Source organism: Carya illinoinensis, chromosome 9 (assembly GCF_018687715.1).
Source record: "Carya illinoinensis cultivar Pawnee chromosome 9, C.illinoinensisPawnee_v1, whole genome shotgun sequence".
Taxonomy (NCBI): Eukaryota; Viridiplantae; Streptophyta; class Magnoliopsida; order Fagales; family Juglandaceae; genus Carya; species Carya illinoinensis.
The window spans coordinates 7,146,178-7,204,227 of record NC_056760.1 but is presented as its reverse complement, the minus strand read 5'-3'; the positions used below and the strand labels follow the sequence as shown (position 1 = coordinate 7,204,227).

Here is a 58,050-nt window from a genome sequence, read left to right as displayed (position 1 = left end):
ACAAATTATCAATTATTCATCTCATTATTATTGATCCCGGATGTTCAAGGCGATTATGCTAAGTTATAAATACTTTGGGATCAATGTACTTCTAGTGCATTATCACATGTGATTTAATTATTCTCATTTCTGTATAATACAATCCATAAGAGAGAACAAACAATTTTTCTAATACGAGCATCTAGCTCGAAATCATTTTAGTAATGAGAAGATGTTCTTTACTGCATTCGTTGGTGTTTCAATATGACAACTATTATAACGTATATCTTTAAAATTCAATAAATTTCTTTTAGATCATGAAAAAAATAGAGTATCATCAATACAAAATTTGGTACCATTACGCAACACAATATAAGTTTTTCCGGAGCCTTCAATTAGATTCGATAAACAAGATATGGTATGGACGTAGGTTTTGCTCAGTGTTAGATTTTGAAAATATTTTTTATCCTTAAGAATTGTGTGGGTTGTAGCATTGTCAACTAGACATATATCTTTATCATTCATGTCAGAAATAAAAAATTCATCAGTAAGGCCCATAATTCTACAAAAGATATAAAACTTTCATTACTACAAAATATTAAAAAATTTTACTATAAGATAAAAAAATACATTAATTAAAAGGAACGCTTTCATCAAAAATCAAATGATCAATTCTACCACTAGGATCCTCAAAAAAATAAAAAAACATAAAGGTTGGTAATATTTTCTCTACCTATAAAAACTAAAGCATCAGATGGTCCAACAAAATTTATTTCAAACTTTTTTATTTTCTCTTTTATAGAAGTTTAGTATAAGTCAACCAAGTGTTTAGTCGTACGACAGGTACGAGCTCAATGTTCAGTCATACCACATCTATGACATCTATCTTCGTCTTTATTTGAAGATTTGTTTTAAGAGCCTTTACTATTTTCTGAGTTGAACCACTTTTAGTGGTACGATATATTTCTATTATTATCATTTTTAGTATGGTCGCTTCTGAGACCCCAATTTCCATAGTTTTTCCTACTATATCCATGCATTCGGTTTCTTTAAAACTATGCATCATTCGCTTATGGGAATGGTGCAAATCCAGTATCATTCACTTTAGAAAATAATATGGAACCAGTAAGATGTGACCGATGATTTTTGAACAAAAACTCATTATTTTGCTCAACCACTAGAAGACAAGATATAAGTTTATAAAATTTTTTGAAGTTTTGCTCTTGATACTGCTACTGCAGGAGCACATCTGACGCATGAAAAATAGCATATATTTTCTTTAACATGTCATCATCAATGACTTTTTTATCGCATAATTTCAATATTGACTTGATTTTAAAGAGTGCATAGTTATACTCATTAACACTCTTGAAATTTTGCAACCTCAGGTGCAACCAGTCATTACAAGCTTTTGGGAGGATTACAGTTTTTTGGTGCTCATATCTCTCCCTTAAATCATTCCATAAAGTAAGAATATCTTTTATCGTGAAATACTCAGTTTTTAATTCTTCGTGAATATGTGACGAAAGAAAATCATTGCCTTAGTGTGGTCCTGTCTGGACGCGTGATTTCATTCTTTTGTTGTATCTATTAGATTCATTGCATCCATATGGATCTCAGTATCAATGATTCAAGATAAATAATTTTTTTTTCAAAAATGTCAAGAGTAACGAATTCTAATTTTGTAAGATTTGACATTTTCTACATATATAAATCAGGAAAATAAGTATGTTTATATTATAAATAAGAAATATATTCACAAAATCGTAAGAATAAACACAAAGTTTTATCAAGTAATAATAAATAATATAACATTTCATATTCATCTTAGGAACAGCAAATAATACATTAAAAAACTTATTTGAATTAGAAGATTACTAACTTTAGAATCGGTAGAACTTTTGTATTGATAATGTGTTATAAAATTAAAAGTAAAATGATATTATAAGAGAAAATGTTGTAATTTATTATTGAAAACTTAATTCTATATAAATGAACGATACTTACATATATAAAAATACAAAAATAATTTATGTATGTTATAAACTATCTTGAATTGTATGACCACATTTATATAGTCGTCAAATGCACAGTGCATAGTGCCAGCATAGTATAGCATAGTAACTGGCATAGTGAATGGTCGACATATGCACAGTTCATAGTGCCAGCATAGTACTGCATAGTAACTAGCATAGTGAATGGTCGACATATGCACAGTGTATAGTATCAGCATAGTACTGCATAATAACTGGCATAGTGAATGACCGACATATGCACAGTGTATAGTGCCAGCATAGTACTACATAGTAACTAGCATAGTGAATAGCCGATATATGCACAGTGCATAGTGCCAGTATAGTACTGCATAGTAAGCTAGCATAATCCCCTTTGTACGCCTATATATATCGTTGAATTCTTTAAGAAATTCATAAGTTTCATAACTTCTCTGAGCTCTATCTCTCTCTCTCTCTCTCTCTCTCCTTTTAGAAAGTTTTATAATAAATCTATCTCTCTCTTTCATTTTCGATAGTTTTATAACACGTTATCAGCACGAAAGTTCTGACGATCTTGAAGCTAATAGTCCTCTACTTCAAGTAAGTTTTTCAATATATTTTTATATTCTTGATTTATATATGTAAAAAATGTCAAATCTTACAAAATTGGAATTAGTTGCTCTTGACATTTCTGGAAAAAATTATTTATCTTGGATCCTTGATGTTGAGATCCATCTGGATGCGATGAACTTGGGAGATACAATTAAAGAAGGAAATCAAGGGTCCCTGCAGGACCGTGCTAAGGCAATGATTTTCCTTCGGCACCATCTTCATGAAGAATTAAAAACTGAGTATCTAACGGTGAAAGATCCACTTATTTTGTGGAATGATTTAAGGGAGAGATATGAACACCAGAAAACTGTAATCCTCCCAAAAGCTCGTCATGATTGGATGCACCTAAGGTTGCAAGACTTCAAGAGTGTTAGTGAGTATAACTCTGCACTCTTTAAAATTAGCTCGCTATTGAAATTATGTGGTGAAAAAGTCACTGATGATGACTTATTAGAGAAGACATATACTACTTTTCATGCCTCGAATGTGCTCCTGCAGCAGCAGTATCGAGAGCGAAAGTTCAAAAAATATTCTGAACTTATATCTTGTCTTCTATTAGCTGAGCAAAATAATGAGCTTTTGTTAAGAAATCACCAGTCACGTCCTACTGGTTCTATATCATTCCCTGAAGTGAATGGTACTAGATTTACATCATTCCCAGAAGTGAATGGTGCATCTTTTCAAAGAAAACGAGGGCGTGGACGTGGTAGAAAAAACTATGAAAGTCGAGGTACTAGAAGTGACCACACTAAAAGGGACAATAATAGATATACACCGTACCACCAGAAGTGGTTCAACTCAGAGAAGGGCAAAGGTCCCCAAAATAAATTTTTAAAGAAAGATGAAGATGGATGCCATAGATGTGGTATGACTGGACATTGGGCTCGTATCTGTCGTACAGATAAGCACTTGGTTGACTTATATCAATCTTCTATAAAAGAAAAAACAAAGAAATTTGAAACAAATTTTACTGAACCATCATATACTTTAGATTCTATAGATGGAGAAGATATTACAAGTCTTGATGTTTCTGATTTCTTTGAGGATTCTAGTGGTAGAGTTGATCATGAAAGTGTTCCTTTTTAATTAATGTATTTCCTTTATCTTATTATAAAATATTTTTATATTCTGCAATGTTTTGTAGTAATGAAAGTTTTATTTATTCTTTTATACTTGTTATAAATTATTGATGATATGATTTATCTGAGAATGGAAATGGAGCATTCATGAAGGATCGCCCTAAATCAATAATTTTATTGAGTATCTCATATGAGTGATACTTGTACCAAAAACTCATTATGATTTATGCACCTGAAGTTGCATAATTGAAATTGTGGAAATAATATATATTTGAATGAACGTCTCGAATGTGCTCCTGAAATAGCAATATCGAGTATGCTCCTGAAGTAGTAATATTAAATGCAAACGTTCACAATATATTCTAAATTTGTGTCAGGTCTTTCAGTGACTGAACAAAATAATGAGTTTTTGATAAGAATTATTATTCACGTATTACTAGATCTACATCATTCCCTTAATTGAATGATAATGAATTTATATCATTCTATTCCCTGAAGTGAAAAGAATGATGTGTTTCATTCAAAGAAACTAAGAGATTGGACGTGATAATGAATATCTTTTTGGGCCAGAAGCTCATATTGGAAAAGCTGTAAGCTTTCTCTTTGAGATGATATTATACAAATTATTGAATCAAATATTATGATGCATCAAAAGGTGATATGATTCAAAATATTTGTATCTTTTCATGGTTATCTTGATCATCCAAAATCAATTACGATAAGTCGAATGATTTTCATATGGACGTCCATAAAAGAACCAGAAGATTCTTCTACTATAAAGTTTTACCACCAGAAATGAAAAGAAAAATTTACTTGAAGCAAATAAGATGAAATTATTCGACGTTATCTTTATTATCATATGTGAACCAGAAGTTCAGATGATAATTAAATTTTGGATACACTAAGATAAAAATGTCTCATATTCTAGCTGCTAAAATCCCAGCGAGGATTGAAGTCCCTGTAGGACAATTAAGAAATTCAGCAGTCTAAAGACATGTATAAAGGCATGTGAGACTTATCGATACAAAAGATAGAGTATCTCAAAAGAGAAAGGCACAAATAATTTGGTGCTCCTGAAGAGGCCATACCCATAAAACAAGTAATAAAGTCCATCCAAATTCTCTGTATAAAATTCTCCTATATAAACTCTTGAAGAGTACCTCCTGAAGAGGTTTTTCATGAAAATGTCTTCTCTTGAAGAGGGACAGGTACTTGAAAATAACGAGATCTCGTTACATTTCATGAATAATGGAGAAATTATGGATAGAAATAAAATTGTTGTCGACAATGTATTTCCATATGAGATGGCAATTGACATTACCAGAAGTAATGATGAAAGTGAATAAAGAATCGTCGAAGAATACGACGTAGAATATTGACCAAATTTGAAAGAAACAATTCCTGCAGAATTGATTCACTAGTAAAATATGATGCATCGGGACTTATAGTCCAAACACCTAAAGAGGTGATGCTTGTTGAATGTCAGTGGGTATTTATGGAAAGGAAATAAAAATGTGATATATAAATCACGAGTCAGTTTCTCAATTCCTGCAGAATTGATATCACTAAGTAAAATGTGATAAATATGGACTTGAAGTCCAAACACCTAAAGAGGTGATTTTTATTAAATATCAGTGGATATTTATATACATGATATAAAAAGCCTGAAACTTTTAATATGAAAATGTGATATAGAAATCACAAGTTAGTTTCTCGAAGAAACAATATTGATATGATTTTAAAGTGGTTGAAATCATATTGAGATTTTTATTAACTTGAAAGTTACCGAGAGTTTGGATATGCATGATTAACTACATATTTATATGGATCATTGGATCATGATATATATATGAAAATCCCTGAAGGATAGAAAATGTCTGAAGCTTCTAATATGAATACATCTGGAAATATGTATTCTATCAAGTTTCAAAGATCCTTATATGATCTAAAGCAATCCAAACGCAAATGAAAACAAGCTATTATTGTAGTTTATATATATGATTTAAATGTCATTGAGGCTCCAGAAGAGCTCATAAAAACTGCACATATTTGAAATATTATTTTATTATCTTGAAGCAAGAATTACAAAAATTTGAGACACTTTGCCTCATTCTTCAAACGCTCTTGTTATTTAAGAATCTGCATAGCATCCCTATCTAAGGGGGTGGGCAATCGAAAAGAAGATTTAAGTAAGGATTTTAAATTTCTATTATCTTTCTTTATTGATTCTATCTTCATGTTGGACTCCATAAGAAGTCGCTGAAGTATAGCAATATTCTCGTGGAGATTGTCAACTCCACAAGTTCTGGATTGCAGTCGCTGAGAAAATGAGACAATGGATGATGAGTATCGAGTACCGAGACTCACAAGCTCATAGATAGCTTCATTATCTGACCTACGAGTCAGATCATTATATTGCATGATAGCACCTATGGTAGAAGCAGGAACAACTGATGAACGAGGTGCAGAATACCTGATATATTGACCCTGAGAAGATTGATGAGCCATTGCAGAGAGAGATTGCAGGATAAGAATGCAGAAAGAGACTGCAGAGTAAAAATGCAGTATGATTACAGAAAAGTGAAGAAGATGAGATGTGAATGAAGATGAGCTGAATATCTCTTTTATAGAGAAAATTATGATACAGCATCTCTCGTGAAGCAAGAGAAAAGAGACGAAATATAGCTTTATAGCTCTGCGGCGCCTGACAGCTGCGGTGCCTGACAGCACGCCTGACACCTACAGAGGAGTTGAAAATCCGCGGTGCTTGTCTGATCTTAAAAGGCTGGCCATCGTTTTTATTAAAAAATGAGGTTAGTAGTTTAATGTTGATGAATTCTCCACTAACTGTGTTATTTACAAGAACTCCAGAAGAGTACAACTCCAGAAGAGTAGTGATGAGCAGAAAGATCCAGTTGTGATTATTTTATCAACATGGATCAAGTCCACAGTTAGTTGGATGTACAAATGCGAGTTATCTTTTAGATACACACAAGAAGATCATTGCAATTCATGAGAAGAAAGTTGAAATTGATATCAAGAAGGTACGGTCAAGTAAAAATCTGGCAGATTTATTCACTAAAGCATTACCAACTGCAACATTTAAGAAGATTATGCAGAACATTGGAATGCGGAGGTTTGAAGACTTGTTATCATGCACTTTTCAGGAGAAGTAATGTCTTGAAGACTTGTACTGATTGTACTCTTTTTCCTTCGCTAAGGTTTTATCCCACTGGGTTTTCCTTTGCAAGGTTTTAATGAGGTAATCCTAAAGCACTCAGCGATACACATGAATACTGTACTCTTTTTCCTTCGCCATTGGTTTTTTCCCATAGGGTTTTTCCTTGGCAAGGTTTTAACGAGACATATTCTTTAAATATGGTCATCCAAAGGGAAAGTGTTATAAACTATCTTGAATTGTATGACCACATTTATATAGTCGTCAAATGCACAATGCATAGTACCAGCATAGTATAGCATAGTAACTGGCATAGTGAATGGTCGACATATGCACAGTTCATAGTGCCAGCATAGTACTGTATAGTAATTAGCATAGTGAATGGTCGACATATACACAGTGTATAGTGCCAGCATAATACTGCATAGTAACTGGCATAGTGAATGGCCGACATATGCACAGTATATAGTGCCAGCATAGTACTGCATAGTAAACTAGCATAGTCCCCTTTATACGCTTATATATATCGTTGAATTTTTTAAGAAATTCATAAGTTTCATAACTTCTCTGAGCTCTATCTCTCTCTTTCTCATTTTAAAAAATTTTATAATAAATCTATCTCTCTCTTTACTTTTCAATAGTTTTATAACAATGTATAGCTTAATTCAATTTGATAGCTTAAAGCGGCCATACAGTCCGTTACAACAAAATGGAAATTTTAAATGAATATACTTTTTGGATTTATTTTTGGAAACTTAAAAACAGAATGGGTGGACTACGGGAAGCTTCGTCGAAAAGATTCAGGGGTTTATGAGAGACGCGGGAACATGGCGGATTGTTTTCTGGGTCCCTCTTTCCTGTTGTGCAAAACGGTCCTCCATTTTTCCCATTTCCCTTATAGATCTTCTCCCCCTCCGCCTCATTCTCTCATGGCTGCGTCTCGCTCCTCACTCCATCACCAGCATTATTGCCGTTCCTCCCCAAACTCAAGCCCTAAACAGCCTTCGTTGCTCGTCTTTTCAGGTACGTCAACAATTAAAGCTTTATGTAGAAATTCTAATAATAAACAATGGCGACGACCTTGTTTGGCCAAATTGAATTACTAACACCTTCGCGTGAACAATTCGCAGGTGGAACTGCTTTTAATGGTGTGGTTGAAGAGCTTAAGAATTTGACTACTCGGGTTGCGCATGTTCTTCCTGTTTCCGATGACGGAGGAAGTACGGCTGAGATTGTTCGTGTCCTCGGTAAATCTTCCAACTACTTGCAAATCAACCTATTTAATTGAATTCGTTAGCACCTTGAAATGCTTCTTTATTATCCGAATTGGTTTTTAGAGATTAATTGAGTTATCTACAGGGGTTTGGGGTAAAACAAATTTTTCTTTCCGAAATGTGAAAGTTCATTGATTTGATAGGTGGTCCCGCTGTTGGAGACATTCGGTCGAGGTGTTTGAGATTGTCTGATCAAAGTACTGCTGAGGCACTTGCTGTCCGAAGATTACTTGGTCATCGTTTGCCAGTTGATGCGCAACAAGCCAAATCAGAATGGTAGTATATCCGATCTTTCTTCTTCGTATAAGTTCTGCATGTTTAACTTATTATCTAGATGTGCATTGTGAATGAAGAGTTAAGCATTCTAGTATTCCATGTTTGATCATATCCAGATAAGAAATTTGTCATCATTCATATCGATAAAGTTTAACTTAACAGAAAAAAAAAATTTTTGTCACTCATGTCAAATGGATTGGCAACGTTACGGGTATCATGGAATATAACATGATCAATCCCTCTTAATGGCACCTTATTGCTCTCTCTCTCTCTCTCTCACACACACACACACGTGCGCGCACGTTTCTTTATCCCTGATGGTGAGGGTTCATTACAGAAACTATCCATCTAATTGCACTGGATTTTAAGTTATACACTTTTAAAGAGTAGATCGTTGAAAGAAGAATAAGTTGTTTTTGATTGGCACCAGGTGTTCGAGAACAGAGTCCCGGCTAATACCGGGGTTGTTGAAAGAAGAATAATAGAAAATTATTGTTTATTAAATTGCACATTTTTTAAGTCAACTCAAAACTAAAGCTTTTTTTTTTTATAGGTAACTCAAAACTAAAGCATTGAAGCTGGTGAAACTTAATATACTCGCTTATTAGATATTTTTTCATAGTGAGGGTGAATCTATATGTTGGTGGTGTACAAGTTCTGTTTTGATACGTTTCCTTTTTCCTTTTTTATAATTAATTTATTATTAGCTCATTGCCTACTTTTTACTTTTTGCAATATAGTTTTTTTTTTCCCTTTTATAAAAAATGCTCATTAGACAGAGCAAAAGGCAACTTTTGCCATTTAAGTTAATAGTAAGTATCCTGAGTATATTTCATTTACTTGGTAGGTGTAACCATGGTGGGGGTGTTAAGTTAAATGTATGCTGAGTTACGAATTTGACAGGTATAATATTGTGGAAGGAGAACATTTTCTATGGAATTGTGTATCGAAACCCTACAGGGAGACGATTCGAGCTTTCTTGGTTTACTTTCAGAATCAGGTGAATAGTATGAGTCGTGCTTGATTGCCTAATAGATTTTTTTAGCTTTCACCTTTAATCTTCTGTTGGATATACTTTTTGTCGGAGGGACATATGCCCATGCTCATATATTTCTTTTTCTGGCCTAATCAGTATAATTTTTTCTTATTTTTTTTTATCATATCCATTACTTACAATGCATAGAAAAGATATGTGAATTTGGAAGTGGATTTCTTTTACAAACATGATAACCAATGTTAAGGATCAGGTTATTTTATTTTTAACTTCATACGATCATTTCATATTATCTGTTTTCTGAATAATGCTTGCATAATTTTTTTCCCCCTATTCATTGCTTTTATATTTTTATTATGTCAATAGTTATTCCTTTGCATTTTGGGGGGAATGACATTATTCACCCTCAAAAAACACCTTGGTGGCCGAGCGGCACGATCTGGCCACAACAGGGTGGTCAATCTGGCCCCCCCTGCGGCCAGGATTCAGCCACCACAGGTGGCTGCTACGGTCTTTTTTTTTTTTTTTTTTTTTTTTTTTTTTTTTTTTTAAATTTTAAAAACAGATTTTAAAATTATTCTTAATTATAAAAATTTATTTATTATTTTCTGAAGAACATTTTTGGAAAAAAATTGCTATGTGCCATGCTATGATTGGTTCATGTGGTTTCTATTAACAGTAATGAATGGAAAAATGGACTAAGGGTCCTATTTCTGATAAACCTGTACCATCTGGGGTTATTGCTAAAAAAAAAAAAAAAGCTTAGGACAGTAGATCAAAATAGGCCTAAGAACAGGGTGTGTTCTATTGAAATTTCGTATTTTTTATTGCTCTTCTGAACTTCTCGATGTGATTCTTGCATGAAATTTAATCTGCTTTTTTATTATTTTGTGAAATTCAAATACAGATTCTCCAGCGGTCAGATGAATCATTTTGTTTTAGTAATGGCAGGTGCTTTGCTTCTACTTAAGTTAGATCTCACCATTGTTTCAATTGTTTTTTTTACATAAATAATTACTTTCTTGGTTTGGGTTTCTATCTTCTTGAGTTATGATGGTGGAAAATGGATACTAAACAAACATGGGACATTATATATCCCAGATGTGTACTTGAGCCATGTCTATTTGCTTTTCAATAAAATTTTCTTCTTACTTATAATATATATATATCCCAGATTCAAATATCATATTTGAATAACCTTATAAATAGCAGGCTTTCTATTGCACATTACAAGTGGTTTATTGGAATCTGTTATAGCTTTTCGTTTCATGTAATGATCCTTTCTTCTATTATCCAAAGAAGTTTTAAGGGGTGATTTAGAAATCTGTGAATCAAAATGATTTAATTCCTTTATCATCCAAAGAAGTTTCTGAGGGATTGGATCCAGAGATTTGGGAATTGAAATGCGTAATTCTAATTGGTTACTTTGTTCTAGTCATAAGTGATTAACAATAAATCTTAGTGGGGAGTAAATTTGCCTTGAGGATGAGGGTGACTGAAATTGACATTTCAGGACTCCCCAACCCAAGATGCCCCTGTCAAGGACTCCTACAGAAACTCTGATGTTGCTTTTTATTGTAGTCTACTTTGAAGGGGTATGTGGCCAGTGTTCATGGAATTGGTCACTTTTATAAGAAGAGTTATGATCTCAAAAAATTGCTCTAGATGGCTGCAAAGGAACCTTATAAATCTAATTTACCCTAGGAGTTGGCTCAAGTGGTAAAGGTCTTGGGCTTGGGGGTATGCTCCCCCTAGGTCTAAGGTTCAAATCCCCTTGGGTGCAAACAATCTCTAGGGGTCATTGGATTGGGGGATTTTCCTGTTGAATTACCCGAGATGCACTTGCGGAAAACTCCTTGCCAAGGGCCTGTGCACCCTTGGGGTTAGTTGGGACTGTTCTGGACACCCGGTGCCAATATAAAAAGTCTAATTTAACTTGACCCAATTTTTTTCCATATCAGTGAAGGAAGCGGGTAAGAATGAGAACAATGTTATTCTTTTCAACCATCAGATTATCCACCCACAACAGATTCCAAACCAGACTCTCCCCTTTGGAATCAAATTGAAAAAAGATGCTCAACTTTTTCTGTGTATAGAGCATCAGTCATGGTTGTGGATTGTGATCATTCTTGCCCAAAACAATTGAATGATTTTTTCCCTGCTATCAGCTTATCCTCAATAAGTTTAAGAAATTTTATGGACTGTATTATTTTATGTCTGATCAATTTCTTGTCTGACATTACAATACTTAACTGACTCTCGTAATTTTTGCAGCATTGGGAATTTCTTCTTTGCAGGAGCACGTTTATTTTTTCAGTCTTTAGATGCTGCAATATTTTTGTTTTCACGTGTTTCAGATATTCCCTCAGAAAGTATGGTCCTCCCCGTGATTTCGACCAACGACAGGCTTACATTAGGATGTGAATTGTGGGTAGGATGATTGTTGATTTTCATCTGGGCATATATTTTGTAATTGTGTATTGCTTCACTAGTTTCTTTTGATGGTAGTTTTATGGCTATTCTGAACAAATTAATTGAAATTCGCTTGGATTGTTAGTAGCAGTATAGGTGCTTATGAGTTTTACTCTGGAAAAATCCTATCTAAATGTTTTTTTTCATCCCCAGCTTGAGTGTTGATAATAAGATTTCTATTATCATCCATCTGTATAATTGGGAAAGTTTCAGGTTTTGGTCCACCCACCTTGATCTGCTTGATCGTTGGTTTAACTTCCAACCTCTTCTCTCTTGATAAACCTTCCCACCATACCAAATTTCTTACCATCTTGCTCCAAGTTCTACATGAAATTATATAATTTGCTTCACACAAAGTGATTTGTACTGCCAAAGTGATTCATTACAAAATGTGTTGGCATAGGTTCAAAAGAGAGAAAATGCTGTCAGAGATAGGTTTGAGTTTTTATTGTTGATTAAAGTTATATTATTAATTTTTCCAAAGAAGATGTGCTTAACCTGTGTCTGAACTCTGTCAATTCATTCTTTCCCTTGTTATGCTTAACTTTGCTATCAATACTTGAAATGATGATGGTTTTAGGTTCAGTATGGGGGGTTTTTTGCATTGTACTTTCTTCTCCTAATTCTCTCTTGTTATTTAATTTTAGGACGGGACTATAATACGAGGTCAGAATGAAATTTCTCATCCAACTTATGGATCCATGGAACCTATAAATAAGGTATTTGCTATAATTTCATTAGGAACCCTAATTGTTGGTTATTGCTACATTATCTTTGTAGTACGATTTATCTATAGATAGTTTTCAAGAGGAGCATGATAAAAATCGTTTGGCCAATAATTAAAAACTTACGGTGGTGGTAAGACTTGCATCCTGGTGAGGAGAGTGATGTTCGTGGTGATGTGGTTTTCATGGTTGCGCCATTTATAATGGTAATGATCAGGCTGGTGTTACTAGTGGTGATGCTGGTATTGTGTCATCATTTGCCACTCATGGTAGAAATAGTTTGATCGAGATCACAATGTGATACTAAATTTAAATTCTGCCCAACAAAAATTTTCAAATCCATTTATATTCAAATTGTCCTCACAAATTGTTATTAGTGCATTACTGTATACCTCTACACTTAAGCAGTGTCTTCTTGGTGCTGTTTTGACGATTTTGCCTTATCTAAAGAAGAAAGAAAAGGTTTTGGGGCTAAGAGCTCTAGTGAATTATGATGTTAATTGAATTTTAGCATTACACCAAGGTTTTTCATTTTCTGGTAGTTGTTATACAAAGTTCCTTAGCAACTGCCTGATTCTTACACAGGGAGGATCTTCAGTTCCAGCACTTCCTTCAAGAATAAAGCGGGTGTTCTACATGTCAAGTGAGGGCAGTAATTTACTGCATGAGGTGAATTAATGCATTTAGGTTTCTTTCTTGTTTCTTATGTACTACTAGAGATGATTTTGTGACTAGAAATCAAGCATGAATTTCAGTATTCAGTCCTGTACCGAGCTAAAGGTGTTTCGACCAAGTGACATATCCTTCCTCCCATAAACAAGGAGTGGAGGGTAAGGTCATGAATCACATCCTCTATTGGTATGTGGTGTATATCTGCCTGCCAAAAAAGCACAAAATACCATGTGTCATACATCTTTAAAAAAAAAAAAAAAAAGAACAGAGCAAAAATGGAGTGAATAGAGAAAAACAGATGTTTTGGCGTCAATGCCATCATTTGATTCTCCCCCTTCGCTAATTACTTGAAACATGTCTGTCACAAGGAAGTCGGCCAATATGTTTGGTCAATTTTTACTTTTTTGATACTCAAGAAAGAATGTTGTGTTATCAGGATTCTGCTTCCCTATATATGTGAATCTGGTGGAACTAATACCACTCTTTTTATCAATCTTGTATGATTTTATCTATTTATCCTTTCCATTCATTAATTTTCATACGTGCTGAGACCTGGGGATACAATGGTTCATAATCAGCACCAAGCATAACTCTGTTTCTTGCAAGTTGAAATTTAGTGCTATTTAGTATGATAAGGAACATTCTACTTGCCTGATCAATATGGAAGTATCTGGAAAGAACTTATACCTTTCTGATGTTTTTTACAAGAACCTATACATTTCTGATCTTAGTAATTAACTTCTTTACATCAGTAACAGGAAAAAGATAAGCATTTTATATTTGTAGTTAGATGCTTCTCTTACTTGGGTTATGCCTTTTGCTTTTGCTAATAAAATCTCAACTACTTTCCAAAAAAAAAGGTAAGTTTGCCCTGCAATTGTGGTTCTAATATATCAATTAGAGTTTTGAAATTTGAGTTGTAGTCATGATGTTTTGGATTCTCTCCAAGTTTACAGTTATTATTACCTTTAACAGTAGAGATTTTAATAATGGGAGGTATTTAACATTGTTTGTGAATCATTTATAATTTATTATGTATGTAAATATTGGTTGTTGATATGCGTACTAATTTCTGATATGCAGACTGCATGATAATTTCACTTCTGTAATTGAGCAGGTCTTCCCAACAGCAAACCCATCTGTCCTGGATCAGTTGAGTAATGTGGACTGCATCATTTATGCGATGGGATCCCTTTTTACTTCCATTTGTCCATCGTTGGTAACATTCTCAACCTCTGGCTGGCATATTGCTGTTTTAATCTACTTTGATGTTTTGGCCATATGGTAATATAAATTGCTGTAGATAACAATTTAACACTTTGAACCTCCATGGTGTCCTTTTTTTCTTCTTCTTTTTCGTCTTCCTTTTTTTTAATGGAGAATGATACCCCAATTTTATTGATAAAGACTCACTCATGGTAGAGGAATGCCGTGGTTGCAGTTCAACACCTTGGGGTTGCAGTTCAATTATAAGCAAAGCTTATAACCAAGGTGTAAAAAACAAACCTAGAGCAAAATAAACCAGTCATTTACATGTAAAACTATTTTTATATTCTTAGTGATGTCCTTAGAGCTGCAATAAATTCTTCAGTAGACCCTTTGGCACCCTGTTTTGAATTGAAGTTGGCAGCTGAGTCTGTTTCAGCTTCAATATTTTTCAGTTGTAATTTCTTACAGACTCTCGGGCCATCTAACAAAGCTTTAACTTCAGCTATTGTATTTGTTCACCATCCATAGTAAGCAGAGAAGCCCACAATCAATGCCCCTCTTCATATCAGGCTACCCTTACCCCACCACACTCACCTGGGTTGCCCATACTGTAACCATCAATATTCAACTTGACAGACCTCAAGGCTGGAGTAGTCCATTTCAGAGAAATAACATAGTACCATTTGCCAGCATATGATGAGATAAAAAAGTAATGTGGACTGCCATATGGAATGCATTGCTTAAGCTATGGAATCCTCTTCACTTCAAGGATGACTACGTATTTAATTATTACATCTTTCTATGCAACATTCCAGTTGGTGTCTTATTGTAATGTGTTATCTCGTGTGAATGTCAGTGTGTCTCAAGTTCTTTCAATTATTTGAGTTGATTGTAAGTCGGTCTATTTGGTTAAAAACAGAAACTGGCATTTTGATTATAAACATCTATCTGGTGCATTTTTTAGTATGAAACAGGATTGCTGACTTTTATTTCCTACTTGTTGGTCCAATCTTTTGGGAAAATATGATTTTAGGGCTTGGACTGCAGTCTATGGCTTGTAATTCAATTATTGTTTAGAAAATGCTAAGTGCCAATGGCTGAGAACTGCTGGAGATCGCTGCTGGAATTTATTGGTAGCAGTGATGGTAGATTTGAAAACTTATTTAGATATAATTTTTGTGAACTGTTTTTTTTAACTTGTTTTATTGATTTATTTATTTATTGCGGAAGCCTGGGTAAATGATTGGATGCAAATCTTTTAAGGAACAGAAATATTTTTTGCTATTTAAAATATGTTTGGATCAAAGTTGATTTTTTCTTTCAAAATTTTTTGAATAATTAGGAAAAAAATGGAAACCAACAAGTACAATTCATGATATTTGTTAATTAGAAACTTTGGAAACTTGCCTTTTTATATCTTCTCATTGATCATGCACCATGTCTAGGTATTACTAGGTATTGGGGAGATTATTTCTTCAAGGTTCTGCCACAAGGTACCTTTCCATCACTCTTATCAAGTGCGGTATTTTTTTTTATTGGGTACAAGTTCTTATGGTTTATTGCCCATTTATATGCATGGACTATGCCAGTGGCCCAGTACCTCCCAGAATGGCCAGTTCATTTGAATTACCATCTCTTCTTTGGCCATTTGGATGCGTATGAATGTATTGCAAGATTTTAGATATCAACATGTACATTGAATATTGTGCAAGGTTTCAGCTTTGAATCCAATAGTTGCTTTAGTCTCCGTTTGTGGTGACATTAGAAGAGTACCTACAGGGTGCCATGGGTTGAGCCACATAGACTTATATATTGTGCTTAGCTATTTTGGTAACAGGTATTTTTGTTGAATGGTACTCGTGATCGGGAAACGAGTGACTTCTCAGCCTCTTGCTTTGTAACTGCCATTACAGATGCCCTAAATCGAACGTACGGAGATCCTCATAATCGTCTGAAAAATCTAGTGAGTAGATGGAGTTGTACTATGTGACAATGGTTAAAAGAAAAATCTTCTTTGGTTGTCTAATCTAGAAAGGAGGAAACTTGAGAAATAGAGGGAACATTGTCATTTTTTGAATTTTATTATTTTTCTGTGTAGCCAAGCAAGTACATCAATACACTTTTGGTGCCCAAAGATGGTGAAATTCCTGTAGACATTCAACGCTTGGCTGCCCAAGGAATCTTTAACGTGGTATGTATGCCTGTTACCATTTGTTTCGAGTAGTATACTAAACAGAAATTGCTAAAGAAAACATCCTTATGTGCCCTTGTAAAGTTCCATTTAATTCTTAAATTGAGCATTACCAATTTGAAAACTCAAGGATGAGACACTGAAGTGTTATCTAGAATCTCTATGATGAGGGCATATACCCAAAAATAACGTTTCAAACTACTCCTGGATTACTGAAGCTCTCAACTGAGGCTAATTTGGCACCTCCGATCAAAGTGCTTGTTTCAGAAATGCTGGTGCCACAATAATGGCCTGTTGAGGCTGGAATTTAATAGCTCAAACTTTGAAGGCAACTAGCAGGACTTACTATGGTGGCCTTATTTGTAAAAGCCTGTATTCAGAACAATCTTAGTATGCCCTCATATTATCATTCAGTATTAGAAGCCTAAGCAAAATAGTAGTCTTGTAATTTTGAATCAATTTACTTGATTGGATGATGACAATCTTCTTTATTTGTAGATCTGGACTCTAAAACATATTAACTTTGCAGAATTTTGTCGATTCTATACATGATCCAAAAGTGGGTGTAATATATGACCCGAGGTCCCTCATACAAGCTCTTGCTGATGTGGTAGGCTCACACATGAGCACAAATGTTTGACTCGGTTGACTATGTAAATGGTATTCAGCAGCAAGAGTAAAATAGGTTTTGATGTGGATATTGGAGCCTTTGCTTTTGGGTCCATTGATCCCGAGGTACAAATTAAAGAAAACTCAAATCTTTTTGTCACGGCATATTTAACTAGTTTATAAAATATTCTCATTAATTCGCTGCTTTTCTTATTTGTACTCATGTATTAATCTGAATTATTTCTGGTTACAGGTGAGTTTGCCTCACTTCTTGGGTTGGCTGGCACATGATATTCAATCCAAGGCATGGGATATTTCCTTGCTTTAATCTAATGGTGGTGACATGCGCATCGAAATATCGTAGATGCAGATTTCTAAATGCTGTAGGATGTTTGTTCCAATAGCTTGCTTGATTACGCTTTTGTTTTTGTTTTTGTTTTTGTTTTTTTCTTTTTGGTAACTATGATTGTAGTTCGTTGTCTCATAAGTGTATACAGTGTCTTTGCAGAAAATTAGGGAGAGAATAATCATCAATTGTTGGAACATTCTGACTAGTTATAGAACCTGCTAAACCTCTTGGTCTTACCTATTTGTTTATACACCAAAGTACCATTTGCGCAATGGGTCTACTTTCAAGGAAAGGAGTCAATACATTAAAAATTTAGCCGCTAAGAGGATTGTCATGCATGACTTTGTTATGGATGGGCGGGCTTATGTAAAAATTACACAGAAGGCAAGGAGATGTGGATTTTCTTTTTCTTCTTTTTTCTTTTATATATATTTGAAGGAGAGGTGGAGTCGATGACAAGAAATGTAAACTGATTATAGCATGCGAGCAACACAAATGCAAGATGTTTTTGGGTATGAATAGAGGCAGGGATCCCGCTTGGGGATCCAGTTTTTTTTTTTTTTTTTTCCCTTTTTCTTAGTGATTAATAAAAAATGTTTAATATTATTGTGATTTTTTTTAAATATTTACAAGTATTAAAAAAATGATGTGAAAAAAAAATTAAAATTTTTTTTAAGCCTAACGGAAGCTCCCAGCGGTGGCTCTAGAATGGTCCTTTTGGAGTACTAACTGCGCTGAACTGCGAAGTTGACCGCGCAATAGTGTTTCAATGCTTAGGCAAGTGCGTGCCGAAGGTTTCCTACTAATGTTTTGAATACCGTACGAGATATCGTTTTGGTCAAGGTATTTGAACGAAATATTTCGATACTGGTATCGTTTCGGAATAATTGATATATGAATAAATTATATATAAAAATTATACTCCAAAATAATAATTTATATATGAATAAATTATACATAAATACATATACATATAAATTATAAATAGCTTAATTTGAATTGGAGGTCAAAAAATGATCTTGTAGTTTGAAGAAATGAAAAAAAAAAAGTAAAGGCTAAAATACCGGCCGATATGATTGGTATTTAGACTAATATGAAAAAGGTATAATACCTATATCGGACCAGTGGCCGATACGGCATATACCGGCCGGTACGGTATGATATTTAAAACACTGTTTCCTATACCACCCAAGGTCTTTTAAAAAAAAGACTACTAGTCTAATGAACTTTATTAAGAAATAAAAATCCTTAAATACTCTAAGAAATAATATAGATATTGTAATTATCTAGAAAATCGTATTAGAAGGCCTCCAAAGAAGAAATTTCTTAAAAAGTATTAAACATTAAACGTGAGTATTATACTTATAAAAGTATTAAACATGACTATTATACTTATAAATGTATTAAACATAACTATTACATAATTATTATATGTGTATTATACGTATAAGATCTAGTATTAAACATAAATATTATACGTTTAATACTATACGTATAGGTATTAAACATAAGTATAAAACAAAAATATTAAACTTATTAAACATAGGTATAAAACATAAGTGTTAAATGTATTAAACATAAGTAAGAAACATAAGTATTATACTTAAACATAAGTATTAAACGTATTAAACATAAGTATAAAATATAAGTATTAAACCTAAGTACTAAACGGATTAAACACAAGTATAACACATAAGTATTAAAAGTATTAAACATAAGTATACAATATATGTATTATACGTATAAATCTATTAAACATAAGTATTATACTTATTAAATATAAATATAAAAAAAATACTAAACCTAAGTATTAAACGTAGTAAATATAAGTATAAAACATTAGTATTAAACGTATAAAATGTAAGTATAAAACGTGTATTATACATAGAAAATATATTGAACATAACTATTATACTTATTATACGTCTTAAATGGAAGTATTGAACATAAAAATTAAACGTATCAAACATAAATATTAAATATAAGTATTATATGTATTAAACATAAGTATTAAAAAGAAGTATAAAACATAAGCCTTAAATATAATTATTAAACGTAATAAACATAAATATAAAACAGAAGTATTTTACGTATAAAATGTATGAAACATAAATATTATACGTATAAAATGTATAAAACATAAGTATTAAACGCATGGCGGACCCACGTTGGCCCTAATCCCCCCAAATTTTTTGAAATTTCAAAATGTCCCCTAAATTTTACTTATAATTTTATAAATATGGATCAGAATGGCCCCCAAAAAATTTATAATCCTCATAGGCCATATGCTCTATAAGATTCTCTATAATTTCAATATACTTAGAAATGCTTCTCTCCAAATTTTTATCCATAGTCCCAAACTTTTGTATAATTTCTATATATTATTTATTTTCAAGAATGTGACCTCACTAAAATTAATTTAAACTTAATTTAGGAGAAATAATAAATTTATTAATATGGATCCCAAAATTTTTTTTTTATATAATATTAGGATTCTTAATATGAAATTTAAAATGAAAATACAAGAAAAATCATTTAACGTTGATGATCTATATAAAAAATAGTTGAGAAGTTTTATCCTTTAGACTTCATTGAGCAAGAAAAAATTTGTTTAAGGTCTCCATAGGCCATATACTCTCTAAAATTCTCTAAAATTTCAATATACTTAGAAATGTCTCATTAAAACATGAGAAATTTCTCATGTTTTTCCTATAGTCCCAAAATTTTGTAGAATTTATATACATTATCTATTTTCAAAGATGTGGCCTCACTAAAATAAATTTAAACTAATTTTAGGGAAAATAATAAATTTATTAATATGGATCTCAAAGTCTTTTGTTAAATAATATTAGGTTTCTAGATATAGAATCTAAAGTGAAAATATAAGAAAAATTATTTAAGATTAATGATCTATATATATGAAAAATAGTTTAGAGGTTTTATCCTCTAGACTTATTAAGCAAGACAAAATTTATTTAAAGTTTTAATTATATCATTAAATATTTAATATGACACAAAAATATCTAGATTTTACATGAAACTTAATTAACTAGCTTACACACTAGAATGAAAGATGACATTCTATTAATAGATCACTTGATAGTTTAAATGAATAAATAAATAAATTATAAATATTTCATTACAAAAGTAACAATGGATGAATATTATTGCATGAAATATTATCATCATAAATAGAAATATATATTAAGTTGTGTTTTTAGAATGTTATTTTTACATCTATATTAAGTTGTGTTTTTACATTTATATAGCAGATTATTTAGATCAAATTTTATATAGTTATGTTTTTATTTTATTTTACATAAATGTCTCACACGGCAGAGAAGTTGGCCCCTCAAAACAATTTTTGGTTCTGCTACTAATTAAAAGTATTCAATATAAATATAAAACATAAGTATTCAATATAAATATTATAAGTATAAAATGTATTAAAATAAGTATAAAACGTATTAAATATAAGTATTAACTATGTTAAACATAAATATTATGCATATAAAATATATTAAACAGAAGTATTATACGTATATATAAAACATAAGCATTAAACGTATTAATTATAAGTATAAAACATAAGTATTATACATATAAAATTTATTAAGCATAAGTATTATACGTATAAAATCTATTAAACACGATAAGTATTATACGTATTAAACATTAGAATAAAACATAAAAAGAAATAAAAACATCTAGAAATATTATTTTTGATTAACTAATATAAAAAGTAAATAATCTTATAAGTTTATATAAGAGAAAAAACTTTGTCAGAGTTTAAGAAAAAACTAAATGAAGATTAAAAAAAGCACTTAAAATGGTTAGTATATAATTATATAATTAAGAAAAATTAAAATTTTGTAGTATTGATGTTCAACATAATAGTTTATTGCATTATTATAACAAAATAAATAAGAATAAATCTTTTAAAATTTTAGCTTTAGGCCTCAGTTTTGATTGTGCCGCTGCAATGGTGATGATCAAGTTTGTGAGGGTGGTCTCATACATAAGGCTTGCATCCTCTCTTTTTTTAACCATTTAAGAGTCCTCTTAAATTTCTTAAGTAACATTAACAATCTTTTTTTTTGTGGTGAGAAAATAATATGAACATTCTTCAATGATCCAGTTCTTGCGTGATCGACAGAAATATTTGTCAATGACTCTTATGTTGATTTGGCAAAGAACCAACATCACCGAGTTTCTTGTGTGTCGGTAACAATGCAGCCTAAGACTAGGGAACACATTTTACCACGTAGCAGGCTTCAATCTAGTCACTATTTCCCTCTTCTGCTTGGCCTCAAACTGTCACTAATCTCTCTTCAGACAATGTCAAAGATTACTGAAACAGACCTAAGTATCATTGCAACTTTTTACGGACTATGAGATCCCTTTCAATCAAGTGTTCATAGGAGGAAAAAGATACGTGGGTTGCTCAACACCTCACAGCCAGAATCTAAATAAGCATCCCAATCAGTCTGCCTGACCATGAGTTAGTTCCAAACAATATAAATTAATAAACTCGTAATAAAATATATAGACTTAAAATACGGAGCTCAAGAGCTACACTTGGTGCTTGTCCAAGTCAATACAACCTTTACGGTCCGTATACTCGGGAAGTGTCTTCTCCCGACACATCAAAAGAGCATAAACTATGATGAATCTTCTATATATACCCATTTCTTCTCAACTCTTGTGAGTGTGCCTACTTATTTATCACTTTTCGGCTTATAAAATCGTATTCTTGTTATCAACACACATTGTCATTTTTTTTTTTTTTATCAGTAAACACACACTGTCATATTTAGGTCAGAAAAGAATGACTTCGAACACTGGAAGTCGAAGGACATTCATCTTTGTGGCATTGCTTGGGATATGGGCTTACCAAACCACTTGCCGCACGTTGAATGAAGAAGTATCCATGTTAGTGAGGCATGAGAGATGGATGGCTCACCATGGACGTACTTATACGGACAATGCAGAGAAAAAAATGCGCTTCAAGCTTTTCAAGCACAATGTAGAGTTAATCGAGTCTTTCAACAGTGATGGGAATCGGCCTTATAAGTTGAGTGTCAATCAATTTGCTGATCAAAGTAATGAAGAATTCCAAGCTTCTTACAACGGATATAAAAGGCTCTCCAATCGGCCTAGATCATCTCAAGGGGCACCATTTAGGTATAACAATGTGACTATCGTGCCATCTAGAATTGATTGGAGAAGGAAAGGAGCTGTTACCCCTGTAAAGGACCAAGGAACATGTGGTAAGGGAAATATACTGTCTTCATTTATTGTATGCATAATGTATAAATCATTTAACTAGTTTCTTGTGCTATAACATGATTCTAGGATGTTGCTGGGCATTTTCTGCTGTTGCAGCCATGGAGGGGATCACCTACATCAAAACCGGAAAGTCAGTCTCTCTTTCAGAGCAAGAACTAGTTGATTGTGACACTAAAGGTGATAACGAAGGTTGTGAAGGTGGTCTAATGAATGATGCCTTCAAATTTATCATCCATAACAGAGGCCTTACAACTGAAGCAAAATATCCCTACAAGGGAGAGGATGGAATTTGCAAAAAGCACAAAATAGCATCCCATGCAGCCAAGATCACAGGGTATGAAAATGTTCCTGCCAACAACGAGAAGGCATTGCTCAAGGCATTGGCCAACCAACCAGTTTCTGTTGCCATTGACGCTAGCAGTTTTGATATCCAATTTTACTCGAGCGGAGTCTTCAAAGGAGAATGCGGAACAGAACTAGACCATGGTGTTGCTGCAGTTGGTTATGGAACTGCAAGAGATGGGACTAAATATTGGTTAGTGAAGAATTCATGGGGCTCTGATTGGGGAGAAGATGGATACATAAGGATGGAGAGGGGTATTGATGATAGGGAAGGTCTATGCGGCATAGCCATGGAGGCTTCCTATCCCAATGCTTGAATTATAGTCAGTGGTGAATGAGTCTTATTCTAACATTTTCCTGTGGTGTTAGCTATTTCTCCAATTCTTTAGAAGTGTGACGTCTTACTAGTTTTAGACAACGCAAATGCTTTCATCGTTATCGGGTTGTACGAAAACACTTGTGAAATTTAGAAATGAAATTGCATGCTTGCTCTTTTCTTTATTTTTCTTCGTTCTTGTCTTTCAATTATGTTAAATGATTGGACTACAAAGAACTTGTGCAATTAGAGCACCATTTTTTGTGCCCTTGCAAAGCACAAATTGAGTGAAATGTGCCAGCAAGAGCAATGATACAATGACAACCACATTACAACTATTTTACTATTATATATTAAAATAATATTTTTTTTCAAAACTCAAACGCAGGAAAATTAATAAAAAAAAATCAGAAAAACTAAAAAGAATTAATATTTTATTAATAATTGTAGAAAAGTTGTCAGCCAATTGTGAATTTATAGAGGAAAAATAAAAATTATGGACATACAAACTCTTTTTACAACCTTCTATATAACTATGTTTTAAATGGACATTTATGTGAAAGAACCATCTTCTATTTGTAAACAATGAACTTAACACTCCCAAAAAAATTCTCATTGTCATGTTGGTGATTTTGGGGACTTGGACATCTCACGCCATGTCCTACATTCTCTGAAGTTTCTATTGCCGCCAATGGCACGAACAATGGGTGGCTCTGCATGGACGCACTTGTAAGGACAATGCAGAGAAGTAAACAGAGTCAAAAACCAAGGGAATCACACATATAAGTTGTGTCAACAAATTTGAAGACCTAGCACATGAAGAATTCCTTGCCTCTCGTACGGGAATACAACATGTCAACCAATTCAAGTTCACCCACAACAACGTTTAGGTATGAAAACCTGCCCGACATTCCCACAGGTACGGACTAGAGAGAGAGAGAGAGAGAGAGGGGGGGGGGGGATCTGTCACCTCCATTAAAGGCCAAGGCCAATGTGATAAAATGATCAAATTATGTGAAAAATAAAAAGTTCAAGTTTGCTGGTACTTACTGTTGTTCTAAGTTCTAACATGATTAACTTCTATTCAGGACATTGCTTGGCATTTTCAGCCATGCTATTGTAGAGGGGATCGCCGATATCACAATAGGCAAATTGATCTCCCTGTCTGAGCAATAACTAATGAATAGTGACACGGAACACAATCATGGCTGCAATGGTGGGGGCATGGATAGGACCTATGAATATAAAATACAAAACCAAGGATTCACCACTGAAGCAAATTACCCATACGAGACTATGGAGGAAATTTGTGACATGAAGAAGGCGTCCACTTTAGCAACTGCGATTAGTGAATTTGGATATGTACCTTCCAACAACGAGGTGGAATTACTGATGGTTGTGGCCACCCAACCAGTCTCAGTTTCCATTGATGGTGCCGGACAGGGGCAGATCTGTGTAGTAGATTGGTGGCTAAGTACTCTTGAGAACTTATCAAAACATTAAAAAAAAAAAAGTACTCTTGAGAATGTGACACGAAAACAAACCATGATGTTACTCCAATTGGGTATGGAACAACAGATGAAGACGGTACTAAGTACTGGTTACTCAAGAATTAATGGGGGTGAGAGTGGCTACAAGAGGATTCAAAGAGATACCTATCCCCAAGGTCGGAAGCTTCCTATCCAGTTGCTTAGGCAGCCCAAAGGTTGACAGATTCAATCACCTATTATAAATTTAAATGCATTGTTCTCAGTTTTCCCATGTGTTTTAACAGTCTACATTTCCAACAATAACTAGTATGAAGTAACGTGATGAAATCTGACAAAATCCACAGAATTTGGCACTGTACAGTAGCCGTGCGGCTACACTCGAGGCATGTTTGCATATAGATCTCATCCCAAAGTTCTCATTTTATCCCATCTCCTTCCCAAACATAATTCAAATACAGAATTTTCAAACTAATCATTACAACTTTTTCAAATTTTCAAAAAAAAAAAAAAAAAAAACAATTCAATTTTTTCAAATCTCCAACTAAAAATAATATTATAAAACTATATTCTAATAATATTTTGATTTTATAATATTTTTTATTTAACTTTTTCTTTCTCATTTCATAAAATCTAAAAAATACTCAACTCAAGCTACTCACTACTATTCACAAACTATCTTACTACTGCTTACAAAATTCTCATCTCAACTCATCTCACTGCTCAAATGAGCCCCAAGTACTGTTGACAAGATTGCCCAACTTGAGATGGGAATGAGACGAGTGAGATTCTAAACAACCTAATGAACAAAACATTTTAGGGGCATCAATAACATTTGCTTTGTTTTCTTCTTTTTCAAATGGTGAAGCTGCTATCTTTTCCAGCATAGTCACAAACCTAGTCTAATTAGATTCAAGAGAGAATTTGTGGCAAAGAAGAACAGTACAGTTCTTGAGAAATGACCTGAAATCCAATGCGCAAGTCTATTTATGTATCCAGTAAATGTAATCAAATATATCTATGCAAGTATGTATCTAGATAACAACGAAACTAATTGTACATTAATCTCCGCACATTCTGGAAGCCTCTCTTTCTTTCTTTCTTCTTCTTGTTCTTCTTTTCTTTGCATTATTTTCTGTATGGCGTTTTATTTGTCCCAAGTGTTAAAGCAAAATTGCAGCCTATCATAATGGAGCAAAGCTACACCCTAAGCCCTCACCATTAAACATTTTTAGAAAATAACTACATGGAAATTGATAGAAGAAGGTAATATCACCAAACGACTTAGTGGCACTACTGCCTTGTACTTGCGTCTTATGTATTTTCATCCATAAGTGTGCCTCTTTGGCTGCATCAGATATGTTGATTGCATTGAAGTCTAATGCCTGACATTGTAACAGTTTGTTCTAGCACGAGTTTGTCTTAACTACTACAATTCATGAACAAATCAATTGCGTATCAAAGGGAAAGCCAAATGACAGCTTTCATATAGGAGGCATTCTAATAATTCAATCCATCAATTGGAATACCGCAAAAATTAAAAAACCATATACCGGCTCATCTTTTAGGGAAGAATGGATGTATATCAGAAATAAAACCACCAGTAATTTAACAATATCATACCACGAATGGTTGGAGAGGTCGGGCCTAACAGGCTGAGAAATTGGGCACAGAAATTCTCAAATATCAATCCTATATCAAGAAAAAGAGAAGCTGATGACAGAAAAAGTGAATTGCAATAGACAAAATACCTCCTAATGATGGATTACAATCGTTATCATTGCACATGAGATGGAAACCAACTAAGTCCACCTCTGTGAACTACTGGACAACATTGCATATCATTGCACTAATCCGCTGACACTGAATCATGCAGAGTGACAATTAAGCACGCTTCCCGCTGTTGGGGTTGGACTTTGTGCAGAGGACCTTCCGTCCCTTCGCACGTCGGCGCTTCAATATTGCTCTGCCACTGGTGGTTCTCATCCGTCTGCGGAAGCCGTGAGTTCGAGCCAGAGACTTTCGCGACCTGTTTCTCTTTGTCTGACAAAGAGCGTACTTCCCAGCCCTCACAACTAAGCTGCGGCCTTTCTCTCTTCCGACCCCAATACCAGAACTCAAATTCAAACCCAAAGATAAACCTAAAATGTAAAGGAAAATAACATTAATTTTGCGCATAATTCATTGAAGTTCCCATTTCAACATTTCTTGCTGTCAATTATGCCTAAAAGCAGCGAGGACAAGGGAATCAGGCAACTGAATTATTATTGCAGTTAAAATCTTATGAAGCTGTTATCATTTTAGATTTAAATAAACCTCGCATAAAATCCTCGGAAATACCATTTCTGGGGTTGGGGGAGCGCGCGCCAAATACCATGAAATAAAGCATAAACTTTGATACTTACTTACTCAAAAGCGGTGGTGAAATTACCTGAAAAGGAAGAAGGGAAAGAGAAAGAGGACGAAAAAGAAGAGGAAGAGGAGGAGGGAATGAAGGAGCAATGAAGCAGCCCGGAACGAGGGATGGGGTTGCTCCCCGCATTCAACGACACCGAGCTCCTCCTTGTTGAACCCGCAAGGAATGTGAGGGAAGCTGAAGGAATGCAAGCCTGTCTACCTCCTCCGCACGAAAGCCCAGGTGACGACGAAGATAACACTGTCAGCGAAGCCATTCTTTCACAATTGTCCCTCACTCTCTGAATCTACCAATCTCAGATATGAGGTTGCTACTTGCTTACCTTATCGAGTATCCCTACACCCGTTTTAGCTTTCCCTTCGGGCTGTATTTTATAAACCGGGCCTCAGCCCACAAACCATGACCTAACTCTCATATTTGGGCGCAGAAAGGCCGCTATTAACGCTGTCCCAAAAAAGTCTTATTAAAGTAGAGATTTTTTAAACTGATCCAGCTTAGGGAGATGGGGATGTAGCTCAAATGGTAGAGCGCTCGCTTTGCATGCGAGAGGTACAGGGTTCGATCCCCTGCATCTCCATTTTCTTTTGCAATCACCTAAGTTCGGCCAGTTCAGAGATCATTGTTTCTGCACAAACTGCATTAGAATTACTCTCTGTCTGTCCTTGCGTTGCAATATTCACTGAATAAAATTCTTCTGTAAAAACTTCAAAGATTGTTTAGTTAGATTTAAGCCATCTAAGATGAGTTCCAGTTGACCATAACCAGGCTGAACAATTTGTAACACAACCCTTTTTCTTTTTCTTTGGGTCCCATGAGCCGATCGAGCTGGCTGAAAACTGGTATTTTTATCCAAGAATAGCAGCAGTATAATTTTAGCTACAGATTCTAGTTCACCTAATCAGATTATTTGTCGGCAAGAAATCTCAGCAAAACCAATGGGAATCGAAACTCCAAGTCCATCGGGATATCGTTGAATCAATGTCATACGTTACACATAATTTGCATTATATCTCTAACTAATCCATGACAGACACGTCTGGGGTCAGTATAATTTTGCATTTTCGTGCAAATGAAGCCAAGCAAATGCAACCAATTCACTCTTTAAATGTCCGTGCTTGTCCTTATTTCTTTTGTCCGAAATGGAATCGAAGTTCGTTGTCATGATTGAGATTGGACGATTGATTAACGCCAGAATTCTGCGCGTACAAGAAGGGATAAAAGGGTTAATATACTAAGCAATAATAGCCAGTTTGGTGACTGAGAAAGCCATGCATGTAGGCCATTGCATGCCACACTGAATGTATTGCACCTAATCATTGCTATATTGGATATGCTTTGACTCTTCAAAAATCCCCTTTTTCAGAAATTACCCCTTCCAAAACCTTCAATTCTCCAAAATCAACCCCTGCCGCTGGTTTTTCATTTTTGAATCTCCGAGGATCAGCGGCAGACCTAAGTTTAACTAAGGGGGGCTATGCCCTAAAATTGTTCGAAAAATCAAAATATACCATAATTTTTAATCATAATTTTATAAATATAAAAATGACCTCTAAAAGAAAATTTATAATTTTTATATGTTCTGTAAAATTTTATAAAACTTCAATATAATTATAAATATTTTTCCAATAGTCCTTAAATTTTATATAATTTATATATATGATTTATTTTTAAAAGTATGTTCTCACCAAAATTAAATCAAAACTAAGTTTAGGAAAAATAATAAACATCTTAATATAGATCCTAAAATCTTTTGTTATACAATATTAAGTTTTTTAATATATAATTCAAAGTAAAAATATAAGAAAAATTATTTAAGATTGATGATCTATATAAAAAATAGTTGAGAAGTTTTGTCCTCTAAACTTTATTGAGTAAGAAAAAATTTATTTAATATCTCCATTATAATATCATATGGTTAATATGACACGAAAATATCTAGAGTTTATATAAAATTTAATAAACTAGCTTACGTACTAGAATGAAAGATGATATTTTAAAAGATCAATTGATAGTTTCTATGAAGCAAATAAATTTCAAATATTTTATTACAAAAATAATAATGGATGAATATTATTTCATGAAGTATTATAGTAAAAAATATGAAACAAATATTACGACATTGAATTTTTAAAATTTTATTTCTACATGTATATTACAAATAATCGAGATCTAATTTATATATAATTATATTTTTATGAATTTTCAATTTCAATGTGTAAATTTGACCCTCTAAAAAAAAATTGTGATTCGGCCACTGCAGTGGACAATTTTGGAGTGAGCTAGTTTGCACAAGAAGTTAATATCACAATCATAACCTTATCCCTCGAGGCTGGAACTAATTTTAAAGCTAACAGGAAAGGCCATCATAATAAAATAAAGTAGCCAGAGAAAAGCACATCTTTGTTGATGCAATTTTGAATGAGACCATGCAGTAGTTATATATGTAAACCTTGTCATCTAGGACTTTGCTTCATCCGGATGTCCCATGTGCCGACACGACAATTTTGACAAGAGAATGCATTCTCGTGACTGGCAACTAGCTACTAGGGGTTTTGGACAGGGAAAGGTGTAAATTATATGGTTTCTAAAAGCCTGCTAGCTCTTAATTTTAAATTTGCAAGTACTGGTTGATTAGTCCTCAAAGACTAGTAAAGAAAATAGCTTTGTTACATATAAATAAAGTCGTGTATTAATCTGCATATCAATACTAATTCATTCATACTTAAAATTTAAATTAATACTGTTTTTGATAAAATTTACTTTTTGACAAATTACATTAAATTAATGTACAGATTAATACATAATTGTGCTTCCAACTAGATTTTTCTTAAAGAAAAACAGCATTACATTGTACTAGCTACGTACTATTTTAATTTGACATGTAGTGGTGGGCTGTATTGCGGTACTGTGAGATCGAAGGGTGCATGCGGCAAGTGCTAGAAAATCCATGTCGGTCACTCATCATTTTGTTTCAAGTGATCTCACATTCAGACTTCCACCAGATCAGAAAGAATCGCACAGTGCCTCTAGTGATCATAAAACGTCACGGGAGCAAATTGTACTCATCCTCCTCCTCTTTTAAAATGGAAAGAAAGTGCTGCAGCCAAGCTGAGATACCCTACCTCTTGATGTGGCTGAAAACAACACCTTAAAGATGATGTGAGACACTACGTGATCATCACATCATCGATAAAAAATTATTAGAATACTAATGAAAATGATTGCATGCATTCATCATCGATCTTTTCTTTTAGGCTGTTTAATTGGTTTACTTATCGATTACCATCATCAAGTCACCATTAATATCCAATTCCAACCATTAATCAATCCCAGCTTTCTGATCGAAAACATGTACTCGATCGGTCTTAGGTTTCTCGGAAATAATTTAATTTTCTTGTCTAGTAAATAAACAAACATATATATAAATCTTGATTTTTCCTTGTCAAGAAGAACTTCTTGCGTCTTGAAAAGTTATTTTCAGCACAGCAAGCCTTGGATAAATTAGCTGAACAAATGATCTTGTTCTGTAAAAAGTAAACGCAATTTTTCGTGGGCCAAGCTTATAAATGGACGTTATTTGAGTAATGTCAATGATGCGCGCTCAACAACTGAGATTGCTTGCTTGAGGAAAGGTTTCCCCATTAATGAAGTTAGCTAGCTAGGATTAGCAATTGGCATTTTCAAAACATAGGGTGAACACTACGCAAAATTCGTGTGGTTGGAACTTGCAATGAAGCACCCCGGCTGGCCGGCCCCATGCATGCATGCCACAAAAGTTGCATTATCAATATATTGAATCAATTAATTATATAACCCTTCGAAAATACAGAGAAAATGGACACTTATAAGAATAATAATAGACGGTTCACCTACCGAAATAGATGGGACCAATTATAATGCAATGTAAGGTGGCGCACTCAACCTGCAGTTAGTGATGAGGTTCAACAGAAGTAATTTAGTCATGAGCAGTAGTACTACCGTCCCCAACCTAAGATGTCTGGTGGCTGCTAAAGCCTCTCTAATTCGGACCCATGCACCACTGTTTTATATCCATCGCCGATGTTTCGACTTTACCTACTTGTTCCGGAACTCTGCATTCAGAAAAGATTTTTTTTTTTTGGTTTTTAAAGAAAAAAACATGGATCATTCATTTTAAAAAAATACTTTAATCATAAAGAAATTATATAAAAGTAAATTTATTTAACAAATTTTATGAAACTACGTAAGTTTGTTGATTTATTTTGTCTCTATCGCAATTTTCTTCATTTTAATATGAATGAAAACAACTTGTCATGTTGAACGTATTCATTAATTGCATGAAAATTACATTCGATGCATTCTTATCATGTTCAATATTCTTAATTTCTGAACATTTAGCTGAAATATAAAAAGATATATACTTTGACTCTCTAATCTTCATATAATCAATTCGTGAATATTTATACCGTTATTTTTTCTCCTTTTAAAAATTTTTAAAAAAAATTATCATTTTGATGATCATCGGTTCTTAATATTTTCAATACAAATCCTATCACAATTTTCTTAGATTTTCTTTTGGAAATTTGACATATGATGTCACGTGTTTAAGAAAATCATAAGACATCGTGCAAATTAATTCTTACAAATTAAAAAAAAAATTAAATTCTTAAAAAAAGGATAAAAAAAGAAGAAGGGATGATCCCATGAATTTTTTTTTTTCATTTTTTAGTTTAAGAATTTGATTTTTTTTTAAATAGATTTAAGAATTTACTTTATGTTTATATGATTTTTAAGTTTTTACTAATATTTTAATAATGTGACATGCCTCATCAGATATATATGTCGAATGTAGAGTTTTTATCAATCCTGAGATCAAAACGTACCATGAAATGAAGTAATAAAAACAGAAATGATAGTGTGCTGTTACATTTGCAACGTTCTAAATGACCGTTTATGTATTTTTATATTTTTTTATTTAACAATTAAAGAAGTAATTTTAATATATTAATATATTTTTATTTTTAAAAAATATTTAAATATATTAAAAAATATATAAAAACAAAAAAGATAAAAATGTCATTTTTGTGCTGGCGGCTCGCCAGCTGTCATTGCTAGCGATAGCCTACCACCACGCTGATAAAAGAGAGAACGAATATAAAAATGTTGCATGCAAGACTTGACCCTGAATTTAAGACAAGTCAATTGAAGAAGAGCCGCGAAGCTACGATCAATAGCATAGCATCGCCTCATGTTTTTAAACGTATCGTGCATGACATGCAAACCAAATTTCCAAGTATAAACTTAGCCAGAGTACAAATTATACATATTATACCGCCCGCGTAAACATCATAATAATTAATACAAATTTAATAGACCGTGTGACATGCCCACCAATGCAATTCATCCAAAGAATTTCCCAAGGCCCCCTTCCCCACCTATTATCAATACATTAATTTGATGTTACCGATAAAACGAACTGAGTCCACGAAACATAGGTTTGAACATGACTAATCCATCCAAGATTCCCAGCTAGCTCATGTGTCACATAAAAAATCAACAATTAATCTACTCAACAGCCACTATTCCGCTGCAGCCATAGAAGCCATGACATGTAAACCGGCTCATTAATACAGTTGAACCGAACCGGTTAGATTGAATCCGTGTGAATCCCTCCATTTCCCCCCAAGAGCCATCGAAGCCCCTGAAGCCCCACCGAGCCATCGAAGCCCTTAACCAAACAGAGCCATCGACGGAGGTCCCTCCCAAAACCAGATACGCTTCGATGTCGAAACCTACCGGCCAGTTTCCCTCCTAACGAAACTCACCGGCCCCCCAACCCCCCACCGAGCCATCGAAGCCCCCAACCAAACGGAGCCATCGACGGAGGTAAACCAGATGCGCTTCGACGTCGAAACCCACCGGCCAATTTCCCTCCCAAAAGCGAACGCCGTTCGGTGAATGCAAAGTGGTATGAAACGGTGAAACCCACAGGCCAGTCTCCCTCCCGAAACCCGTCGCCGTTCAGTGAAACCAAATGCTCTCAATGGATTTTTCCTACCGGCCAATCTCCCTCCCAAAACCTGTCGCCATTCGGTGAAACCAGATGCTCTCAAACGTGGAAACCCACCGGCCAATGTCCCTCCCGAAACCCCACGCCGTTCGGTGAAACCATATGGTCTGAAACTTTGAAACCTATCCCTGTTTTGGTCCCGAGACCCTACGCCGTTAGTCAAAACCAGATCCTCCATTTCAACAACCGAAACCTTCAGCACCTTGATGCTCTGCTACGTAGCCCCTTCCTATCACTCCCCGTTGAGAAAGGTAAATTTTTCCCCACGAAAGGTTCTAAATTGTTCTTCGTATTTTACAGATTGTGAAATTGGAGTAGGGATCTTCTTACAGATTGTGAAAGTGGAGTAGGTGCAAATTTTCCAGATTGCCTTGACTCATGGGTTTACATAAATATGGTTCTGTATTTTTCAATTTGGCTATGGTTCTGTATTTTACAGTATGGTTAACTGAAAAATCATGCTCCTTATTCCAATTATGGTGAATGTAAATGTATGTAAATTTATGATAATGTATTGATCAGTTGCTAAATTAGAAAATGTTTGATGATTGAGAATTGTCCATTTTGATGCTAATGTCTGGATTTAAAAGATATAAAATCTTGTTTAACAAATCATGTATTACTAGGTCAGTTTCAAACTTGAGGATTTTGTAGATGATATGGATTATTTACTTTCTCACAATTTGATGTTGAATGTCTTTAGTTGTTCTGAAGCACGCATGGCATCATCTCATTCATCATCTGTGGTTAATGATTCTCAAATTGAGTCACCAACTTGTTGGTGTGGTTTGAAAACTACATTAAATATGTCCCACATGAAGAAAAATCCTAGAAGGAGATTTTTTGCTTGCCCAAATTATAATACGGTAAACTTGTTATTTGTTAAATTTTCATAGTAAGTTTCTGATTGCAGTTGGTATTTTATCAATTTAATTGGGAGTTTGCACTGTGTGCAGGGAAATGTAATGTGTGAATTTTTTGTATGGGCGGATATACTTTATCTGCTAGAAGAGAATTTTCGTGCAAGAAAGAATAAGGCTTCGAAGATGTGGGATGATGTACTACATCGCGAGTATGACATTCGGAAAAGGGAAGATAAAGTGAGAAAGATAGTGAAGAATCTGAAAAAGGAAAAGCGGAAATTGTTGTTTTTGTACTGGGTTATGACATTTGTAATAGTGTTTGCTTGGTTTGGATAAATTCCATGTAAACATACTGTTGTATATGGATTAGATTAGGTGGTTTTTGAATGGTTGGCTTGTTAAAACCATGTTTTGATGAACAGCATGTACGTAATATGTTGCTAAGAGCAATTGTTTAGAATGGTAAAAAATATGATGAACGTTTGTAGGTATTTTTTCTAAAATTATTTTGGAATGTAAAGTGAGTTTACATTCAAATCTGAGTTTTTTTATTGCTGTTTTTTGGTTGGGCTGGCATACTTGAAAATATTTCCATTCTTCCAGTGACTCTAATTCGCATTCCCTATTGTAAATTACAAGTTTTGACCGAGCAATTATCTGTGGTTGAATTTGCTCATTTAATATGCCATAGATGCAGTCGGTTGCAAGACATTGCCGAGGGAACCCAAAAAAGATTCACAAAAACACCAAACGTATTTTATACAACACAGACATAAGAGAATAAGTATTTCCATTCTCTTACATCTGTCATAGGCCTTCGGCTTACTCATGCAAAAGCACCTTTGTCCTGTGTACAAGTTTTGAGTAAAAATTAAAGACATTGCCTTCTAACGTCCAAAGCAACATTGTGAGTATTAAAACAACATTGTGAGCAGTTAGGAATAATGGTGCATGTATTAAAACAACACTTTATTTCCTTGAAGTTTCTTTACATATCTTGTGGCAAATTTACATTGGCTTTCCTCTAATTATAAACCATACACAACTATTCTTGTCTTAACCCGAGCAACTCTTCTTGGAAATTCCAAAACCGTGAGGTACACTGGAAGTAACCCGAGCTCCTCCTATTCATGACAAATGCAATATGGAAATTTTAGAAGGATACAATTTAATATCAACCAAATTCCTCGAATTTAATATATTCATGACAAATGCAATATGGAAATTTTAGAAGGATACAATTTAATATCAACCAAATTCCTTGAATTTAATATATTCATGACAAATGCAATATAGAAATTTTAGAAGGATACAATTTAATATCAACCAAATTCCTCTAATTTAATATATTCATGACAAATGCAATATGGAAATTTTAGAATGATTAAATTTAGATATCAACCAAATCTGTAAGATTTAATATATTAATGACAAATGTAATATGGAAATTTTAGAATGATTAAATTTAGATATCAACCAAATTCCTCTAATTTAATATATTCATGACAAATGCAATATGGAAATTTTAGAATGATTAAATTTAGATATCAACCAAATCTGTAAGATTTAATATATTTATGACAAATGCAATATGGAAATTTTAGAATGATTAAATTTAGATATCAACCAAATCTGTAAGATTTAATATATTCATGACAATATGGAAATTTTAGAATGATTAAATTTAAATATCAACCAAATCTTTAAGATTTAATATATTCATGACAAATGCAATATGAAAATTTTACAAGGATTATATTTAGATATCAACCAAATCTAACACTTTAATATATTCATGACCCCCACCAATCTAACATGAATGTTTCTGAAACTAGAAAATCGTGAGGTACACTTGTAGAAGCTCAATCATTCAGCTTCTACTTTGAAAATGCATTTCCCATCTACCATGAAAAATTTAGAGATCAACCAAATGCAATGATCCAAGACATATTTTGTTTCTTGGTCATGACAGAAATGAAGGTTTAAATAAGAGCATTCTAGCCTCAAATGAAGAACCCTTACAGTCAAACTTTCCATTCTTGCTCTTCAAAAAACCAAGCCCCCACCAGCACATCCATATGAAGAACCCATGTGGCTTCAAAAAATACCGACAACACCCCCCCCCCCCAACAACCCTTCTAACCTCAAAATTCATCTCTAGGTGGCTTTCCTCTAATTTTATCCCAGCCCATCACGTCCGAGTTACAAGTCTGAAAGAAATAATCAATAATTAAAACACTAACAGAAGCACGTTTTTTTATTTAACAAACATCAAATGGTATCATAAGCTAAATCATGGTATTGATTTATTAAAAAGACAGTTGACCTCATTTTGTGGAGTTGATTGTGACAGAATGGCATTTTCTATCGAAACAGCACCAACATCAAATGTGTGTTGTACCAATCCGGGGTTCTCGCCCCATTCTGTTGCATCTACCAAAATTTTCCTGCAAGTCTAAGTTCCAAAACAAGAACACACATATATTAGAATCATAAAGGTAACTATTGAAATTCAGACTTTGTTCAAGGAATTATTACCGGTTTTTTTCTCTTTGTTGCAATCTTTTCTACAAGTGGAACCTTCCTCTTACTTGGGGGTCTCCCTTTTCTCCAGACCACGTTAGGGCTTAATATCTTCTTCTTCCCTTTCCCCAAGTCCACATTTGGTTGCGCAATCGTTTGTCCGCACTCCGGCTCTGGTGTTGAACTTTCACATTTTGAGTCAAACTCATCAACAACATGCAAGAATGCACTAACTTGTGCATTATTTGAGGAAATTTTGGTTGCTAATTTTGAACACCTCTTGACTACAAGCTCATAATTCCGTTTGTCAGACTTGTCTCGTTGGTCATCGTAACTAGTTATGAGTAATGTGTATCTCCTCTTTAAGTCTTTTCTCCAACGATCCAAGACATATACTGATGGTAGCACGTTTATTTTCTTCAGCTGACAAACTCTAAGGGCATGTCTACATAAAATCCCCCTCGTCTCAAACAATGCACATGTGCATTTTACCTCCACCTCGTCCTCGTTAAAGAAAATTGAGAAATTGATTGTTTTGATGTGGTCTTCAGTAGAGATTTCATCCAACACATCATATTTTAGAATGCACACTTGTGTGCTTACCAAGGAACAGTTATAACACATTAGGCCAAGCAACTCTTTTTGAATTTCTTTAAACTTTTCATTTGTATAAAACTTTCGGAACTGTTTCTTAATGTTAAAGTGAGACACGCAATGAATTGTTTGGTTGATTGAATTGAAGTCAGCAGTGGTCTCTACCTCGACCTTCTTTCTAAGAGCATTATCAAATTGGTCGACTAATTCCTTTAATGTGGTTCCAGAATGGACATACCTGTCCAAAAATGCATTCATGCTCTCCGACCTTTGAGTGGTACTCATACCAGCCCAAAATATAGTTTTCATGTAAGCTGGAACCCAAAAATGCCTTTCCTCGTATAAGGTCTAAAGCCAATTATTGTCGAGCAAATCATACTTCGCAAGTAGTTGACCCCAACTCTAATCAAATTCTGTTCCGGTCTGTGAGTCATATACTGCAGTCTAAATGTCAGTCTTCAACCTCACATTGAAGCATGGGTGAGATCCTAACTTCTCTGGAAGTTTCTGCATTATATGTCATAGACAATACCTATGACGAGTTTCGGGGAATACAATGGCAATAGCACTCTTTATTGCCCGATCTTGGTCGGTTATGATGGCTTTGGGCGCCCGACCATTCATGCAATCCAACCACATTTTAAAGAACCACACAAAAGTATGTGTGTCCTCATTTGAAATCAATCCCGCCCCTAATAATATAGACTACCCATGATGATTAACACCAACAAACGGTGCAAAAGGCATTCCGTACCTATTTGTTAGGTAGGTTGTATCGAAAGTTACAACATCTCCAAAATATTCATAGGCCGCTCTACTCCGAGCATCAGCCCAAAAAACATTTCGTAACCTACCATCATCCACGTCCATGTTAGATACGAAACCATCATTTTGATCTCTCATTTTTTGAAAATACTGATTAAGGGCTTCGCCACTGCCTTTACCCAACCTCAAATGTCTAGTTTTGTCAATGAAATTCCGACACTCTTTCTCTTAAAAAGTTAGGTTCTCAAAACCCCCCGCATCAACGATAAGAGAATAATAATTTTTGTTCATTCTTATACCGGCTCGATCATTCAGGTCCAGGATCCTCTGACTGTATTTATCTAGAAACTTGTGTGATTGCAAAAGTCTTGTCTTCTTGAGGCTCACAGTTATATGGTTGTGCACATTTTCAATAGTTGTGAAAACCCACTTGTCATTCTTGCTCAACGTCACATTTACTCTCGCTTTACAATCCGTTCTGGTTGTTGGCCGTGGCTTCGAGATATTACTATTCTTAGGTTGGTACTTTTCGCCACGGGCACAACCAACAGTGACATACATGGACCGCCCGTCATCATCTTTTCTAGTTCTCTGTGTTCGTACACCAAAACCCTCTACCTTCGCATATTGCTTATAGTAGGAAGTCAGCTCTTTCAGACTATCAAATTCCATCCCAGATCTTGGCGGTTCAACTCTACCCTCATCATCTTGGACAATAGTGGTACCCTCTAAATTTTCATTTAAATCGAAACCCATTTCTACATTTATTTACGCAAGGATGGATTAGTAGAAAAACAATATTTCTCTAACATATAGTTAAAAAAGTAGGTTGATATAAAATACCATCGACGTCAAGAAAATGTGCATCAGTCATCAGTGATGTACTGCCCACATTTTGTTCAAATTCTACAACAGCTGCCACAGTTGACGATAGGGGTGCCTCTTGTCTCAGGTCCTCCGGATTACTCGGCGAGTAGGGCATATAATGTGGCAACTAATCAAACATTACATGTATGTTGTTAGGCAAATTAGAATGACTCTAAACAAATGCTATGATTGTTAATTTCTGAAAATTAAAAATTCATGACAAATTTTCATACCTCTAGTGAAGCATGAAATGGGCGATCGTCTACTAGATTACTTGTCAGAAGGTATGACATATTTACATCAAAAGAACGCTACCATATGAAATTTTGAAATAATCATGAGCTTGCCACATCAATTATTAAAAAATTAAAGACATCAAAAACTATACTTACTTGGTAGACGATCGGATTGCTATAAACAATATCTGAATGCGTCATTAATGAATGCGAAGTCGATGTCGAGCAACTATGTGGCATTCCATCTTCGTTTTCTCCCATCACACTAAGACTACGAATGTCTTCCGAGACTTTATAGACGATGAACATGACGACAAAAGAATAAAAAGGAAGACTAAATCCCTCCATACGTAATGCATATTATGAAAAGATAAGCACTTTGATAAGAAATGATCATATGTTAATTTCTCAACTGATCGATTGTGTTTGAAGAAGTAGATTCGCAAAATGCATTTCTCGATTTCTCTTGGAACTTCAGGAGGCATTTAATGATGACCAAGGATGGTGCATGACTTTGATAGAGACTATTATGATACAAAGATATGGTTACCCAACCTCAAATATAAAAACTAGAATGTAGAAAGTTCTTATGGGGCAATAAGCAAACAAATGGAAGTCCCAAGCTTGCAAGAGGAATGAAATAAAGGCAATAGTGACGATTAAGATTAAAATTGAACCATCTGATTTAGTAAATAAATGATGTATATTGAACGAAACTGGGTTATTATTTTTTTTTAATTTTTAATTTTTATATTTTTAACCAAACCAAGCTGAACATTTGTAATACGTCTGGCATAACTAAGGAGTTCAGACTTCTAAGCCTAACTGATCTCCACCCTCACAATAATTTTTACAGATTTTTACAGCCAATGTTGCTAAAGATTTTGGTGGAAGTAATTCGCGTTGGTCGGTTATATTTTGTTGTATCAACACACTCATACTCTTAGATTTTGCTGTACCAATCAAAAATAAAACCCCAGCTATAACACTTTTACCTAAAAAAAATAACAATACATATACTAAGCAGCACAGATTTTTTTCGACTCAAACAGAACATTTCCAGAATAAAAGCAGAGGAGAAGTGCACACGACGAAACCAGATGAGTTTCTTCCACGTATTCTAACAAAGATGAAATTTTTTTCCTCCATGCCCTACCCTAACCCCCATTACCCATCTCAGAAAATACAAACCATCTCATCTCGATGTACACATGAATAACATAATAGTGTAAACTTGAGATGGAAAATTTTTTACCAACGAAGCTCAGCAAACCATGGCAGAAACAGAGTTGTTGGGGGCAGTTCTTGCTGGTTTCGTGCGTTCAATCAAGTCGCCGAAAGTTGCAACAGGTTTCTGACGTACGACTGTTTGGAGCTACCGTCGAACATGGAGACACCGTCGCGAGGTGGCCCTGGGAAGAGGAACCCCGACGCGGGTGAGTGACGACGTGGGTTTATGCGAGTTTCAGATCGCGCTTACCCACTCTGAAATTTGTTTACTGGGTTGTGCGTCGGAGTTGGGCTGACGGAGCAGTGCCCCTCGGTGGCGCTGACGAGATACTCGATGTCGCCGGGAGCCTCTGGGTAGAGGAAGTGCACGCCGGTTGCTGTCGAGGGAGGAGGGACTTCACGTGATGATTTTGAATGGGGATAAAATCAGAAACGGATTTTCAAATGAATCAAAATGCACGTTTTGCTTAAGAAGTAAATATATATATATATATATAAAACAGACCGCCACGTAGTGAGGGCAAAGTGAGCACCGCGTCCTCCCCCCCTCCCTCGGCGCGGATTCCGATGCTATATTGGTTTTATCTGCCAGTTATATACTTTCAGATTAGATTGAGTCACTGAAGAAGAGTCACTTTATACAGTACTTGAGGCTTTTCTTTTAAGCATGCAAAAGATTGGTTTCATCTCTAATTTGTAGAAGATGAAATATGTATCCAAACAACGCTGAAAGATATCATCATTAAAAAATAACTATTAAAAAAGATTTGTGCGTGTTGAGTAGTGTTAAAAATTCGAAAAGAGAGGAAAAAAAAATGATCTTTTAACTAATTAAAATATCTGGAAATGGTCTGTCTTGAGATAAGTGCAATGATTTTGTAAAACCGAAAAAGAGCCCACAGATGGCAAGTTGAGCAGAACTCCATCAGAGCTTTGTCATCAGTTCAAACCCGTGGCTTCTTTTCCTATATAAACCCATGCCGCGAATCACTTTTTGTTCAGAGCTTGCCTTTTGACATCTACTTTGAAAACCCATCACCAGAGATGGGATTTCGTTTCCGGGCCTTGTGCTTTGTGTTTCTTCTTGAAGTTCTGCTTCTGCTCCTGGAGCAGGCAAGAGCAGCAGGGCAATTCTACAATGTGAGCAGTTTTAGTGGGCGAAAGCTAGTGAGTGGGTGCAATCTGTTCCAAGGAAAATGGGTGTTCGATGCTTCTTATCCTCTTTATGATTCTTCGAGCTGCCCCTTCATAGACGCAGAGTTCGATTGCCAAAAGTATGGCAGACCTGATAAGCAGTACCTCAAGTACGCTTGGAAGCCTGACTCCTGTGACGTTCCCAGGTGATCTCCCAACTCGCTACCTAGCTTGCCCATTTCAGGTTCAAAGAATCTGTTTGTTTTTTGGTGCTCCAAAAAGCAGCCTTTGGTTTACAAAATTCAAATTTTTTGAGCGTTGCACATACCACAGGTCCATTTACTTGCAGAAAAGTTGTTGGGAACATATTCTGGAAATTTCTGTCTGCGAATCTCCATTTCATTGCTATGTTTATGCTTGACGCCCAGCCTTCAAATCATATTGTAGTTTTATTTTTAGCGGGTATTTGTTTTGGGGCCTTTTTCTGGACATAAGAGCAGGCTCTTTCCCTCTATTTCCAAAGCATTTTGATTCTGTATTCTTATTTTGTCTGTAGGTTTGATGGAATGGAATTTCTAAGGACGTGGAGAGGGAAGAAGATAATGTTTGTGGGCGACTCGCTGAGTCTGAACATGTGGGAATCGTTGTCATGTATGATTCACGCGTCGGTGCCTAACACCAAAACCAGCTTTGTGAGGAAAGGCACAGTTTCCTCCGCTAGCTTCCAGGTAAGATCAATTTCAACTTGTTTTGTTTTGTGTGTCTGTTTGTTTCAAAATCAAGTCACTTCTGTTCATTGCTTTTTAAAAAACAAAAAACAATATTGGTCGTTGAATGATTGCATGTTTGTCTGCTTTTTTACCATTTTATTTCTTCCGTTCTCCTAAGCCATTTACCAAATGGCTTGTCTCGGGACTCAAAAGTTTTTTCATTTTTAATATGACAGTCCAGTAGGAGTTTGCGGTGTGTATCTGCTTCCGGGAAGATGATATTTTACATCCCATTTAATTAAAATCCTTTTTCATTTTTTATTTGACAATAATATTTAAATTTTCATTAAAGAAAATAAAAAAATCTAGCTTCTTCTTCATTCCGTTAAAAAAAAAAAAAAGTAGATGCAGGGAGCGTAATTCGCGAACCCATACTGAATTATAGCTAGGATGCAGTACCATATTTGAATAGGCTAATGGGGGACAGTCGAATATTCTTTTTGTAGGCGTTGTAGAGTGTAGACAATTGAAGATGTCATGAATTGAAACACAAGGAACCGATCGGATGCCTCATCCTTCATTCAATTGAAACACAAGGAACCAATTGAAAGATGATACGAGTAAGAGGGAGAAATAGAGCTGTAAAAGTCCCCCCAAGTGTTTATATGATAGATAATAATGGGTAAGTTAAAAAGAGAAAAAGATATTTAAAACTATAAATTATGTTATTGTCGCATAATTATTTTTAAAAAAATAAATAAAATATAAAATTCACATAAAAAAATTAAATTTCACTCTTTTTTTTTAAATGATTTCATGACATTTATTTTTAAAAAAGACTGCAAAAGTTTCGTATAATATTTTTAAAACTGCAGTAACTTGTACCGTTTTTCGCATGCTCGTTAAATCAAAATGGTTAGTCAATATTATAATTAGAACTGTCAGATAAAATCAGGTATCCTGAGGTTTCATTCAGGATGTTTTTATACATAATAATAGAAAAAAGTTTTGCTTTGCGGCTGTTTTCTTCCAATTGTGACATGAGAAGAGATTACTCACGTGTATTTTATTTTGATTTTCCGAAATCGGGTTACTTAATTCCTGATAATTTGTTCAAGTAAAGGGTTGAGAATCTTACAAAGTAGTCATTTCGAGCAATGATACATATATAATTATTTTTTAAATGAATATATTTATGTAAAACAATATATTTTTATAAAATATTTTATAAAAATATCCATTATTTATTAAAAAAAGAAGAAGTAATACCTGTTATCAGTTTTCCTTTCCAAATTACAAATAAATAATTACAAAGAATATAGACAAGGAGGGAATTTTTGTCTTATTTAGTGAAGTCATATATAGGAGGTTGAATCGAGGCATTAGTAACTCGACAGGCTGTGGAGAGGGACCAGACAAACCGTGAGTGTATGCCGGCGGTCCTCTTCATGATCTATCATTATCTTAATGAGCTCACGATCTCTCTCGTACGGCAATGCATATGTTACATCATCTACTAATTAGAGACGTAACTACTAACCACTCATAATAGCTTTACTTAAAATTACACCCATTTGATTTTCCTGCTTTTTGTACATATGAAAAAGAAAAAAAAAAAGTATGTTCCCAAAGTATTAAAATGGAGGGTGGAAATTGAATGAAGGGCGAAATTATATGCGTGCAGGACTACGGTGTTACTTTGCTTCTCTACCGTACACCATACCTTGTAGATTTGGTGAAGGAAAACGTTGGCCGCGTGCTGAAGCTAGACTCGATCCAGGGTGGAAATGCCTGGAAAGGGATGGACATGCTGATCTTCAACACGTGGCACTGGTGGACCCACACTGGAAAATCACAACCGTATGCATATTTCAATCTCTCATATTACACATTTTTTTTAATGCATCTGCTGCTAATTTACATTATATACAGTTGGGATTACATGGGAGAGGGGACAAAGCTGTACAAAGATATGGACCGTCTGACAGCATTTTATAAGGGGCTCAACACATGGGCCAACTGGGTCAACCTCAATGTTGATCCTACCAAAACCAAGGTCTTCTTTCAGGGCATCTCTCCCACCCATTATCAGTAAGTGAAACTCCTCCAAAGCTTCAGTTGCCCCAAAACCTAAGATATGCTAATAGGTTCAAAAGAACCAAGAAAGGAAAAGGTTCTTGTAATCCGTGAGAGTTGAATCAGTGAGGTTCTTATCGCCAAGGGGGAAAAAATGCAAGTGTAAATGAATTCATAAAAGCAACAAAGCTATCTTGCTTCAAATTTCAATGCAAGACATATCAATAAGAACTAAGATTTTGGTTGTGTTGCTAAACCAGGGGCAAGGATTGGAATAGTCCTAAAAAGAATTGCGGAGGTGAAGGTGAACCTCTATCTGGGTCAACCTATCCGGCAGGTACACCTCCAGCTACTGCTGTGGTCAACAACGTGTTAAGTAGGATTAAGAAACCAGTTTACTTGCTTGACATAACGACGCTGTCGCAGCTGAGAAAAGATGCACATCCTTCCTCCTATAGTGGTCAGCATTCAGGCACGGACTGCAGCCATTGGTGCCTTCCTGGACTGCCCGATACTTGGAACCAGCTCCTATTCGCAGCTCTAATTATGTGAAGGCTAACATACCAAAAAAATTATAGTTATTTTCAAATCATTGTTTGGTAAATGCTTGGGGGGGGTCAGAATAAGATGGAAAGATCAATTGTAAAGTAATTGATTGTCTTAACTACATATATCTCTCTTTTCTACCTTAGTAACCTCATATGTACTTCAAATATTTATTCATGCAGGTTTAGAGCTATCCGAATTGTGAACTTTTGAATTTGCTGACATAGCTAGCATGCTACTCCCCAAAGTTCATATTTTACTCTAGCACTCAATCTCTAGCAATCTTGTAGTTTTTCACGGTCCCCAAGATGCCAAGCCTAACAAGGATGGAATTCACAAGCAACGACCCTTTGAGTAATTAGAGTTACAAATTACTTCACCGGGGCCAATAATCTTATTGTGACGTGGAATTTGAATACTTCGATCTGAAAAACCATGTATAAACCAGGTTGGCAGGACAGCTGGCCACTTCAACTTGCAGCAGTTGATTTATCACATTCGAATTTTAACATTCACAGATTCTTACTTGGTCGGCGCCTATCTAGTGACAGGCGAAATAACTTTCACTTTTAGGAATTTCATCCCATTTGTTTGATTAAAGGATGGAGCATAATTTTTCTGCATAAATTGCAGAACTACATAGGAGGATACTACTACGCTGAATCTTCTAGGAATTCAAATTGTAATCTTCATTGTAATCACACCCACACCAAAGAATCATAGAAGCATTCAAGCATAGAAGGTTGGGAGATAAATTATAATAATAAAAGGAATACTTGATATGAAGGATAAATAAACAAGATCAGAGTGCATAAAGAGGGATTTAATTATGACATAGAAGGATAAATTTTGGTGGATTCATGACACTGACAAAATGGGAATTCATTTATTTGAACGTTTGTTTGTTATGCATTACGCAAAGACACAAAGTCCATTCATTGGGATTAACAAAAAGATATTGCACAACACAATGGGTAATGAAAAGTGAGAGCTGACCTTCGAACAATTGGAGGACAGAACAGAGGAAACAAGAAACTAGTAGCCAACATATACTGCAGCATTCACTATGTAGCAGTCATCATTCTTGTCTCCCATTTCTTCCACAAGAACGCCACTTGAGCAAATAAGTCCACCATCCACAACTTCAACCTTGACAATTTTCCCACTGCAATATTTATATACATACAATAAGAAATTGGAAAAGAGAATATTTATTCAAAATGCTATTTTGTATAATATGCCAATGTCATTGGACTGTAAACAAGAAAACTGTGTTATTTATCAATTACTAGGAATTGTGCCGCAGAAATGATAATATCTCTAGTACCCTACTTTCGCATTTGCTATAGTATGTGGATGTTAGGCAAACTATTGCTACCTATGCAATTTGTCTACCTCTTGCTAGTGATCATTAATGGCTAAATATTATAAAGTGTGCAAAAAGATTTGGACTGAGGTGGGACTTTGTGACCCAGATTAATGGTACAACAAGTCATTGACTTCAGCTTGAAAGCGGGACAGCATCTTTCTGCTGGCATATACTCCATCGCATATATAATTACATTTACATCACTGTTTGGACTTCTATTTTGTAAAAACCATTGGGTTCCTCTTAACTGAAGCATTTCATCATATTTCTTTTGTTCGAATTACAAAGAATACCCTAAATAGGTATAAACACATAAACTGAGATTAGGACAAGCATTTTTCAAGGAGAGGTGGCATAAACCGATGGTAGGCATAAAAGGAAGGAAAACAACAGAAAATTTGCAGCGTCTGGAAGTAATATATTGATGGCAGACAGGCTTTTCTTTTGCATTCTAACCCTCGTTTGTTTTCACAACCATTCTCATCTCATCATTACAACTTTCTCAAATTCTTATATAAAATAAAATAAACAATCCAACTTTTTCAAATTTTAAAATAAAAATAAAATTAAAAAGATATATTCTAATAATATTATATTTAACTTTCAAATTTTATTTCAATTCATCTCATCTTATCTCATTTGTGAAAACAAACGAGTCTACTCCAAGCATCCTCAGAAATCAAGCAAAAAGGCCCTACTTTCAAAGAGAGGAAGAGTTCTATACATTCGCCCAAGATACAATCACAAAGAATAAGGAGAAGATACTCACTAAGGAAAAACGGACTTGACCCTCTCAATATCCAAGGACTCCTGGAGAGAATGAGGGACTCCCAGCTTGATCTGTAGTTTCATCTGATCGGATGCAACACCTGGTATGGACCCTGCAAAAATGTCATCTCAGCAAAAGGAGACAATTTCCGCAATGAAATTTTTTAACCTAAATAAACAAAGACGTAAAAAAAAAGTTCCCATATTCAACAGAACCAGAAGACGCCATTTTCTCACAAATACCAAACAATTGTTCTTTCTTGGTCTTCCTTTAAGGGATATATATCAGAAATATATTAGTATGGCATATATCAACTTCTAGAATGGAACCCAGCCACCCATGTATTCTCACATTCGCACACTCCCTATGATTTTAAGTTACATAACTCTATATGCTTTCCCATTTCAAGCCACCCAAGTATGCCAGACCATCCCACCAAGATACAATATACATAGAGAGGCAACTAGTTAATAATAGAACAAGGGCTGACAGCGATAGAATTGTGAGCATAAGAATTAGAATCCCAATTGAGCATTATGCCCACTACATTTAATGGTAATTCAACACCCAAATCTATCAAGAAGTAGCTTAGTTCCCATCACATGAGAACCTAGAATCTGCCCAATCCCACGCCATATCGATAAAATACGCGAACACAACCCCAAGAAGGAATACCTCTTCGGAAGGCCGGAATCGAGTTGGAAGAGATGGCATCCCTGCATGCCCGCATAGCCGCAGCCGTAATGTCTTGCCTGTTGCATACAAAAATCATCTTATTACCTATTTTCTTCCTAATATGCAACAATCTGGCAATCGAATATGAAAATTTTTCAGGTGTGCGCGCGCGTGTGCGCGCGTGTAGCAGAGTAAGGAAAAGAGAGTTAGGTGGCACGGAGTAGGCACCCATGTTGATCGTAACCAACGCCCATCTCCACAAACAGAAGCTTCATCGGTGGGGATGAGCCGCTTTTTGTGGTACTTTGCTGAGCCTCCATTGCTGCCGAAGTCGCTTTAGTTTGAGGTGAGACTCGCGAAGGTTGGAGTTGGAGAGAAGACGGATTAGTGAGACAGAGAAGAGGGGAATTATTGCTAACGCAATTATTGCAGAGAGACCGAATCTCGGAGGTATAGGAACGAAACGGGAGATTCAAGAGTAAGCAGAAAGTCATCTCCTTTTGCCAAAACTGGCAATTGCCGGCGGCCGAATAGGTGAAATCGATTGATTACTTCGCCGTAAGGCCTACAAGGAACAGCCCAATTAGCAATTACATCCTAATAACTGTCTTAATTTATCAACTCCAAAGGTTAATTAAATTTCATGAAAAATCATTCGACGGTAAATATTATCAAATCCACGTATTTTTATTTATTTTTTAAAAATTAAATTGACAGATAATGGTATTAACCAAGGTAAATACCCTATTTTGATTATTAAAATAAGGAAAAATTCTATTTATAAGTCGATGAAGATAACACTCTTATTAAATTGTTTATATGATATAATTTAGGTTAAAAAATAAATTTTAAGATTTAAATTTTATAAATAAAATCTTATCAATTTAAATAATGTTGATAGTGCGATCTATATACCGATTTGAAAATGTAACAACTCTTTAACAAAGGGCATGGTTTTGGGCGCTGGTTTTGCTAAAATTTTTGTTAGGTTGTTCAAAACAATCAAGGCTTTAAATTGAACCGGGAATATACACAATAGAAGTAGGTAATATAGAACCAAAAAGTACATTTACCAAATAACATGGAGGGCTAACTTTTATGATGGCTATCGGGTAGATCATAGAATTATCGGACCATCAATTAGGCCGGTCATCAACTAGCCCACCATTAATAGCACAATAAGCCCGGCCCAGGAGTTTTATTTGCCAAATTAAGAAATTTAAAACCAATAAAAAAAATTACAAAAATCACAACTCCATGATATTGACCAAGAAGAACTTTTTGAAAAATAATTTACACTTAATATTTTTTACAACACTTTACACAATTATGTTGAAAAGGGAATTTACCTCCTTGCTTGGGCCGTGTGGGGTTTGGTGCCCCCCTAGGGCCAAACCGGCCAGTAGATGGCCTAATGCAAAACCAATAAAGGGAAGAGGATTGAGTAAGGCCTGAGGAGGCCATTCAAATATGCTGATTGGTCACGTCATTTAGGTTGAACCTAATGTTTCAAATTTTATGTAATTATATATTTATATATAAATTTTGATGATAATAAATGAATTTAAAAAATAAAAGAATTTCAAATTTAAGTTATCTATACAATAGAGTCAAGCATATCAAAAAAACAAGCATGAGCAAGAAGGGAATAAGTTCACATTAAAGTCATAGAATAATATTGTAAATCCTTTTTAAATTTGAAATTAGGATTAAGGCTCAAAATTAATATTTTATCATAAAACATTAAAATACATTTTCTACATGTGCATGAATATTTTGAAAATTAAATTTGAAAATTTTGAAAGATGATTAATTGTCATCTTTTACATGTGCATGTCTTGATTAAAATGTTGAACTTTGAAAATATTAAATATGATTGATTGTCATCTTTCACATGTGCATGTTTTATTTGAATATTTTCAAAAGTAATTGATATTTTTTTTACTTATGCAAAATGTAGATGATTTTGTTTGAAATATTTGAAAAGTAAAGTGTGTTCCTTTTGTCATATGCAAAAAGTAAAAGATTAGGTTTGAATTTTTAAAAAAGTAAAATGTGATCTTTTTGTCATATGACAAAAGTAAAAGATTAGGTTTGAAATTTTTGAAAAATGAATGATGTTGTCTTTGACAATTGAAAAAGAAGAACTTTTTATTTGAATTTTTTAAAAAAGTGAATGATGTTATCTTTGACATGTGAATCTTTTTAAATTTGAATATGAAGTCTCATATGCCTATAAATAGATCATTTGAGAGCTTCACATTCACAACACCAAGAGCATACAACATTCAATTCAAAACTTTCATTCTCTCTTCTCTAATCATTGAGCCTTAATCCTTGTTTATTTTGAAAGATATAGTTTGCGCTGTATTGTTTTTATTTCACTCATTGAGGAGTGTTTTCTGATAACCTACCTACTATCAGCTCTTGTATTAGTAAAAGGGTGTGTATAACCCTTGTGCGTGTAGAAAGTGTTTTACACAGGGAATAGTTGAATTACCACGTGTAAGGTGATTGCAAGTGTAGAGGGTGTTCTACACGGATCTTTTGTAGTGGTGTTGTTCAAAGGTGTAATAAGTTTCTATTTCCACCTGAAGGAGGTTAAATAGTGAATTTGAGGATACTCAAGGGGTAGCTTGAGGCGAGGATGTAGGCAGTGGGGCCGAACCTCGTTATCATACTGAGTTTGCTTCTCTCTTACCCTTACTCTTTATATTTATTACTATTTCGTATTTTGTTTATATTTTATATTGTATATTTGATTTATAATTGTTATTTTTTTTAAATACAACTCAATTCACCCTCTTGTGTTAATCATCTGGACAACAACCTACTTAGATCACAACCCACATCTTTGACAGTAGACACACCATATTAAATAGTCTGGGAAGCCAACACGTAACGACAAAGACATGTGTCCACTCACCTCTATAGACAAGGTGGTGCGTGCGCCTCCCACCTCTTTAATTGCTGCAGGGGATAGACTAGTGACCCATACACAATATAGCAGGGCGACAATTGACATAGGAAAAATTTTCTTGGCATCCTCACACTTCACACACCACACTTATTTTAATTTTCATTGACATATAGGAGAGGAAACTTGCCACTAGAGTAGTGTCTTGTATACCCCTCCACAATCTGCCAACAGTGGGTGGAGACCACCACAATCGTGTATATAAACAAGTCTCGAGCTTAGGTTAGAGGGCTGAACATTTTTTATTTTTATTTTTACAATCCCACACAAATATACAAGTCTAACGTAAGAATAAGAAGTGTTCTTCACCACTCCAAGCCCTCATCTCCTCGAGTCTTCCAGGACATAGAAGAATCGCTGAGTTGTTTAGAGTACGAAGCACGACATCAACATATGTTTTAAATGAGGGATATTTTTATAAAATACATTATAAAAGTAACATCATTTTATAAAAATATCATCAACTTACATCATTGTTGTGAAAATATATGTTATGATTTTATAAAAATGTATTGTGTAAAAGTTTTTTCCACCCTTAGACGTGGTACCCAAGTTTTTAGTGTCTGAGATGCGAGCCCGTCAGCGGTCAGTGCATATATCTTAATGAAAGCTTCCGTGACACCCTACGTTTTAATTGCACACGATTGAACCAATTATGGTTTTTGGCACATTTTAAAACCAGTGGGTACACCATAATTCATTTTGAGTGGTGACATCAAGTTTTGCAGTCCAATATTTACTTGACTTTATCATATTATGATATCATGAACTTTTATTACTTTATAATACATCTTAGCAAGTCTCTGACCTAAAAAAATGTGGACCATCAAACCATGCAGACATCTTTCGTTTATGCTTTCTCATTCATTCTTCTTTCTTTTATATATATATATATGTATATTTATATTTCTTTTTCAACTGAACCGAACAGACCACAATTCAGGAAAGGTAACCCAATGAAATGCAATGTTGAAAAGCATTTAATTTTCGTACACTTGAAGTAGAAGTCTCCATAAATTTGTGACGGCCAAAAGAAAGAAGTAGAAAAGGGAAAGAGAGCTGGTATACAAAGGCCTAATGGCAAGTGTAGTAATTATCAAAAGAATATTGCAATAATCTTGTTTCTCCTTGAATTATGAATAATGATAGCAATTAACAAATCTTATGTCAAAGATGGCCAGTGCATGGCGGCATGGTATTCACAAACAAGATACCTATCTTTACAATAAAAAACTGGTAGCAATAATTCTGAAGCTGAGTTTGCTACAGATTAGCAAGGTGTAGTGGACCTGCATACAAACTTTTGTTGTTGCCGGTTTTGGCATTGTACATGGCATGATTTGGCTTTATCTCTCAGCTCTTGGAATGCCCTCATTGTTTCCACATCAAAGCCACCGGCAAACTGGCAAAAACAACAATCACTTAGCGTTACATTCCCATCAGCAAAGCACTAAAATTAGTAAATAAGATTGCCTCCTTATTTACCTGATGCACTCGGAATGCAAATCTAACACATTGAACTATCAACTCTTCTTCTTCGGGACCACTGCCAACTGTTTCAAGCTCTGCAGACACTCTCTTCATGTACTTCATGGCCAGTTTCACGGATGCCAGCTTGATCTGTAGCATTTTCCATCATTATTGGCATAAACGAGCTACTATTGGGAAAGCGAAAATACAAACATTCATCATCCAACCAGGACATTAAAAAGAAAAACAAAAATTCATCATCCGAGATCGGACACGAAGAAGACAACCATGTGATCAATAAAATCTGACATCTTAAGTGCTCAATATTAAAATTTGACATCCAAGGTCTTTCTTCACATCATTAAAAAATTAATTACGGGGTTTTAAAAACTATAAAAGTATACACAGTATACCCCAATGGGTCTAAAAAAATTTGGGAATGGATAAACTTTAACTTTTATCTAACAAAAGAGCCTGGTGGTTGTTTCTAGAGAAAATTCAGACATTTCAGAGAAAATGAAACTACCTGGCTCACGTAACCAGTATCCAGCATCCAATCCGTTGGAATGTTAAAAACTTTATATCTCCTTGTTGCAGATTCTCGCATTCGGGAGACATTATAGACACCGTGCTCTAACCTGTTATAGTTATATCAAAAGACACAGTTGGAGAACATTCGAAAAAAAGAAAAATCATAATTTGAAAATCTTGCACAAAAAGAGTCGAAGACGTTTGCAATTACTTTTCGAGCAAAGCCTGCATTTTCTTGAGGGCAGGTCCGCTTGGCTGGCGGGCATTATCACGAAAGGAGGAAGCCTCGAATTCAAGCTTCTTGAGATCAGCATACCCGAATGCAGCCTCGCGCAGTGCATCCGCCTTCTGCTCTGGCCAATTAAAGTGCTTCAGCACCGCTCTTTCATCCACCTAAAAATAATTAAAGAGTCAGGACCTCTGTACGAGATTTTGCGCAAAAAGGAACAGATTCTCAAGAAGAACATGTAAATAAAGAGAAGGAAATGTACCAAGTAAGAGAGCTCGTCGTCCAGCCATTTCACAAAAGGCACAACATCCTCAATGTCCGTGAAAGCTGCATTCTCAACTTCTTTTATCAGAAATCTTATGAAGTCTCCCTGAGTTTCTACGTCCGATTTTATCTGTGCAAAAACAAAATAATCGCTAAATATCAAAATCAAGTTGAAGGAAAGAAGGAATTTTTTTTTTTTCCCCCTCCAAAATAAAAGGCCTTTAATCGAGGGTTTATTGGATTTGCCACTAATCTTCATCAAAATTACAGCTTTTTCCTTCGAAATTTTTTGTTTTTAAATATTTTATTGATTTTGAAAGAGGATGACGAATATCAACGCTGTCTTATCTGCCAAGCAACGATAAAGTCCATTAAAGAAAGCGCATAACGGCACACCGGTAAAGACACAAAAGCACCTGTCAGTTGTCACTGACATAAAAGCTCAAGTGTTAAATCCGTAAATACGGCCACAATACGAAACCACCACCGGTTGCCGAAACTTACCGCGAGCAGGTAAGTAGACCGGTTCTCGATCTCGCCGATCATGTCACGGGAGTTGGCCGTGGCCGGTGCCGCGTCGGAGGCCGTAGCCGTTGCGCTTGAGTCCTTCCGCGAGTCCCTCCGCATTAAGGAGTGGTAGAACTCCACCACCTCCGGCACTCTCCGCACCTTCGCAGGCAACCCCTTCAACCCCTTTGGAGGAGGCGGAGGAGGTGGAGGAGCCATTTTCTTTGGTGGGGGAGGCGGTGGAGGAGCCATTTTCTTTGGTGGGGGAGGCGGCGGAGGAACCGGCTGCTCTGTTGGAGCTTTACTCTCCGAGGAAGTACTGGGACCATTGCATGAGGTGGGAGCTGATAAGGTCGAGGATGATGGTCTTGGAGGTGGTTTTGGAACCCTAGGGGGGCGAGATCGGAGATTGGATAGGGCTGGCTCGGACGACTCGGTAAGGTCCTCCGAGTTGCACCTCGAGTGCCTCGGTCTCTCATTTTCCGTATCCTCTTTTTTCGAACCCGGTCCTTCAAGCTTCTGGTTCTCAAAAATCGAACCGCTTTCCGTACATTTTATCCCCTTCTTCAAGTTCTTGATGAGATTTGATTTAATGGAGACCTCCATTAGGCCTTGAAACCTCTGGGAAGATGAAAGCTCGTCGCTGTCTAGGATAAGCTCCGCTCTGTAGCGATCCGAAGCTGTTCTCTTCAGTTCCGAAATCTCGGCCTCCATTGCCTTGACTTTTTCCTCGCTTTCTGTCCTCTGATTATCCATCTTCGTCTTCAGACCCTCCAGTTCCATTCTCAACGTCTGGTTCTCAGTCTCCAAGCACTCGACCCGCTTCGAAACTCTGTGGAGCTCTACATCCTTGACGGAGATCTCGTTCTCAAGGACAGGAACAATGGCGACGGACTCCTTCAAAAGCTTGTACTCGAGGAGCTCAGTCTTCAACAGAGACTCTCTCTCCCGGAGTTCCTCGACCAGGCGGAGAAGCTCCGTGACGTCAGGTGGTCGAGGCTGGACCTGAGCCGAGGAGCGTGGGAAGTACACCCCAAAGGAGCGCGAGATTGACGACTTCTGAGGCACCTTCCCCGAGCTTGGCGACGGCAATGGCGGTTTCGGAAGCATTTCTTGCGCCGAACGCGCTGGCGACTTCTGCAGCCCCATGGCCACTCTTACCTTCCCGGCCACCATTGCTACCGCAACTCTACCTCTCTCTCTCTCTCGCTGTCTCTCTTAAAGCAAATTTTTTAAATCTTTCCGAGTAGGTTAGTTTTTGGGCACTTTTTTTTTTTTTTTAGTCCTCTTGTTTTCGATTCACTGGAATAGAGTGAAGCGAACCATACAAAGACATCGTTGTCTGAGCTGAGTGTGTCTGTCCACGAGAAAAGAGAGAGAGAGAGGGAGAGAGAGAGAGAGAGAGAGTTTGAACTTGAACTTTGTGAGAGAGAGAGAGAATATAAATTATCAGGGGTTTTCTTTTTAGAGAACGTTGATAATGTAGGAGAGGGAAAAAAAAGGGCAAAATGCACTGATAACGAGGAACGGTCTTCTTTTCTCGGATCCGGTTTGAACAATGCAAGTTTAAACAGAGAAGAAATTAAACACAATTGAGGTACTGTTTAGTAATTCGAATTTTTTATTTTAAATATAAAATTTTCTTCTTATTATTATAATTTTTTTAAATCTCTATATAAAATATAATAAATAATTTAATTTTTTTTAATTTTAAAATAATAATAATATTAAAATATAAAATTTTTATATAAACATTTTCAACAGCCAAACAAAACCTTACGATCTCTCTTATTAAACTTTAAAGGGGAGTTACGCAATAGAAACAAACACTAAAACGCTTGGGAGTAGGTCAACAGGTACCGATAGCTGGATCTTCAGGACAGCTCGGTATATTAAAAACGGTCAGTTTACAACGGTCGGCTTAGTTATAACTCTTTTGCCTTAGCTACAAGCTTCATGAGCGAACACGTGCCTATTTGAAATTCTAAGTCAAAGCTCAAATGAATGACCAATTTGTTTTGATCAGAAATTCCGACCAAAACAATTTAAGAATTCAGAGATATAAATCATCAAAAAGAAAAAAATACACCAAACTGGCTATGTATTAGTTATGATTAATTTAGGTTTTTTTTTTTTTTTATTTGAAAAACATGCAATAATATGGTGAAGTTGATACCAATTATTTGAGAGGGTTTTTTAATTTTAAAAGATAACAATAATTTAATTTTATTGATAATCCTCACTTATGATAAAAGAATACTATAATTACAATTAAAATACTTAAAAATTACATATAATCGTAAAATCCAAACGTAAATACAAGGACAGTATTAATATCATTCTAAATATTCAAAGCTTCGGAAGATTATGTGTATTAGTAAAAATATATATATATATATATATATATATTATTACCATGATTAGTTTTCCATCTTGACCAATTTGTCAGTTACGTGATTGGTTTCTTGAAAGAATGAGAGATGCTCATCACCTTCAACTAGACTATGTTTGAGAGGGTAACGATCGACTTTATTGAGAGGGGAAATTACAAAATTACCTTGAATTGCATGGAGACCGAAAACTGAAACATAATACGTACAAAGGCTTTGTAAGTCCGGAGTAAATGAAAATTAATGAAGCTTTTATGTGCGCGGTTGATTGTTGAGAAATCTTATTATAGAAAGATAATAAACAAGTCTCGTCTAATCATTTTGGAAAAAATATACGATTTAATATAAGAAAATAGTTTTTTTTTTAAATTAAAAAATAAATTATGTGAGTTTTATGTATGCATTACTTTTTTATTAAAAAGATTTTGTAAAACTTAGGCATTCTAAAACTATAAAAATAATTTTTCATAATTAATTTGTGGAAGCTAATGGTGTTTATTTAATGTTTACAAGCAAACATCGTTCCACGTAGTCTTATTTGTGTCCTTAACCGTGAACTCTATGCAACTATTAATTTTTTTTGATATATTTAAGGGAGAGAGATTTCGAACTACAGACCATTTTAGAAGTTAAGGAATTATATATGCCAATCACTAATTCAAACAGTCGTATTGATTTTTAATGAGATGGGGAGATGCATGGGTTTTAATTATGTTTCACTACTTTTTACCCTGAAGATCGAATTAATTAAAGTAGTAAAAACATATGTTTATTATTTACAGCCTTAGCTGCGACCCTGTTCGGTTATTTCAATTGCATTCCCTCTTTAATTTGAAACAAAGTAGAGGTGTAATAAAAAAGGGCTTAATTATAAGTGATTCATGAGAGACTGTACGTACGTAGTAGTAGCTGGCTGGCCTGAGGTTGACGCGAGATAAATTAACTCTCTCCCACTTTATAACTTGGTTAGCTTTTTTCACATTTTCATTCATTTCGATCGTAATGAATAGTGAGCAAATAACTAAAGTTTTTCAAACATATATTCAATTAATTATGAAAGAAGTGTTGAGTTTGAGTCTTTGAATGATCTTTAGAGCATCTTACTCTGTTTAAGTATGTTTAACGTGGGAGCTAGCTATGCTATAGGCATGAGCCTGCATGTGAGATATCTGTGTGTGTGTACAACTTATTTGGATCGAGCTTGTTGTGAAGGTGATCAGAATACGAGAGAAGTTAGCGTGAGGCCGAGCGGTCTCAATTAAGAAGCAAGAAAGGAGTCATGTACACAAGAGGTGGTGGGAAATAAATGAATGAACAATCGAAATTAAAGTGGTCCTTCGATCTGTATCCATTATAATGTCCCATTTGCACGCAATGGCAGCGAAGCATGAACATGAATGAGTAGTTAATGTGCATCCCCTCTATTAGGCTCCATTTTACCTACTCTCATCGACAACATTCCGCGTTTGCGGATTAGGATTGGGATTGTTCCAATATCGTTTCTTTCTTTCTTTATTTACATTTGTGGGTAGAGGCCGGGGCTTCTGTTTGATAATATGCATGGTTCGAGCCAATCAAAGTTGATATTTATTTGTTTTTGAGAATATGCTAGATCAGGAGTGTATATAACTACTGCATGCATGTTATGGTGATCAAGCCAGCTCATGGAGTTCATATTCCATTGATTTTACTTATAATTGAACAGATCTTATATGTCTGACATATATACCTTTTCTTTTGGTCATTGATGTTGTCTTACACTTGACCTAACCATTATTAATGAAGTTTCTAATGGACTTTAGTAGTGCAAAAA

The 58,050-nt window shown here is 34.9% G+C and overlaps 8 protein-coding genes, 1 long non-coding RNA gene and 1 other non-coding gene across 13 annotated transcripts; 5 read left to right on the top strand and 5 right to left on the bottom strand.

Annotated features, from left to right (window-relative positions):
- The first annotated feature begins 7,602 nt into the window (after window positions 1-7,602).
- LOC122276487 (uncharacterized protein YNL011C) lies at window positions 7,603-17,849 on the top strand. Of its 2 annotated transcripts, XM_043086254.1 has the most exons (14): window positions 7,603-7,865; window positions 7,973-8,089; window positions 8,260-8,392; window positions 9,296-9,392; window positions 10,294-10,337; window positions 11,661-11,817; window positions 12,506-12,577; window positions 13,169-13,252; window positions 14,373-14,474; window positions 15,910-15,957; window positions 16,302-16,427; window positions 16,563-16,655; window positions 17,185-17,390; window positions 17,518-17,849. In XM_043086254.1, exons 1-13 carry the CDS (start codon window positions 7,670-7,672, stop codon window positions 17,293-17,295), a joined length of 1,380 nt encoding a protein of 459 aa, XP_042942188.1. In that variant the 5' UTR covers window positions 7,603-7,669; the 3' UTR covers window positions 17,296-17,390; window positions 17,518-17,849. The 2 variants fall into 2 exon arrangements, with proteins under 2 accessions (XP_042942188.1, XP_042942189.1); XM_043086255.1 differs by lacking the exons at window positions 9,296-9,392; window positions 10,294-10,337.
- Window positions 17,850-22,317: 4,468 nt separating this feature from the next.
- LOC122275436 (senescence-specific cysteine protease SAG39-like) lies at window positions 22,318-23,745 on the top strand. The gene is made up of 2 exons (XM_043084491.1): window positions 22,318-22,883; window positions 22,969-23,745. Exons 1-2 carry the CDS (start codon window positions 22,442-22,444, stop codon window positions 23,559-23,561), a joined length of 1,035 nt encoding a protein of 344 aa, XP_042940425.1. The 5' UTR covers window positions 22,318-22,441; the 3' UTR covers window positions 23,562-23,745.
- A 288-nt stretch (window positions 23,746-24,033) lies between these two features.
- On the bottom strand, window positions 24,034-25,576 carry LOC122275437. Of its 2 annotated transcripts, none has more exons than XR_006228550.1 (2): window positions 25,105-25,576; window positions 24,034-25,011 (listed from the first exon to the last, which is right to left on the bottom strand). It is a non-coding gene; the product is annotated as an uncharacterized LOC122275437 (long non-coding RNA). The 2 variants fall into 2 exon arrangements; XR_006228549.1 differs by having other exon boundaries at window positions 25,216-25,576.
- Window positions 25,577-26,609: 1,033 nt separating this feature from the next.
- On the bottom strand, window positions 26,610-27,810 carry LOC122274994 (50S ribosomal protein L34, chloroplastic). Its single transcript, XM_043083886.1, has 2 exons — window positions 27,479-27,810; window positions 26,610-27,188 (listed from the first exon to the last, which is right to left on the bottom strand). Exons 1-2 carry the CDS (start codon window positions 27,717-27,719, stop codon window positions 26,932-26,934), a joined length of 498 nt encoding a protein of 165 aa, XP_042939820.1. The 5' UTR covers window positions 27,720-27,810; the 3' UTR covers window positions 26,610-26,931.
- Window positions 27,811-27,967: 157 nt separating this feature from the next.
- Window positions 27,968-28,040, top strand: TRNAA-UGC. The gene has a single exon. It is a non-coding gene; the product is annotated as a tRNA-Ala (tRNA).
- Window positions 28,041-32,972: 4,932 nt separating this feature from the next.
- On the top strand, window positions 32,973-34,890 carry LOC122277491. 2 transcript variants are annotated; one of them, XR_006229020.1, is made up of 2 exons: window positions 32,973-33,763; window positions 34,469-34,890. XR_006229020.1 is itself a non-coding variant. In XM_043087479.1 (2 exons), the coding sequence occupies exons 1-2, from the start codon at window positions 34,172-34,174 to the stop codon at window positions 34,709-34,711; spliced, it is 450 nt and encodes a 149-aa protein (XP_042943413.1). In that variant the 5' UTR covers window positions 33,860-34,171; the 3' UTR covers window positions 34,712-34,882. The 2 variants fall into 2 exon arrangements, 1 of the variants encoding a protein (XP_042943413.1); XM_043087479.1 differs by lacking the exon at window positions 32,973-33,763 and adding an exon at window positions 33,860-34,378 and having other exon boundaries at window positions 34,469-34,882.
- A 1,629-nt stretch (window positions 34,891-36,519) lies between these two features.
- Window positions 36,520-37,750, bottom strand: LOC122276026 (protein FAR1-RELATED SEQUENCE 1-like). Its single transcript, XM_043085437.1, has 3 exons — window positions 36,914-37,750; window positions 36,702-36,830; window positions 36,520-36,585 (listed from the first exon to the last, which is right to left on the bottom strand). The coding sequence occupies exons 1-3, from the start codon at window positions 37,748-37,750 to the stop codon at window positions 36,520-36,522; spliced, it is 1,032 nt and encodes a 343-aa protein (XP_042941371.1).
- A 3,732-nt stretch (window positions 37,751-41,482) lies between these two features.
- LOC122276337 (protein trichome birefringence-like 38) lies at window positions 41,483-45,278 on the top strand. Its single transcript, XM_043085974.1, has 5 exons — window positions 41,483-41,930; window positions 42,281-42,452; window positions 44,119-44,294; window positions 44,367-44,525; window positions 44,771-45,278. Exons 1-5 carry the CDS (start codon window positions 41,635-41,637, stop codon window positions 45,060-45,062), a joined length of 1,095 nt encoding a protein of 364 aa, XP_042941908.1. The 5' UTR covers window positions 41,483-41,634; the 3' UTR covers window positions 45,063-45,278.
- A 645-nt stretch (window positions 45,279-45,923) lies between these two features.
- Window positions 45,924-48,464, bottom strand: LOC122276338. The gene is made up of 4 exons (XM_043085975.1): window positions 48,098-48,464; window positions 47,870-47,946; window positions 47,195-47,306; window positions 45,924-46,221 (listed from the first exon to the last, which is right to left on the bottom strand). The coding sequence occupies exons 1-4, from the start codon at window positions 48,361-48,363 to the stop codon at window positions 46,092-46,094; spliced, it is 585 nt and encodes a 194-aa protein (XP_042941909.1). The 5' UTR covers window positions 48,364-48,464; the 3' UTR covers window positions 45,924-46,091.
- A 3,489-nt stretch (window positions 48,465-51,953) lies between these two features.
- On the bottom strand, window positions 51,954-55,308 carry LOC122277533 (protein CHUP1, chloroplastic-like). Its single transcript, XM_043087545.1, has 6 exons — window positions 53,845-55,308; window positions 53,339-53,470; window positions 53,059-53,240; window positions 52,843-52,954; window positions 52,332-52,466; window positions 51,954-52,248 (listed from the first exon to the last, which is right to left on the bottom strand). Exons 1-6 carry the CDS (start codon window positions 55,021-55,023, stop codon window positions 52,117-52,119), a joined length of 1,872 nt encoding a protein of 623 aa, XP_042943479.1. The 5' UTR covers window positions 55,024-55,308; the 3' UTR covers window positions 51,954-52,116.
- Window positions 55,309-58,050: the final 2,742 nt, after the last annotated feature.

Coding starts and splice junctions, on each gene's coding strand:
- LOC122276487 (XM_043086254.1), top strand. CDS start 7,670: ATGGCGGATTGTTTTCTGGGTCCCTCTTTCCTGTTGTGCAAAACGGTC. Junction 7,866..7,972: donor TTCGTTGCTCGTCTTTTCAG/GTACGTCAACAA, acceptor AACAATTCGCAG/GTGGAACTGCTTTTAATGGT. Junction 14,475..15,909: donor CTTCCATTTGTCCATCGTTG/GTAACATTCTCA, acceptor CACCATGTCTAG/GTATTACTAGGTATTGGGGA.
- LOC122275436 (XM_043084491.1), top strand. CDS start 22,442: ATGACTTCGAACACTGGAAGTCGAAGGACATTCATCTTTGTGGCATTG. Junction 22,884..22,968: donor AAAGGACCAAGGAACATGTG/GTAAGGGAAATA, acceptor ACATGATTCTAG/GATGTTGCTGGGCATTTTCT.
- LOC122274994 (XM_043083886.1), bottom strand. CDS start 27,719: ATGGCTTCGCTGACAGTGTTATCTTCGTCGTCACCTGGGCTTTCGTGC. Junction 27,189..27,478: donor TTTCCCTTCTTCCTTTTCAG/GTAATTTCACCA, acceptor TTTACATTTTAG/GTTTATCTTTGGGTTTGAAT.
- LOC122277491 (XM_043087479.1), top strand. CDS start 34,172: ATGGATTATTTACTTTCTCACAATTTGATGTTGAATGTCTTTAGTTGT. Junction 34,379..34,468: donor CTTGCCCAAATTATAATACG/GTAAACTTGTTA, acceptor CACTGTGTGCAG/GGAAATGTAATGTGTGAATT.
- LOC122276026 (XM_043085437.1), bottom strand. CDS start 37,750: ATGAATGCATTTTTGGACAGGTATGTCCATTCTGGAACCACATTAAAG. Junction 36,831..36,913: donor CAACAAAGAGAAAAAAACCG/GTAATAATTCCT, acceptor TTTGGAACTTAG/ACTTGCAGGAAAATTTTGGT. Junction 36,586..36,701: donor AATCAACTCCACAAAATGAG/GTCAACTGTCTT, acceptor TATTTCTTTCAG/ACTTGTAACTCGGACGTGAT.
- LOC122276337 (XM_043085974.1), top strand. CDS start 41,635: ATGGGATTTCGTTTCCGGGCCTTGTGCTTTGTGTTTCTTCTTGAAGTT. Junction 41,931..42,280: donor GACTCCTGTGACGTTCCCAG/GTGATCTCCCAA, acceptor TTTTGTCTGTAG/GTTTGATGGAATGGAATTTC. Junction 44,295..44,366: donor CACACTGGAAAATCACAACC/GTATGCATATTT, acceptor CATTATATACAG/TTGGGATTACATGGGAGAGG.
- LOC122276338 (XM_043085975.1), bottom strand. CDS start 48,363: ATGACTTTCTGCTTACTCTTGAATCTCCCGTTTCGTTCCTATACCTCC. Junction 47,947..48,097: donor GTTGGTTACGATCAACATGG/GTGCCTACTCCG, acceptor TGTATGCAACAG/GCAAGACATTACGGCTGCGG. Junction 46,222..47,194: donor GTCAAGTCCGTTTTTCCTTA/GTGAGTATCTTC, acceptor TAAATATTGCAG/TGGGAAAATTGTCAAGGTTG.
- LOC122277533 (XM_043087545.1), bottom strand. CDS start 55,023: ATGGTGGCCGGGAAGGTAAGAGTGGCCATGGGGCTGCAGAAGTCGCCA. Junction 53,471..53,844: donor GGTCTACTTACCTGCTCGCG/GTAAGTTTCGGC, acceptor GTTTTTGCACAG/ATAAAATCGGACGTAGAAAC. Junction 52,249..52,331: donor TTGCATTCCGAGTGCATCAG/GTAAATAAGGAG, acceptor TGTTTTTGCCAG/TTTGCCGGTGGCTTTGATGT.